The sequence below is a fragment of the Phaethon aethereus genome, assembly GCF_964289735.1.
Source record: "Phaethon aethereus genome assembly, chromosome: 1".
Classification (NCBI taxonomy): domain Eukaryota; kingdom Metazoa; phylum Chordata; class Aves; order Phaethontiformes; family Phaethontidae; genus Phaethon; species Phaethon aethereus.
Window position 1 is genome coordinate 222,896,619 of NC_138575.1, and position 70,011 is coordinate 222,966,629.

General features: G+C 55.8%; 2 protein-coding genes across 2 annotated transcripts in view; both read left to right on the plus strand.

Moving 5' to 3' along the window:
- LOC309417000 (erythroblast NAD(P)(+)--arginine ADP-ribosyltransferase-like) overlaps positions 1-3,556 on the plus strand; it is a 4,433-nt gene extending 877 nt beyond the window's left edge. The window contains 2 exon segments of the mRNA XM_082014388.1: positions 1-549; positions 551-3,556. The exon segment at positions 1-549 is cut by the window's left edge and continues 877 nt beyond it. Of these exon segments, the coding sequence (XP_081870514.1) occupies positions 1-549; positions 551-950 (949 nt within the window). The 3' untranslated portion in view covers positions 951-3,556.
- Positions 3,557-41,160: 37,604 nt separating this feature from the next.
- On the plus strand, positions 41,161-43,393 carry LOC309417658 (erythroblast NAD(P)(+)--arginine ADP-ribosyltransferase-like). Its single transcript, XM_082015184.1, has 2 exons — positions 41,161-42,212; positions 42,620-43,393. The coding sequence occupies exons 1-2, from the start codon at positions 41,192-41,194 to the stop codon at positions 42,703-42,705; spliced, it is 1,107 nt and encodes a 368-aa protein (XP_081871310.1). The 5' UTR covers positions 41,161-41,191; the 3' UTR covers positions 42,706-43,393.
- The last annotated feature ends 26,618 nt before the right edge of the window (positions 43,394-70,011 follow it).

A 70,011-nucleotide genomic window follows, 5' to 3' on the forward strand; every position in this document is an offset into this window, starting at 1 on the left:
AGACCTCGCCCCCGTCAAGGAGGTGGCACTGGACATGGCCCCCACCTCCTTCGACGACCAGTACCGGGGCTGCAGCCGCATGATGGAGGAGGAGCTGGGAGACCTCAACCGCACCGAGTTTGCCAACAACAGTGTCTACGCTCAGGCGTGGACATTCGCCGCCGCTGAATGGCGGAGCCGGAGGGGATGCTTGCCCCAGTCACCGGCGCTGCGGCCGGAGCAGGCGGTCGCCCTCCTGGCGTACACCCTGCAGGGTCCCCTGCACCAGGCATTCAACGCAGCCGTGCGTGAGGCCGGGCGCTCCCGCGGTGAATACCTGGGTGCCTTCCACTTCAAGGCGCTGCATTTCCTCCTGAGCGAGGCCCTGCGTGCCCTGCAGGACGCCCAGCCCCATCGCTGCCACCGTGTCTACCGGGGTGTCCGGGGCATCTGCTTCAATGCCCAGCGCCACCAATCCATCCGCTTCGGCCACTTCACCTCCGCCTCCCTCCGGAACGAGAGCACCCTGCCCTTCGGCCGGGACACCTTCTTCTCAGTGGAGACCTGCTACTGTCTCCATCAGGGACTTCTCCTTCTTCCCTGAGGAGGAGGAGGTCCTCATCCCGCCCTACGAGAGCTTTGAGGTCACCAACATCACCCGCGATGGGGACAGAGCCTTCATCCACCTCCGCTCCCAGACCGTGCTCAGCACCGACAACTGCGAGTTGGTGGAAGGTGACGTCCCCTCCATTGGGGTGCTGGGGAAGGGGGGCGTGGGGTGGCCCTGTCCCACCAGCTCCACCAGGAAGTGGGGATTGGGACCATGGGGAGGGCCATGGGGGGGAGGTTGCCTTCAGGTGCGTGTCCTTGCCTGTCTCCCAGCCGCTCTCCCCCAGCATTTGCAATGGGGACCCTCTGCAGCAAAACACAACACGGCATGGCACGGTACGGTATGGCACAGCATGGTGTGATGCAGGACAGCACTGCTCAGCACGGTGTGGCATGGCATGATGCAGCACAGCACAACATGGCATAGCATGGCACGGCACAGCACGGCACAGCCTGGCACGGCACAGCATGGCACAGCACAGCACGGCATGTTGTCATACGCACAGCACAGCAGAGCACGGCATGGCAGAGCAGAGCACGGCACAGCACAGCACGGCACAGCATGGCACAGCTGGGCCGCGGCGCAGAGCGTGCAGCAGCCGTGCAAACAGAGTTGGTTTCTTTGGCAGAGAAGAGATGCAAGAGCCGGCCGTGCGTCTTCAGTGCAGGTGAGCCGAGAGCCCCCGCTGCAGCTCGGGGGTGACCCTGGCTGAGCCCCCTGCCCCCTGTCTGCCCCTCACTCCCCCCCTCTGGCACTCCCAGGCAGGAGCGTCCGCCAGGACCCCCCGCTCCTCGGGGGGCTCCTCCTGGCAGCCGTGGCCCTGGCAGCAGCTGCCAGGGGCCCCTGAGCCACAACAGCACCGCAGTCACGGCACCATGGCGAGGAAAAGGCGCCAGGAATAGGAGCCACCAGCTTCACCGAGACGATGGGACGGGACAGAGCAGCAGGAGGGGCTGGGGCTATGGGGACAGCCCCACTGCAGGGTCCCGCATGGCGGCCGCCTGTGCCCAGCTCAGCCCTGCCATGGTGCCACCGGCCCTGGGACGTGTCAGCAGTGCCGGGGCAGCAGCGGAGCCTGGATGAGGCCTTTGGCAGAGCCGTGGATGGGGCTTTTGGGTGCAGCTGAGCGTGGGGTCTGTGAGGGGCTGCCCCAGGGACAGGGGCTGGCACTGACGGGGACCAGAGGGGCGCAGCAGGGCCGCTTTTGGGGGTGTCCCTGCCTAGCCGGCCACTCGCCTTCCCCTGGCTCCTGGAGGAATAAAGGCTCGCTGTGGAACCGGGGTGTCTCTGCGGGCTTCCTGCGGCTCCCTGGGCTGGGGGCAGCTCGGGGAGGCTGCAGGCAGGGTCTCCTCCAACCTCCCCACATCCCCAGCCCTCTCGCATCCAGAGCATCCCCCAAAACATCGGCCGACGCCCCGGGTCCTGCTCAAGGGGTCTCGCGTGGGTGTCCTCCCAGCATCTCCTCCCAGCGCCCAAGGGAGCAGGAAGGGGGCTGGCACCAGCCACCCCAGCCCCAGTGCCCGGGAGCAGGACACTTCCAGGACAAGATGGGTGGGGGGCTGCCCCACGGAGCAGCACATGGGGCTCAGCAGCGCTGTGCTGGGCGGGTGCAGAGGGGTACACGATGGGCCCAGCTCTGTAGGGGTCCCCGAGCGCCAGGGTCCCCACTCTCCTCCTCCTCTTCCTCCTCCTCCTCCGGGGCAGGGCGCAGCCATGGGGCCAGGCACCCCCAGGGCAGGACCAGGGCTGTCCGGGGCTCTGCAGCCCCTTGCTGGGCAGGGAGGAGGTCAGGAACGGATCCTGCTCTTCGCAGGCAACCAGGGCTGCCTCCTCTTCCTCCCTCCTCACCCCACGGGTGCCCTCTGCACCCAGGGGTGGCCCCATCCCCAGGACACAGGTGACACCGGGCAGCCTTGATGTGCTTTAATAAGCCCTGAGGTCCAGAGCCGGCGCAGCCAGGTCAGGCGGGTGGCCCGGGCAGCACTCCCGGCTCGGGGTGCTGGGAGCCCCCACGTACAGTGGGGCCGGCAGACGTGGGGCTGTGCCATGGGGCGGTGACACTTGGGGCAGCAGCGCTTTATGGGGCGGCCTGAGGGGGCGGCGGGGGCAGTGCCGTGACTCACTGGAGCTGCCCTCAGCCCCGGCCCCGCCGGCTGGGCGCAACCGCCACCGCACTGTGTCCCCCAGCCCCCCCAGGACGTGCCCCTGGCCCCTTGCGCCCAAGGCGGCACCCCACATCTCCATGTGCCCACACGCTCGTCCACATCGGGGGACCGCCCATGACCAGCCTCGCTGCACCCCGTGTGTCCCCACCCTGCCCCATATCTCCCCCATGCCCGCGGGCAAGCAGCCGTGGGCACCCCGTGTCCCTCGCGTGGGCGCTGAGCCGGCCTTGCCCTGGGGTGCTGGCAGCACTGGCGAGCGGGGGGCTTGGGGCCAGCGGGGTCACCAAGGGGCACGGCAGGCTGTGGGGGAGAGAGGTGCGGGTGAAGCCCCCCGGGCACCGAGCACCTGTGCTGGGGTGGGGGAGCCCTTGGGTGCGTGGGGGCGGCCCCAGGGTGTCCCACGACGCAGCCCCCCAGCTCCAAGGGGTGAAGGAGAAAAACCCCCAGGAACCGAGGCGGGGCTTCGCTCGGGGCTCAGCCATGGGGCAGCCAGCGCTTGTAGAGAGCGATGAGGTCTCCCCTCAGCCTCCTCTTCTCCAGACTGACCAACCCCAGTTCCCTCAGCCACTCCTCATAACACTTGCTCTCCAGACGCCTCACCAGGTTCGTTGCCCTTCTCTGGACATGCTCCAGCACCTCAACGTCCTTCTTGTCATGACGGACCCAACACTGAACACAGGATTCGAGGTGCAGCCTCACCAGTGCCAAGTACAGGGGTACGATCACTGCCTTACTCCTCCTGGCCACACTATTTCTGATACAGGCCAGGATGCTATTGGCCTTCTTGGCCACCTGGGCACACTGCCGGATCATGTTCAGCCGGCTGTCAACCAGCTCCCCCAGGTCCTTTTCCGCTGGGCAGCTCTCCAGCCACTCCTCCCCAAGCCTGGAGCGTTGCACGGGGTTGTTGTGACCCAAGTGCTGGACGCAGCACTTGGCCATATTGAACCTCATACAGCTGACCTCAGTCCATCCATCCAGCTTGTCCAGATCCCTCTGCAGAGCCCTCCCAGCCTCCAGCAGATCAACGCTCCCTCCCAACTTGGTGTCATCTGCAAACTGACTGAGGGGGCACTCGATCCCCTCATCCAGATCATCGATAAAGATATTGAACAAGACCGTCCCCAGAACTGAGCCCTGGGGAGCACCACTTGTGACCGGCCAACAATTGGATTTACCTCCGTTCACCAGGACTCTCTGGGGTTGGCCGTCCAGCCAGTTCGTTACCCAGCGAAGAGTAAACCTGTCTAAGCCACGAGCCGCCCGTTTCTCCAGGAGAATGCTGTGGGAGATGCTGTCAAAGGCTTTAGTAAAGTCCAGGCAGACAACATCCACAGCCTTTCCCTCATCCACTAGGTACGTCACCTGGTCATAGAAGGAGATCAGGTTGGTCAAGCGGGACCTGCCTTTCATGAACCCATGCTGGCTGGGCCTGATCTCCTGGTTGTCCTGCACATGCCCTGTGAGCACCCTCAAGGTGAACCTCTCCATAATCTTCCCCAGTACCGAGGTCAGTCTGACAGGCCTATAGTCAGTCATGGAGGCAGGCTAAGCAGCTACTCAGGGCTGCTTCTAACCCTGACTTTTCGTGGCTGTGTGTGTAGCGTGAGAGATGTTTAAGACTGTTTTAGACGCTTGTACATCTGACCAATAGCACAAAAATAGGACATTTCACTCTGATGCTCAGTCGCATGTGATTCTTGCCGGTACTTGTTACAGGTCTGAAATATCGGCCATGCAATGGCAAGGCTTGAAACACAAACCTGACCCAAGTTGTTTCCGTAAGCATATTGAACAAACGTGCAGAAAAGCACATGGACTTCTCTCATAATTCACCCGAGACAGGGCTACCCTTGGGTGTTGCACAGCTCTGCTCCAGACAGGGTGTCTGCATTTACTTATCCTCATTTTAAACCGGTAGATTGATTTTTCCACAAGAAAATCCCCCGTCTAAGCAAGCCCCACTCGTCAGCACACTAGCCCTGTGCTGGCCTTTCGAGCAATAGGCAGCCTGTTGAAGATGTTCCATAACACGATTCCTACCACCACTTTATCCCTGAGGTAGGAAATGACACCTTTGCCAGTATCTTCTCCTTGCTTTGGAACTTGAGGCGTTGGTGAAAGGTTTGGAGAAACGTGAACTTCTGAGGCTTCTGCTTCTGTTTCACTCTCTGATCCCATAGCTGTCCCTCATGCAAAGCTATGAGGTCTCAAACATCCAGTGCAGAAAAAAGCAGCAGCTATTTGCCTGTGGTGGTGAAAGCAGGCCGAAGAGCAGGGTTCTGCAAGACACTGAGGTGTTTTTCTTTGAGTTGCGTGCAGCAAAAGTTTCGTTTCAGTAACGCGAGGATGACGCAATCCTAACATGAAGCCCAACGCTGACAATTCCCAACTTCCATCAGCAAATGCAAAAGCCAGAGCAGTCTACTTCTTCCAGGCAGCATATACAAAGTAAATGTCTTAGAACCCCACACAACCTCTTTGGTCCAAAACCTGGTCTTTTTCTTGCTATGGAGGAAATGAAGCTTCACAGGGAAAAAAGTTTTAATTTTGGTAAATCAGTTACACGAGGTCTTCCTGCAGGAATGTTACGTTTTAAGCACATTTTCCTTTCAAAGCCAGCCTTTAAAGCTTGGTCGAGGAAAGAAGCAAACAGATTGATGTCTCCTAGTGCTGTACAGGGAGATCACACTGACTCTGTGGCCACTACACAGAGCGAGACACAAAACCTTCATGTGCGCAGACGGCTCCCAGGCACGATTATAGCCCTACCTGATTGCTCCGTCACGCTTTTCGGTGTGTCTTTTGCTCTTGCTTGAGCAAAGACTCCTACTGGTGGCAAACTACTGTCAACGAGGCCAATGGCTTCGTGCCCTACATTAGGACCCAGATCCCTCCAAGGAATGAAGAGGGGAAAAAGAAAATATTTTGTAGCGTTAGGGAGAGAAATACACGGCAATTGTGTTGGGTTACTGGTTGGACTTGATGATCTTAAAGGTCTTTTCCAACCGGAATGATTGTGTGATTCGGTGATTCTATGATCCCCGGGGAGCCACTCTTGCTCTGTCCCTGCCGGCAGCTCCAGTGGAGGGTCCTGACCAAGGACTGGCCCTGGCTACAGCCCCGGCTCCCCGACAGCCTTGGGGGTCCAGGGCAATCCCACATGGGTAAGTGCTGCTGGCTCCGCCATCGCACCGGGCCAGGGCTCTGGGGAGGAGTAGAAGGAGCCCTGGGGAGAGGAGTTGCTCCCTGACAGGGAGCCCAGAGAGGCCTTGGAGGCCAGCGGAGCCCGCGGGGACAGGCGGTCCCTGCTCGACACCTCCATGCTGGCCCTGCGGAGGAGGAGAGGGAAGAGGCCCCGCTGTACCCCTGCCCACTTGCCCCCCAGTGGAGCACCAGAACCCGTAGTTGCCGCGGGTGCCCCATGAGCGTGGCTTTCCCTGAGCAAGCTGGGCCCCCATGGAGCTACAGAGTGGGAGCTTCACCAGTGCCACGGAAGAGGAGCTCGACAGTGGTCCCCCACCTTGGCCGGGGCTGGCCTGGCTGCAGGGCTGAGAGGTCCTGGCCCACAGATGGTTGCTCCGGGCTGTGAGGAGGACCCTGGGAACTGCTGACCCATCAGCCTCCCGTCTGTGCCTGGGAAGGTCATGGAGCGGATCCTCCCAGAAGCTATGCTGAGGCACATGGAGGGCAGGGAGATGATTCAAGACAGCTCCCATCTTCTGAGGTAAAGTTCCTGGATGTCTGGTGGTGGAGGGGAAGAACGGTGTGTACTCCCCCCAAAACCTTGACTACCCTTGAGCAAGAAAAAATGCCTGGAAAGAAGAAGGAGCTACAGCCCTAGGCCTGCTGGTCTTTTGGAGAAAACACATCCCAGTTTTTTCCATCATAGCCCGTGCCCTGTACGATTTGACATGCAAAAGGGCCACCTGGGATTGGACCTCCATTCATGAAGAAGCCTTAAAACTGTTCATCTTTGAGGCTTCTTAGGGTCAATACACCCAATAGATCCCCTCTGTATCCAGTGGGGCTTGGCAAGTCACGCACTCTCCACACAGAGGTGGCAACGTGGACCCGAGGGTCCGAAACGCCCTATCGGGTTTTATTTGCACAGCTTCAAAGATGCAGAAAACCGATGTTCACTTTGGGAGAAGGGCCTCTCTCTGGTTAGTCTAGCTCTACAGGAAGCTGAAAAAATCATATGGTAGCAACCAAGCACCCTACGAGGACCAATACCTTGAAACCGGTATTGGCCGGAACCGCCCCCCCCCGTGGGGGCTGCGCAACGAGAAACAGTAAAAAAGTGGTATGCGCAATTAGATCGTTACTGCCATATGCATCAGATAGAGGAGGGAGCACCCAGAATGCTCCAGATACTAGAACCACCTGGTAATCAACCAGACCTAGGGCCTCCTCCTTCTTATATAAAACCTGCCCCGCCATTTGAACCCCACTTCAAGATCATATAGTTCACTGACGCGACCAGTGTGGCAATGAGAAAAATGGGAAGAAATCCTAAACGTCGCTAACCAGAAGTCACAGACGAGTTTGGGTTGGAAGGGACCTTTCAAGGCCATCTAGTCCAACCCCTGCTGCAGTGAGCAGGGACATCTTCAACGGGAGCAGGTTGCTCGAGTTGTCCTTTCTAGTAGGGTGGATTGCTGCACACCAGGCAGGGAATCATCCAGCTCACCTTTTGAATACTCCGGCGGATTCACTGACTCGCTTAGCAGCGGTGGCCGTAGAGAATGGGAACATTTGTTGGAATAGTTGCATGTACAGGGCAGCAAACAGGAGGAGCTGGTAGCCATTGTGCGGCGGGACAGCTATGACTTAGTTGCCATCACAGAAACATGGTGGGATGACTCTCATGACTGGAGTACTGCAACGGTTGGCTATAAGCTCTTCAGAAGGGATAGGCATGGAAGGAGAGGCGGTGGGGTGGCTCTGTATGTTGGGGAGTGTTTTGATTGTGTAGAGCTCAACGACTGTGGTGACAAGGTCGAGTGGCTCATGGGTAAGGATGAGGCGGTAGGCCAATGAGGCAGATATCCTGCTGAGAGTCTGTTATAGACCACCCAACCAGGACGAAGAGGCAGATGAAGCATTTGACAAGCATTCTACAAGGCAGAAGTCTCCCAACCATGAGCCCTTGTTCTCGTGAGGGACTTCAACTTACCAGACATCCGCTGGAAGTATAACACAGCAGAGAGGAAACAGTCTAGGAGGTTCCTGGGGTGTGTGGAGGATAACTTCCTGACACAGCAGGTAAGTGAGCCCACCAGGGGAGGTGCCCTGCTTGACCTGCTCTTTACGAACAGGCAGGACCGGTGGGTGATGTGGTGGTCAGAGGCTGCCTTGGGCCTAGTGACCACGAAATGATAGAATTCTCAATTCTTGATGAATCGAGGAGGGGGGTCAGCAAAACCACTACCATGGACTTCCGGAGGGCAGACTTTGGCCTGTACACGTCACTGGTTGAGAGAGTCCCTTGGGAGACAGTCCTGAAGGACAAAAGGGTCCAGGAAGGCTGGACAGCGTTCAAGAGGAAATCTTAAAGGCGCAGGAGCAGGCGGTCCCCATGTGCCCTAAGAAGAGCTGGCCGGGAAGACGACCGGCCTGGCTGAACAGGGAGCTTTTTCTGCGTCTCAGGGAAAAGAGGAGAATTTATCACCTTTGGACAAAGGGGCAGGCAACTCAAGAAGAATACAAGGATCTCGTTAGGTCATGCAGAGAGAAAATTAGAAAGGCAAAAGCCCAGCTAGAGCTCAGTCTGGACACGGTCGTAAGGGACAACAAAAAATGGTTTTACAGATATGTTAACAACAAAAAGAGAGCCCAGGAGAATCTCCATCCCCTACTGGATATGGCGGGGAACATTGTCACCAAGGCTGAGGATAAGGCTGAGGTACTTATGCCTTCTTTGCCTCAGTCTTTCATAGCCAGACCAGGTATCGGCAGGGTATTCATCCCCTGAGCTGCACGACAGGGATGGAGAGCACAGTAAACTCCCTGTAATCCAGCAGGAAGCTGTTAACAACCTGCTATGCCACCTGGACAACCCCAAATCTATGGGGCCTGATGGGATCCACCCGAGAGTACCGAGAGAGCTGTCGGAGGAGCTTGCCAAGCCACTCTCCATCATTTATCAGCAGTCCTGGTTAACAGGGGAGGTCCCAGAAGACTGGAGGCTTGCCAATGTGACGCCCATCTACAAGAAAGGCTGGAAGGAGGATCCTGGGAACTACAGGCCTGTCAGCCTGACCTCTGTGCTGGGGAAGATCATGGAGCGGTTGGTCTTGAGCGTGCTCACAGGGCATGTGCAGGACAACCAGGAGATCAGGCCCAGCCAGCACGGGTTCATGAAAGGCAGATCCTGCTTGGCCCACCTGATCTCCTTCTATGACCAGGTGACCCGCCTAGTGGATGAGGGGAAGGCTGTGGATGTTGTCTACATGGACTTTAGTAAAGCCTTTGACAGCATCTCCCAGAGCATTCTTCTGGAGAAGCTGGCAGCTTGTGGCTTAGACAGGCGTGCTCTTCACCGGGTTAAGAGCTGGCTGGATGGCTGAGCTCAGAGAGTCCTGGTGAACGGAGGTAAATCCAGTTGTTGGCCGGTCACAAGTGGTGCTCCCCAGGGCTCCGTTCTGGGGACGGTCTTGTTCAATATCTTTATCGATGATCTGGATGAGGGGATCAAGTGCTCCCTCAGTCAGTTTGCAGATGACACCAAGTTGGGCGGGAGCGTTGATCTGCTGGAGGGTAGGAGGGCCCTGCAGAGGGATCTGGACAGGCTGCATTGATGGGCAGAGGTCAACTGTATGAGGTTTAATATGGCCAAGTGCCGGGTCCTGCACTTGGGTCGCAATAAGCCCGTGCAACGCTCCAGGCTTGGGGAGGAGTGGCTGGAGAGCTGCCCGGCGGAAAAGGACCTGGGGGTGCGGGTTGATAGCCAGCTGAACATGAGCCGGCAGTGTGCCCAGGTGGCCAAGAAGGCCAAGAGCATCCTGGACTGTATCAGTGTCCTTGTTTCAGCCAGGAGAGAGTTAATTTTCTCCTTAGAAGCTAGTGTGAGGCTATGTTTTGGATTTGGGATGAGAAAATGTTGATAATGTGCTGATGTTTCGAGTTGTTGCTAAGCAGTCAAGGACAGTCCAGCTTCTCATGCTGGCCTGTCAGCAAGAAGGCAGGGGGTGCACGGGAAGCTGGGAGGGGACACAGCCAGGACAGTTGACCCAGGCTGGCCAAAGAGATATTCCATACCGTATGACATCATGCTCAGTATATAAAGCTGGGATGAAAAAGGAAGGAAGGGGTGGCAGGACGTTCGGAGTGATGGCATCTGTCTTCCCAAGAAACCATTAGGCATGATACAGCCCTGCTTCCCTGGAGGTGGCTGAACCCCAGCCTGCCCACGAGGGGTGGTGAATGAATTCCCTGGTTTGCTCTGCTTGTGTGCGCGGCTTTTGCTTTACCTCTTAAACTGTCTTTGTCTCAAACCATGAGTTTCCTCACTTTTACTCTTCCGATTCTCTCCCCCGTCCCACCGTGAGGGAGTGAGCGAGCGGCTGCGTGGGGCTTAGTTGCCGGCTGGGGCTAAACCAAAACAATGCGGACTAGTGTGGCCATCAGGAGCAGGGCAGGGATCGCGCCCCTGTACTGGGCACTGGTGAGGCCGCACCTTGAATCCTGTGTTCAGTTTTGGGCCCCTCACGACAAGAAGGATGTTGAAGTGCTGGAGCGTGTCCAGAGGAGGGCAACAGAGCTGGGGAGGGGTCTGGAGCACAAGTCTGATGAGGAGCGGCTGAGGGAACTGGGGGTGTTCAGTCTGGAGAAGAGGAGGCTGAGGAGAGCCCTCATCGCTCTCTACAACTGCCTGAAAGGGGGTTGTGGCGAGGAGGGGGAGGAGGGGGTTGGTCCCTTCTCCCAAGTAACCAGCCATAGGATGAGAGGAAATGGCCTCAAGTTGCGCCAGGGGAGCTTTAGATTGGATATTAGGAAAGATGTCATTCCTGAGAGAGTGGAGCATTACATCACCTCGGCGGAGAGCCTGGGGCAGCCACTCCCTTAGATTTGGAGCTGGCTTCTGGTGCTGGCAGGTGCTCACCTGCCAGCCGAGAGCCACCCCCGCTGCTCCATCCTCTCAGTGGGCTCTGTCCTGCACCTCGTTTGTGCCGCTGTGGCCCCTGAGCGCAACCTAGACTTCCCTGGAGCTTGACCCCCTGCCCCGAGCTCTCGCCACTGCGGAGGCCCCCTCCTTGCCCTGCGCAGCCTCTGCTCAGCCTTGCCCCGTTCCCCGCACCCCTCCTGTGTCCCCAGGAGCAGCTCTCTGCGAGAGAGTGGGCACGGCGCCCGCCGCCCGGGCGCGGTGCAGGGCTGCATCCTGGCAGATGGTACAGTTTCACTGTAGAGTTGCTGACAGGACTGAGGAAGGGACCGTCTTGGGTTTTCTGGCTCTCCCCGTCTCCTGCCTTTCCTTCCTTGTCCCGAGTCTGATGCCCGCTGCGGGCAGGGCTCCTTGCGTGGCGGCCTGAGCCCGTGCGTCAGCAAGGGGCGACAGCGAGGCTGCCTGCCAAGAGCTGCCCCCAGGCAGCTGGGCCGTGGGGCAGGCGTGGGCTGCGGTGCTCAGCCGGCAGCACTGTCTTTTTGCACCGTGGAGCAGGGGGACACCGTTGACAAGACGGAAAAGCTGTTGGGGAGACTCTCCTGCTCCTCCCAGCACACACCACCGGCACGGGCCTTGCCCGCACCCGTCTTTCTCCCGAGACAGACCAGGCACAGACGCGCACTGGGGGACAATTGATGTCTTTTATGGTCCTGAGCAAGCATTCGCAGTCGAGCGGCGCTGGCAGCACGATGACCTCAGGGCAGCAGGATGCATGGGGCATCGTCCATGCGCCCATCCCTCGCGTGCCTCCCCGTGCCGCTCCCTCCAGACACTGCGCAGTCTCAGGGCCAGCCGCCATCTCTGGGGACCCGCCGGGGGCTGGCAGCGGGGTGCTGCAGCTCTTGCTGTCCCGTGATGCAGCTGCAGCGGAAAGCCCTGCGCAGAGCCCGCAGAGCCCTCCTGAAGAGGGAGGGCGGCCGTTGCCTTTGAGCCTGGGCGGGCAGCACGAGGGCGGCGATGCCTGTGGGGGGAGGAGAGCTGTAGGCGAGGGGCCGGGTGGGCGACAGACAAGCTGCTGCCTGCCCCGCGCCACCCAGGCCTTTCCCCAGGGAGGGCTGGCCATGGTGCGGCCAGCCCCCGTGCGCGCAGTGCTGCCGGCCTGGCCTGGCCTGGTTGCCACTCACCAGGCTGGCGCTCGACTCGTGGACGTACCTGAGTCATCGTCACACACGTCCCTGCATCCGGAGGAGTGCATGGAGGCCGCCTGCATGGGGAGAGAAAGGGCATAGGCAGGGAAGGGAGGGGGTGACACGGAGAGCACCACGACTTTTTCTACAACACACACCCGGGGCACTGGGCCTGCCTCTCGCACCTCAGGGAGCCAAGCGCTGGCCACGTGTGCCTGTCTCACCTGGTCCCACAGTTCCCACTGCAGGGGAGAAGCCGCTGCTGGGGCAAGGAGGGGTGTGCCAGTGTGTGCTGGAGGGCTTTGAGGCAATGAAGCCAATTCATCCTCTTGCGCTGCTAAGGAGACAGTGGTGGAGCTGCCCTCTCCTTGCTGGTGGCCAGACTCGCAAGAAGCCGTGCTTTCTTCATCCTCATGTGCTGCTGGGTCCAGAGGGGCTGTGCTGTCCTCTCCCTGAGGCTCTTCAGCCAAGGGAGACTCCGTGTCCGGCATTGCTGCAGGTGTTGCAACTGTCACCACATCTGTGCTTTGTTCCAGGTCCCGCTGTTGTGGCGGCTGCTGCTCAAGTCCCTGGACTGCAATCACCGCCCTCCTCACGGCCTCCCGCACTATGTACTGGGCCATGGCCTGCAAAGCCTCCTCATCGGCCGTGGGGCCGTGTGGGGCAGGTTCTTGGCTCTCTGCCTCTGCAGCTGCGGAGTCCTCGCTGGCAGCTGGTACCGGTGCCTCCTCTTGTGCCACGGGAGAGAGAGGAGCGTGCTGCCCCTCTTCCTCAAGGTCGGGTGTGCCAGCTTGTGCTGGAGGGCTTTCAGGCAGTAATGAAGCCACTTCACCCTCGTGCGCTGCTGGGGAGACAGTGGCAGAGCTGCCCTCTCCATGTTGGTGGCCAAACCGGGGAGAAGCCATGCTTTCTTCATTGTCATGTGCTGCTGGGACCAGCGGGGCTCTGGTGTCCTCTCTCTGAGGCTCTTCAGCCAGAGGCGACTCGGTGTCCGGCGGTGCTGCAAGTGTTGCAGCCATCGCCACATCCATGTCCCACTGTTCCGTCGGCTGCTGGTCAAGTCCCTGGACCTCAATCATCGCCCTCCTCACGGCCTCCCTCACTAGGTACTGGGCCGTGGCCTGCAGAGCCTCCTCATCGGCTGTGGGGCCGTGTGGGGCAGGTGCTTGGATCTCTGCCTCTGCGGCTGCGGCCCGCTCGCTGGCAGCTGGTGCTGGTGCATCCTCTTGTGCCGCGGGAGAGAGAGGGACGCCCTGCCCCTCTTCCTCAGGAGCTGCGGCCTGGGCAGAAGCTGCCGGCTCGGCATCCGTGGGACTCGCCGGGGCAGGAGACACGTTCTGCAGGTCTCTGGCTGCCTCTCCTACCACCTCCGGTCCCAAGCTGCTGGGCTGGGCGCGCCCCTCCTGGGGGTGGTCCTGGAAGTGTTCCGGGCCCAAGGAGTTGACCCAGGTGTTGCAGATGGTGACTTCTGCTTGGGACAGCTCTGTGCTACTGTCATCTGCCCGCTGCTCCTCCTTGGCCAAGGCCCCCAGCTTCTCCTCTGGCACCTGCAGGACTGCCCCCACTGCTGCCCCTGCCTGATGTTTGCTGGGGACATGGGCTTCCAGTCGCTCCAGCAGGTCCTGCTTGCTTGTGGTGGCCTCAGGGAGCTGCAGGGGTGTCAGCTCTGGCTGCCGCAGGCTGGAAAACGAGTGGCCCTTGCATAGCTGAAAGAGAGAGGGGGATTTGCAAAGGGAGCCCGGCTCCAGCGGCATAAATGCCTGCCGGGGACATGCCTGCAGCGGCTGCTGGGAGAGGGGTGCAGGAGATGATGGGGCTGCAGCTGTGCGGAGCAGCGGCGGGCCCCAGGCAGAGGGAGGCTCATCCCTCTATCCCGTCCTGTCCTTGGCACTCACCTGCCTGGGTCTGACACTGACCTGCCCCGTCCATGCCGGGGAGAAACGCTGCCCCTCGCCCTCCGGCTGCCACAGCTCGCTCTCTTCCGGGCCATCTTGCTGCTGCTGCAGATTGGTTTTCCCAAGCTGGGCCAGGCAGTGCCCGGTGCGGGCCAGGCAGCTCCTCTCCAGCTCTTCCAGATGGTCTGTTCTCATTGTCATTGCCACAGCCGTGGTGCCACACACCATGCTGTGCGCCTGGTCCCGCTGTGCTGCCAGCTCCCGGCTGCGTCGCCAGCTCCCAGTGAAAATCTTGCCCAGGTGCTCAGTCATTTGGCACTGGGCGGCCCCCTCCACAGCTGTGGTGTAGGCTGTGGGGCTGTGTGGGGCAGGCCCCCAGCTCTCCAGCCTCGCGACTGAGCCCTGCTCACCGCACATGCGCCAAGGAGATGCGACAAGCTGTTGGTGGCCGCTGCCTGTGGGGCTGCTGGCGCTTTCTCTGCCTCTGGCAGAAGATGCAGACGACGCTGCCGGCAGAGGCGGCAGCGTGCAGCAGGTGCTGGCAGCCCGTGGCGGCTGAGCTGTGGGTATGTGCCCGGGTGCCGCTGCCTGCCAGGGGAGAGGCGGCAAGGCTGGCAGACGGACCGTCTCCTCCTGCAATGCTGTACTGCAGGGCAGTGCCACCCACTGCGCCAGGCTCTGCGTCTGCAAGAGAAGTCGAGGAGAGAGGCTGCGTGACTGCAGCCCTTGCCCCTGCGTCCCCACTGGGAGAGCTCCTGCGGCCGGGCTCCCCTGCCACACCCAGGGCAGCGCTCGGCCCCGCAGGCGGCTGCTGCCCTGCTCCCAGAGCCCTCTGAGGAGACGGCTGGTCTCCGTGTGGCCCACGGCCACTCGCGGGAGCACCCCCGACGTGCCCGGGCAGCCTGCCAGGCACGGCACGAGGGTCTCCGCTTGCTACGGGGGCCAGGCCCACCTGTCCCCGCCTGCACCTCCCGCCTGCGCGTTGGGAAGACGTTCGGCCCCGTCTCCCTCAGGCTCCCTACCTGTGCACGGCGGCTCCCAGTTGCCTCTGAGCTCTCTGTGCAGGGGAGCCGTGGCAGCCTGTCCCCATGGTGGGACGAGGCCGGGCTCTGGCTACCCTGCGGCGCTGCACTTGGCTGCCTGTGGCGTGCCTGCGGGCAGGAGGAGGAGAAGGCACGGGATGGAGGCGGCCGCCTTGGCGCAGCGGCCCCCACAGTGCCAGCGAAGCCCGGCACCAAGGCAGCTCCGTGTGGCCCCGTCCCAGCGCCGGCCTCTCCCTCCTGCCCCGTCCCTCACCTGGTGCCTCTTCTGCAGGCTCGGCAGCCTGGTGTCAGGCTGGGAGCGGGCGTTCGCCTCCTCGTCCATGGGCATCTTTGGCGTCTTCTGCCGCAGACCTTCCACGGGCACCCAGGGGAGATGCTGCCTCCTGAGGGAGGTGCTGTCCTGGGAGTGGGCACCCCAGGGCGCTCACTCCTTAAATACCCCCCGTCACCGCGGGGACCCATGTCACAATGGCCTCTGGGCACAATGCGGCCCCCTGTCACAGAGCCCTGGCGGTCGCCGTGGAGATGTCCAGGCCCGGGACCGGCAGAGGCAGCTGTAGGCCTGCGCCCCTTGGGCACCTTCCTGCGGGGCTTGTGCTGGGCCAGTGCCACGGCCGCGGGTGCGCGGCTTGCCACGGGCAGGGCCTGGCTGCTGCTGCTTTCCCCCCGAGAGGGAGAGCGCAGCCCCTGCCGGCGTTGCGTGATGTGAGCTGGCTTCTTCTCCCTTGCTTCAGGGCAACAAGCCACGGCTCTCCCTGCCCCGTGGAAAGGGCATCCGCCCTATCATCGCTGAAGAGAGAGGTGGCCAAGCAGAGCAGCGGGTGAACGCCAGCTCGGGCCGGCAGCGATCCTTTCGGGGTGTTCATTAAACCCTTTACCGCGTGGCTGTGTGACTGGCTGGGGCGCACGGCAGGGCTGGGGGCAGCCATGCCGTGCCAGCGTGAGGCCGCGCTCTGCCCGCTGATCTGGGGAGACTCCCGGCGATCCGAGCAACTGCCAGCGCCGTCTTCCAGAACGGCAAGGAGGAGCGGTGGGAGAACCTGCGGGCTGCGCCGGGGCTGCGGGGGCAGGCAGAGCGGGCAGAGCACAGGGGCTCTTCCCTGCCCGTGGGCACCGGCAGGCAGCAGGGAGGACGGGGAGAGGATGGAGCCAGACCCTTGCCAGAGGCATCCATCTGGGTGAGAAGCAATTGCGATTAGTGGCTAAGGGTCGGCAAGAAAACCCTCTAACACTTATTTTGAAGCTTTAGAAGGCAGGCGTTCTTTATTGCAGTGCTGGATGCACGCGGGATTGCTCCGCCTAACATGTGTGCCTTGAAACAAAAGTTCATCCTTTAGATACCTTAAAGACATGAATATTCACACATTTCCCGGGAAATCTCCACCTCCCTGCCTACCTACTACATTTACGTAAGGCTGGCGTTGCAAAACTACACTACGCATGCGCAGGGGTCTCGGGTGGTCCTCGGTGGTCGTTTGGGGAGTTAGCCCACACTCAGGATTGGTTACAGCTTGTTACACACATTATTGCAGTTGGCTATATACAAAATATCACGCGCTGTCCACGCGCCTCTCACACAGTCAGGATTCGCTGCTTGCAGGTGTTCCTGTTTTCCTCGCTTCTTCTTAGTTGTTTTCCACAGCTCCTTCTCCTCAAGGCCGAGCCGTGCAGCTATCCAGCTGTTTACCAGCTTCTCAGTGCCACAGCTCCTTCTCCTTAAGGTCGAGCCGTGCAGATCAACACCACAGCTCCTTCTCCTTAAGGTCGAGCTGTGCAGGGTGATCCCAACATCTCCCCCTTTTTGTTTATCTATAAACAAAACCTGATGGATCATTTGCAACCCAAGGACTGTGAGGAAGATGGACCATCTGTACATTCTTGTATCGTCCTGTGCCGCGAACTCAGCCTAGCAGTCGGTAGGTGCCAGCTTTACGTGGGCGTCCCCACGGAGCCAACGGTGGCCTTGCCATACACCGATCCCCCTGCTCTTCGGGAAATCCTGGTATTTATACATTTGCCAAGGAACGAGTTTCGACACACGTGGCCAGTGAGTGTCGGAACATGCCTCGGTTGTCACCTCTCAACACAGGGAGCCTATGGCGCATGTGCCCGCTGGCCAGACGTGCTGCACGCGCCACAGCCACCCCGTCTATTGGTTCATAGGTTTTGTTCACACGGCATCTTACCGTAATCCAGCAGTCACATACCAACTATGCTTAAATTAATAGCAGAATGTTACAAGGCAAACAATTCTAGCTGTACTACTCCTAGCGATAGAAGCTACTTCTAGAGATGGAAAAAGTGCTTGTATAAAGCTATGAAAACCAATACTATATCTTACGAAAGGATTTGTAGTTATAGAGCGGTTTGCCCTAAAAGCTTTCCGTGTTCCTCTCATGATACTGCTCATTTCAGTGTGATTTACCCATACATTTTCTTTTGGCTGAGGTGGCATCCAGATTGCGATGACACCCGATAGTGTCAAGATGTGTCCGATGATGATGATGGTGACTGTTTCACCCATGGTTTTACCCATTTTGCGGGTACCCAACAAGTTCCAGAATCTGTAATGACACAAGCATAACCTCGTCCCCAGGTTAGCAGTTGAAAAGGTCCTTCCCACATATTCTTTTCCAAATTTTTAACTTTTACTTGCACATTTTGTGTTAACTCAAACAGACTTCCTGTCATTCCTTTTACATGTTTCTCCTTCTGCTAGATGCAAATAATTTAACACATATAAGGCTTTATTCAAACGTTCTTGGGGTGGTGTGGTAGCCTCTCCCCCTTTTAGTTTTTGCAATAAACACTTCAAGGAATGATTCATTCGTTCAACAATAGCTTGTCCAGTTGGGGGATGTGGTATTCCAGTAACATGTGTCACTCCCCATTGAGCAAAAAATGGTTGGGTTGACAGGGCTACATAACCAGGACCATTATCAGTTTTAATTTGTAGGGGTATACCACGGGCTGCGGATGCAGCTCGCAAATGCTTTTGTACATGCCTACTAGTTTCTCCTGTTTGTGCAGTGGCCCGAACTACTGCAGAATAGCAATCAATTGAAACATGAACATATTTAAATCTTCCAAAGTCAGCAACATGTGTCACATCCATCTGCCATAGTTGTAGCGAATGCAATCCTCGGGGACTTACTGTAATCACGATTCCTGGGCCTATTTGTTGACAATCAGCACAAGTCTGTATGATAGCTCTAGCATCACCTGCACTTAGATTAAATTGTCTCGCTAAAACTTTGGCAGATTGATGGAAAAAGGCATGAGAGGCTTGTGCTTGACCTAAACGGTCCGGGGCAGGTCCAGCCCATACTGCGGCAGTCAGCCGATCAGCTCTTGCATTTCCTTCCACCAGTTCCCCTGGAAGGTTGGTATGGCTGCGTATATGCATAACGTAATAAGGATGTCGTCTGTTCTGCAATAAAAACCAAAGCGTTCTAAATTGTTGATATAGCTGTTCCTGCTGTACCTGTCTGAGAATTGAACCTTCCAATCTTTGGAGTACTCCAACTCCATATAAAGAATCAGTAATTATATTCACAGGTTCTTCAGACCATAATTTAAAGGCTTCAATTACTGCCTGTAGTTCTACCTTTTGAACTGATCCTGGCACAACAAGTACCCGTTCTTTCCATTCTCCGTGCTCTCGCCATACTATTGCTGCCTTGCCTGTTTTCCCACCACCACCCGTAAATACTGTAGCACCTTGAACTGGATATTGACTACACTTTGATTTTTCTTCTACTTCATGGTTTTTAAAAAAGGCACACATTTTGTGTGATGGATAATTAATCTGAATGTCACCTTCAAATCCTGCTAATGCAGTTTGGAAGGGAACAGAGTGCTGCAAAGCCCAAGTCAAATATTCTTGTTGCAATGGTTTTAAAACCGTTTTCGGGTCCTTTGCCGATATATCAATAATTCTGTTGCGCCCTTTCATAATCAAATTTGCAAAACACTCTACTTTCGTGGTGATGGTTTTTCTGTGCTACTGAGGCAAAAAGACCCACTCTAAAATTCTCAATGGGTCCGCTTTTGATTCTAGCTTTTTTATCCACTGTATTATAAGCGCATAGGGATGTCGCTCGTGATTGATTACTGCCAAAGTGATCCCTATCGAGGGGTCTATCCTAGAACTAAATGCTTGAGTTACCTTTTCAGAAATGTTTGCTACTGCTTCCCGGGCTTCCTTGGTCAATTGTCGAGGAGAATTTAACCTGCTATCCCCTCGCAAGAGCTGAACCAAGGGCTCCATATCTTGGTTTGTGATCCCACAAATAGGTCGAATCCAGTTAACGTCTCCTACCAATTTTTGTACATCATTTAATGTTTTAATCTGAATTCTTAATTCAACCTTTTGGGGGGTCACCGACGTTTCAATGATCATCCACCCCAAGTACCTCCAAGGCGCTTCAGCTTGTATCTTTTCCGGCGCCACTTGCAGCCCACTTTGCCTCAAAAGCTCAACGAGCTCCCCGATCATTTCTTCCGGATTTAATTGATCACCAGCCAACAATATGTCATCCATATAATGATAGATGAGCTATTGAGGCCACCTTTTTCTGATTGGCTGTAAAGCCCAATTTACATAAATTTGACACATCGTGGGTGAATTTTTCATGCCTTGTGGCAATACTGTCCAATGATATCTTTGCATGGGTTGCGCCTTGTTTGTACTTGGGACTGAGAATGCAAAATGTTTGGCATCATCTTCATGCAGAGGGATTGTAAAAAAGCAGTCTTTGAGATCTATGATCAAAAGTTTCCAATACTTCAGTATCATACAGGGAGATGGTAGCCCTGGTTGCAAGGCTCCCATGTCCACTACAACCTTATTGACTTCTCGCAAGTCATGTAATAGTCTCCATTTTCCACTTTTCTTTGGAATCACAAAAACAAGTGTGTTCCAAGGACTAGTGGGTGGCACAATATGGCCTTTTTAATCAATGACTCCAGGGAGAACAAAAAGTCCCTGCTTTGCTGCTGAAGATCGTCCTGATAACAAAGCACTCAATCCATATCCTAATGGTCCATTCGCGTTAGTCGGGACATCATAAACCGACATGTCCCATAAGGTAACTTCTACTGTTGTTTCCACGTCCATTCCAGCGCTCTCTCCGGTTTGGGCGCTGAGGCTTGCCAAGCAGCCTGGTGGTGCTTCCCCATTTGTGTCGTCGTGTGGGCTGCCTTCATGCTCGGTCGCCCGTTTCCCAATTTCATACCATCCCGATGATACTTTGAACAACATTCTGAGGCTTGATGACCAAATTTTTGGCATCGACCACATGGTGCTCCTGCTGGGCCTATTCCTTGCTGAAAGGGTCCTTGTTGGAAGGATTTATGACCTGTCTCAATCTGCCTAGGTCCTTTCCTTGTGGCCTTGCGCTCAGCTCTAAAATGGCCTGTTTTTCCACAATTAAAACATTTTTTCTCCCCTTTTCCATTTATAAATGGCTTAATTGCTGCTGCAAAGGCACTTGCGAGTGTCTCTGCCTGATGTGTGGCAGAGCCTACTCTGTTGCAGGCTTCGATCATTTCTACTAACGTTGCTTCTTTTGGCAAAGCTAACAAAATTCTTTTACAATCTACATTGGCATTTTCTACCGCTAAATTCAACAACACTGCTAGTTTTGCGTCTTCATTGGTATACGCCTTATTCAAAGCGTCTCTCAGACCATCAGCAAAAGACATATATGGTTCATCTCTCCCTTGTCTCATTTAAGTATAAGATGGTTGCCTCTTTCCCTCCTCAGGGACTGTTCGCAACGCATTCAACGCTAGTCGCCCAACTAATTGCAAGGCTTCTAAGGGCAGCTGAGCTTGCAATCTAACATCCACAAACAGTCCCTGGCCTGTCATTTGTTCCATAGCGATGTTCTGAAGTGGATCGCCGTCTTGACGCTCCAGGTTTCTCAGGGCTTCTTGCATACAGAGTTTATACCACCTGTCTGCCCACAATAACCTTTGGGTTGGTGTCAACAACATATCTATCATCTGCCGACAATCCCATGGTGTAAGAACCATTCCTGTGAATATGTTATCTCATAGAGCTTGCGTGAAAGGTGATTGCAAGCCATAATTTTCCACTGCCTTCCGCACTTTCTTAATCAAGTCCCAGTGAAATGGGTCCCAGCGATTGGGCCCGTGAGGCTGTACACTACAGGAAATGCCATCAGTAACTCCGTTTCCTCGTCTTTCATTGCTCCTAAAAAAAGGTCTTTCCACCGCTCCCTAGGGTCGCCTTTCATTCTAGGCTCTTGCCTCCCTATAGTCTCTACAACAGGCTCTTCTTCTTCGTCGTTGCTATCGGGCAACGGGGGCCGTAAAGGTGGCAGGGGCTCGGCTGAGGGCTTCAAAACTACGGCTTTCAATCGGTTAAGTCTGGGTGGTTTCGGAGGTGGTGAAGCCCGCCCCATCAATCTTTCACATGGACACACAGGGGAACATTGAGTACATTGTTCTGGGCAGCTTTGTCCCGTCTTGCCCTCACATATATCATCGTAGATCTGTTTCTCTGACTTATCTAATGCGGCCAGTTCACCCGGTGCATCTGGCACCTCAGGAGGTGCAGTCGGAGTCACTGAAGGTCCTGGACCCTCTGACTCAGTTAAAAAGGGATTGGTTGAAGGCAGTTTAACAGCCTCCTCCAGATCAGCTGCAGCTTTTCTCTCTGTCTTTAAGGCTTTTAATGTGGTTAATATCAACTTCCACGCCGTCACTAACTCTGCGGCGGTTTTCTCAATACGTTCCCATAATATTTTTCCTATCTCCTCCCACGACTCTGCCTTAAATGCCACAGACGGATCAGGGGGGTACCCTTTCTTTCGGCTCCAAATTAGAAGCCTTCTAAGTGTATCTTCATCATATTTCAGTCCTCTCTTAGAGAGCATGTGCAGCAGGAGTCTGACTATTGCCCCTTCTTCATGCGATGTGTTCTGCCCCATGCCGCCCCGGTTGCTCACCTCACCTCGCTGGGTGCTTCTCCGTTGCAACGTATTCCTTTTTCTTTTTCCTTGCGTCAGTCCCACTGACTGCAATTCTTCCAACCGGGCTTCTCCCGCAGCGTCCTCTGCGCTCGACCGGTGTTCAACGATGAGATCCCAGAGATTGTATCACGCCGGGGTCACCAGTTGCGGGAGAAGGATGGACTTCACAACTCTATGAGAGTTATATTCCGAAGCCCCTTATTGTCTTGTCTGACTCCAGTATATATCATAATCTTTGTTTAGTCACTGCGCACACACTCAGGATTGGTTACAGCTTGTTACACACCTTATTGCAATTGGCTATATACAAAATATCACGCGCTGTCCACGCGCCTCTCACACAGTCAGGATTCGCTGCTTGCAGGTGTTCCTGTTTTCCTCGCTTCTTCTTAGTTGTTTTCCACAGCTCCTTCTCCTCAAGGCCGAGCCGTGCAGCTATCCAGCTGTTTACCAGCTTCTCAGTGCCACAGCTCCTTCTCCTTAAGGTCGAGCCGTGCAGATCAACACCACAGCTCCTTCTCCTTAAGGTCGAGCTGTGCAGGGTTTATCCCAACAGCCAACCCTTTGGTGTTTTGCCAACAACTCCTTCCAATTATACTCGTTTGGAGTACCCATTGTGGCTTCCTATTACCCTTTCCCATTGTTTTCCAAACTTGGGGATAACTTCTATTGCTCTCCATAGCTTCCCCTGGCCATCGTTCACCTTGATTTGTTCCACCACAAACATAGCAATGTTTTCAGCAAGGTTTACAAATAGATTTTTAGCAACTGTGGGAATTTCATGTTTCCCTCCTGTTTCTATTTCATGATCAAATGAATTAAATAACAGTCTATGCTGTACCGATTCTTTTGTTCTTTCTTTTATTTCAATACTAATAACTATACCTGGGTCTTCTCCAGGTCCATATATCGTAAGTCCCATTTTGGTTACTTTTTCCTGTTTCCACTTTTCTAAGTTTATAAGAGTCACATTTATCGGATTACAGGTACGGGCTGTACAATTAGAAAAGGTCCTCAGTTTTTCAATTTTTGCCTCTAAGTTAGTTCCTACACACTTCTGGGGTAAACCCCAGCTGGATGTTGTTCAAATTGGTTACAACCTTACTCGTTCCGATTAATCTTCCTCCTTCTGTCTTCATCTCTACCCAATATTGATAAGGGAGTTCTTTTGGATACACGTTGACTACAGTTATTTGCCGTAGTCAGAGCCAAGGAACTCACCCCAAGTAGAACTAGAAGAGGTCCGGTCAGGGCCATAGTGATCGGCGGTCACAGCCCAAAGGGGTTGCAGCCCTTGGCAGACCCTTTTTAAGCCGCAACACCAGTTCCCCTCCGGTCTTGCCCTCTTCCTTCCGTTAAGGGGGTGCGTTCTTAGTACCCAAATTAATTCTTCTAAGGGGGTGGATGTTCCACAGTGGATGCACCTGAAGTCTATATTATTTAAACTATCTTCTTGTCCTCCTCTTGGAGAGATACTGAGAACATTTCGCTCTTATAAATAAACACCACCTTCTACACAAAGGCTTTGCTGATCCTCCCATACACTAGTATATTTGCAAAACTGATCCCTGTTATTAGACTCCCTGTTCACCAATTCTACAGGAGTAGCCACAATAAAATTCCCACAGCAATTTAGACGTTCTACTCCTTCAGTGGACCTTTCACTCGCGATACATGTGCCCATCCTTTTTCAGCAGTTCTCACAGCTGTTTCTGTAATTGCAAATGCTAAAGGCGGTGTTTGGGCCACCATCCCAATCTCTCTCAATTCTTTTACTCTTTTTCCAATGGTAATTATATATTGTTGGATACTATGATCCTCAATTACATCGTTCCCCAGAGGCATTCCTTGAAAATAAGGCATGCCATATAACATTTCGTATGGCGATAATCCAATCTCACTGTCCAATGGTAAACATTTTGTCCAGGGCATTTGTGTCTCAATCATTAATTTATTCATTCTTTCTACCTTCCCCGAGCCTTGTGGGTGCCACGGAGTGTGGTATTCCCACTGAATACCTAATGTCTGACATAATAGTTTTATTATTTTAGAAGTAAAATGTGTGCCCTGGTCAGAATCAATGTACTGGATTATCCCATATCTAGGTATCAAATGTTCCAATAAAATTTTTACCACCATCTGTGCCGTAGCTCGTGCTACAGGGTAAGCTTCTACCCGCTGTGTTAAATGATCTACTATTACCAATAAATATTTTTGAAATCGACTTGTACTTTCTCAAAGGGTCTGTAAGCTGTTTTTCTCCCTCCCGTGGAACATTTCTCGCCCATCGGGCAGTGTCCATTTTCCTTGTTCTAATTTAGCTCCTATTTTCTCCAATTTTGTTTGTTCTTCTGGGGTAAACGTCTCTCTTTCCTCTCGTCCTTCTTTGCTGGTGTCCTCCTTTGTTTGTATGACATTAATTTTGGCAACTTTAGTCCTCAAGGCTGCTTTGCGGGCCTCTTTATCTGCTAAGTTATTTCCTCTAGTTCGGTAATCTAATCCCTTTTGGTGTCCCCTCACATGTACCACTGCTATCTCCTTTGGTTCTCTTAACGCCTTTAAAATTTTTACTTGCAGTTCTTGATGTATTAAATTCCTCCCTTGGGAATTAATCAAAACCCCTTTCTTCCCAAATTTTTCCAAAAGTGTGACCACCCCATATGTGTCCTTTTAATAATTCCAGGGCCCTACATAGGGCATACAGCTCACAAGCCTGAGCTGACCATGATGGACTCAGAGGTCCTGATTCCACAAGTTCCAAGTCCTTAGTAATTATTGCATATCCCGATTTTCTCTTCCCTTCTACCACTCGGGAGGAGCCATCTATAAACAGTGCTTCTCCATTTTCCAACTCAGTATCTCTTAAATCTGGTCTCACCTTAGTCTGGGTCTCAATTGCCTCTAAACAGTTATGTTGTAATTCCTCTGATGGTTCTCCAAACAAAAATTGTGCTGGACTCTGAGCAGAAGTCACCCTCAGTTCTAAGTCAGGGGAGTCTATTAGTATTGCTTCATACTTTAGGATCCGGCTGTCCGTTAACCATTTTTCCGCTTTTTGTTGTAAAACATTTCTGACATTGTGTGGGGTATACACCTTTAAAGGAGCACTAAAGGTAATCTTCCTAACTTCCTCTATTAATAATGCTGTAGCAACCAAAGCTTGGAGACAAGCAGGCCATCCTCTGCTTCCTAATAATCCCAGTATTTGCCTAATTTCCTTTTTAGCTTGTGGGGGTCTTAAGGATAGAATCCCAGATACCCTATCAGGATCTAACTTCTTCCTTCCTTTACTCAGCCCATGTCCTAAGTATTTTACTTCTTGTTCTACAAACTGTAGCTTTGATCGGGACACCTTTAATCCCTTTTCCCCTAGAAAATTTAACAATTTAATGGTGGCTTTTTGGGTCCCCTCTTCAGTTTCTCCTGCTACTAATAAATCGTTCACATATTGCAATAATTTTACCTCCTTGGGTATTGTGAAATCTTGTAAGATTTTCTCTAAAGTTTGTCCAAATAGATCTGGTGACTCCGTAAACCCTTGTGGTAACACAGTCCATCTTAATTGTTGTTTTCGTCCTCCCACTCAAAGGCAAAATAATCTTTGGATCCCTCATCCAGAGGACAGGCCCAAAAAGCATCCTTCAAATCTATTACACTATACCAAGTATGTTTGGGCAACTACAGGTTTTAGTCCTTTTCGACCCTCCATAGGTATAGGGTATTGCTTGATTCTAATTGGGCAATTTGTCCCCTTGACTCCGAATGCTCAAGTTTAACTTCAAAATCAAATCCCTTCCTAATAAATTGTATTCGGCTTCAGGGAGCCGAAGTAAATCATTAAGCAAGATATTTACTTTAAAAGGCTCTCCTTTTGCCCCTACTACTGACATACAGCTCTTCCCTTTTTCTATTCCTTTTGGAAATTTTTGAATGGTTGATTTTTCGGCCCCTGTATCCTCTTTATGGGGACCAATTAATAAGGCTGGCCCCGGGGTGTCTGCTCTATTCTTTTTTTTCGCTTTTCTCTCCAGACGGAGTCTTATTTTTCTGACTTTCTCTTGCTGCTGCTACAAAAATTTTTGCTTTTGCTTTTTGTTTTTCTTCGTCCCTCCTAACATGGACTTTCTGGGCTTCTCGAAGTCTTATATCCCCCCAGGATTTAGCTACAAATTGTGTTCTAAGGAATGCGGTCCCAGCCACTGTATTTGGCCTCGGGGAACCTCTTCCCTTATTCCCTGTATGATTATTTAATGGGACTGCCACAAACCCGATGCCTCCCTGATTGCCTCCGAGGGGTACTTCTCGTAAGGGATATAGAGAAGCTCCCTCAGACACAGCAGTCCTACTTCTCGTACATGCAGCCGGAGGTCGATCTATTTCCGGTGCTGTTGGTGGTGGAGGTAGGGGCAACGGTGGTACAGGTAGAGGTACTACGGCCACCGGAGGGGGAGCCGCTGCCAAAGACGGATATGGAAGCGGTAGGTTATCCAGTGGCTCCCATTTATCGTCTTTTTCTTTCTCCATTTCACTTTTAAATAGTGAGGCATAGTCGCTTTCCTCTTGACTAAAAGCTTCCTTCGAATTAACATATATAAAGCCTGGCAGACCCAGTCTTCAAAAGATCCAAAAACCGGCCAAAAGACATGTGGTCTCAAAGGTTCTTTTGGCCATTCTACCATACAATATTGAACTAATTTTAATTGACTTTTTCCTTTTCTGGGGCCCCTATCATTCCAATTTTTAATCATTATTCCTAATGGACTCTCCGGAGGTCTTTTTAGTAATTTGCTCCCTTTCTTCTGGTCCTGGGTTCTCGATTTCGTCTGACCCATCTAGGAAAGTTTACTGTGGCAATTCCTACAGCCCTTGCTTACCAGTAAGAGTGTCTTGCAGGGGGTTTAGGACCTATCACCCACCCACGAATCCCATAGGAATCCCTTCGGTCCTTCACCGGCCAAGTCCCTCGTGCGAGATTGGAACCGCGGTTAGAAGACCTCCACAATCGCTTCGCAACTAGGTTCCGTCTCAGTCACACTCTTACACACACAGGCAACCGAATGCCACCCAACCGAACGGTATACACCTTAAATACTTACGACTCCGTCGTCTTCGTTCGGATCTTCGCGCGCAGAATTACGGGCAAAATAAACTGCTGCAGCCGGCAAGGGAGCTCATAAAAAGATCAAACTCTTTGCTTGCCCTTATTCAGGTTCAGGATGGCGTTAGTCCCGACCCGACCCGACCAGGAGCCACCAAATGGTGGGGCGCCCCTCCTAGATCAACTCCCAATTCAGGAACCAAGACCATCCCGGTCGAGCCCCCAGTTGTGATAAATGATTGAGTCCCAAACAGGATTCCAATTTAAGTTTACAATTTATTAAACGAATAGAGGCAAGCAAACAGCGCTGGGTGCGCCGGGAGTCTCCGCTCCACCAAGACGCACGCGGTACAGTTCCTGTTCTTGGTTTATATGCTGTCTGCAAATACATATTCATGAATAGGCGTGCCTTCTTCGGCACATGCCCTCTTCTCCTTCTAGAGTCTTCTCGAATCTTCCTCAGCATGATCCTGTCTGCTAATACATATTCATGAATAGGCCTGTCTGCTAATACATATTCATGAATAGGCGTGTCTTCTCCGGCACATGCCCTCCTCTCCTTCTAGAGTCTTCTCGAATCTTCCTCAGCGTGCCCCCAGGATGACCCCAAACTTTATGCATGCACTTTACAAGTTTCTTTTTACACAATACTATGCGGTCAGTGGTCAAACTGGTTTGAGCTGATATACCAGCAAAGTAGTTTAAGTTTCTCCTGTAAAATACCCATTTTATGGTGCAGGAGAAATCCATAAAAGTACAGAAGGTTACACTTCATCACACGAGTCAGATGAACATATTACACCCCCACAACAGGGGATATTCCTCCTCAAGAGAGATGAGAAATTTTAGTAGCAGCCGCGGGACAGCCCCAGGCTCCAGTGCGACGGCTCCCCTCGCACAGCCCTCAGCGGCCTGTTACAAGAGAAGGACTGTGCAGGTGGAGCACGACCTGCCGCAGCACCAGCTGGGCTTTGGCACCGTGCAGCTGGGATTATGACTCTGCCACTGGGGCAAGACCCCAGGCTTGCCTCCCGAGACATCTCATGGAAGCACGTGCTCTCACAAGCTCCACGCCTGGGCCGGGACTCCTGGGGTCCAAGCTCAGTCGTGATTCTCTAACGGATCCTGGAGCAGCAATCCTGGAGCCCTTCTTCCACTGACACTTGGTGTCCTGTCCCGTGTCAGTGTCCGGGCCCTGCGAGGATGCGAGCCGGACCTCTTGGCCCCGTGGTCGAAGGTCTGCAGCGCTCGCCCTCCCCGCAGCCGACGTAGCAGTTTCCCACAGCTCCAGGCCAAGCAGAAACAATCGCAGATCGTGGGATGAACTTCCTGGCAGCGCTGGGGCACTCCTTGTGGTAGGGGAAGCAGGGGCAGCCTACGGACCCCCGGCTGTGCACCCTTCCCCTCACGTGCCAAAGGCATCAACCTGTCTCCAAGCACACGGTGAAACGCTACTTCTCCCTGCGAGTCCCAGCCCGCTGTGCAGTGTTGCGGCCTCTTCCTGCAGCCCTTTTACCTGGCACACACAGCCAAGAGCTCAGCGTTACCAGAAGGCACCCAAATTCCCACAGGGTGGCATAACAAGCTCCTGACATCATCACACCCCCTGCAGAGAGAGCCGCGGCTTGTTGCCCTGAAGCAAGGGAGAAGAAGCCAGCTCACATCACGCAACGCCGGCAGGGGCTGCGCTCTCCCTCTCGGGGGGAAAGCAGCAGCAGCCAGGCCCTGCCCGTGGCGGGCCGCGCACCCGCGGCCGTGGCACTGGCCCAGCACAAGCCCCGCAGGAAGGTGCCCAAGGGGCGCAGGCCTACAGCTGCCTCTGCCGGTCCCGGGCCTGGGCGTCTCCACGGCGACCGCCAGGGCTCTGTGACAGGGGGCCGCATCGTGCCCAGAGGCCATTGTGACATGGGTCCCCGCGGTGACGGGGGGTATTTAAGGAGCGAGCGCCCTGGGGTGCCCACTCCCAGGACAGCACCTCCCTCAGGAGGCAGCATCTCCCCTGGGTGCCCGTGGAAGGTCTGCGGCAGAAGACGCCAAAGATGCCCATGGACGAGGAGGCGAACGCCCGCTCCCAGCCTGACACCAGGCTGCCGAGCCTGCAGAAGAGGCACCAGGTGAGGGACGGGGCAGGAGGGAGAGGCCGGCGCTGGGACGGGGCCGCACGGAGCTGCCTTAGTGCCGGGCTTCGCTGGCACTGTGGGGGCCGCTGCGCCAAGGCGGCCGCCTCCATCCCGTGCCTTCTCCTCCTCCTGCCCGCAGGCACGCCACAGGCAGCCAAGTGCAGCGCCGCAGGGTAGCCAGAGCCTGGCCTCGTCCCACCATGGGGACAGGCTGCCACGGCTCCCCTGCCCAGAGAGCTCGCAGGCCGCGGGGAGCCACCACGCACAGGTAGGGAGCCTGAGGGAGACAGGGCCGAACGTCTTCCCAACGCGCAGGCGGGAGGTGCAGGCGGGGACAGGTGGGCCTGGCCCCCGTAGCAAGCGGAGCCCCTCGTGCCATGCCCAGCAGGATGCCCAGGCACGTCAGGGGTGCTCCCATGAGTGGCCATGGGCCACACGGGGACCAGCTCTCTCCTCAGAGGGCTCTGGGAGCAGGGCAGCAGCCGCCTGCGGGGCCGAGCGCTGCCCTGGGGGTGGCAGGGGAGCCCGGCTGCAGGAGCTCTCCCAGCGGGGACGCAGGGGCAAGGGCTGCAGTCACGCAGCCTCTCTCCTCGGCTTCTCTTGCAGACGCAGAGCCTGGCGCACTGGGTGGCACCGCCCTGCAGTACAGCATTGCAGGAGGAGACAGCTCTTTCCAAATCCCCCTCTCTCTTTCAGCTATGCAAGGGCCACTCATTTTCCAGCCTGCAGCAGCCAGAGCTGACACCCCTGCAGCTCCCTGAGGCCACCACAAGCAAGCAGGACCTGCTGGAGCGACTGGAAGCCCATGTCCCCAGCAAACATCAGGCAGGGGCAGCAGTGGGGGCAGTCCTGCAGGTGCCAGAGGAGAAGCTGGAGGCCTTCGCCAAGGAGGAGCAGCGGGCAGATGACAGTAGCACAGAGGTGTCCCAAGCAGAAGTCACCATCTGCAACACTGGGGTCAACCCCTTGGGCCCGGAACTCTTCCAGGACCACCCCCAGGAGGGGCACGCCCAGCCCAGCAGCTTGGGACCGGAGGTGGTAGGAGAGGCAGCCGGAGAACTGCAGAACGTGTCTCCTGCCCCGGCGAGTCCAACAGATGCCGAGCCGGCAGCTTCTGCCCAGGCTGCAGCTCCTGAGGAAGAGGGGCAGGGCGTCCCTCTCTCTCCCGCGGCACAAGAGGATGCACCAGCACCAGCTGCCAGCGAGCGGGCCGCAGCTGCAGAGGCAGAGAGCCAAGCACCTGCCCCACACGGCCCCATGGCCGACGAGGAGGCTCTGCAGGCCATGGCCCAGTACATAGTGCGGGAGGCCGTGAGGAGGGCGGTGCTTGCAGTCCAGGGACTTGAGCAGCAGCCGCCGCAACAGCGGGACCTGGAACAAAGCACAGATCTGTCTGTGGCTGCAACACCTGCAGCACTGCAGGACACCGAGTCTCCCCTGGCTGAAGAGCCTCAGGGAGAGGACACCACAGCCCCTCTGGTCCCAGCAGCACACGAGGACGAAGAAATCACTGCTTCTCCCCGTTCTGGCCACCAACAAGGAGAGGGCAGCTCCACCACTGTCTCCCCAGAAGCGCACGAGTGTGCAGTGGCTTCATTACTGCCTCAAAGCCCTCCGGCACGTGCTGGCACGCCCCACCTTGCTCCAGCAGCAGACAACAAAGAAGATGTAGTGCCTTCGTCCTTGGAGCGGTACCAGTGGCACCAGGCGAGACAGGCACACATGGCTGGCGCTCAGCACCCCGAGGCGCCAGAGGCAGACGCAGTGCCCAGGGTGCGAGTGATAGGGAGATTCCTGGTGGTCCCTGTGTCACCTCCTCCCTTCCCTGCCTGTGCCTTTGCTCTCCCCATGCAGGCGGCCTCCATGCGCTCCTCCGGCTGCAGGGACATGTACGACGATGACTCAGGTACGTCCACGAGTTGAGCGCCAGCCTGGTGAGTGGCAACCAGGCCAGGCCAGGCCAGCAGCACTGCGCGCACGGGGGCTGGCCGCACCACGGCCACCCCTCCCTGGGGAAAGGCCTGGGAGGCGCGGGGCAGGCAGCAGCTTGTCTGTCGCCCACCCGGCCCCTCACCTACAGCTCTCCTCCCCCCACAGGCATCGCCGCCCTCGTGCTGCCCGCCCAGGCTCAAAGGCAACGGCCGCCCTCCCTCTTCAGGAGGGCTCTGCGGGCTCTGCGCAGGGCTTTCCGCTGCAGCTGCATCACGGGACAGCAAGAGCTGCAGCACCCCACTGCCAGCCCCCAGCGGGTCCCCAGAGATGGCGGCTGGCCCTGAGACTGCGCAGTGTCTGGAGGGAGCGGCACAGGGAGGCACGCGAGGGATGGGCGCATGGACGGTGCCCCATGCATCCTGCTGCCCTGAGGTCATCGTGCTGCCAGCACCGCTCGACTGCGAATGTTTGCTCAGGACCATAAAAGACATCAATTGTCCCCCAGTGCGCGTCTGTGCCTGGTCTGTCTTGGGAGAAAGACGGGTGCGGGCAAGGCCCGTGCCGGTGGTGTGTGCTGGGAGGAGCAGGAGAGTCTCCCCAACAGCTTTTCCGGCTTGTCAACGGTGTCCCCCTGCTCCACGGTGCAAAAAGACAGTGCTGCCGGCTGAGCACCGCAGCCCACGCCTGCCCCACGGCCCAGCTGCCTGGGGGCAGCTCTTGGCAGGCAGCCTCGCTGTCGCCCCTTGCTGACACACGGGCTCAGGCCGCCACGCAAGGAGCCCTGCCCGCAGCGGGCATCAGACTCGGGACAAGGAAGGAAAGGCAGGAGACGTGGAGAGCCAGAAAACCCGAGACTGCCCCTTCCTCAGTCCTGTCAGCAACTCCACAGTGAAACTGTACCATCTGCCAGGATGCAGCCCTGCGCCGCGCCCGGGCGGCGGGCGCCATGCCCACTCTCTCGCAGAGAGCTGCTCCTGGGGACACAGGAGGGGTGCGGGGAACGGGGCAAGGCTGAGCAGAGGCTGCGCAGGGCAAGGAGGGGGCCTCCGCAGTGGCGAGAGCCCCGGGGCAGGGGGTCAAGCTCCCGGGAAGTGTGGGTTGCGCTCAGGGGCCGCAGCGGCACGAACGAGGTGCAGGAAAGAGCCCACTGAGAGGATGGAGCAGCGGGGGTGGCTCTCGGCTGGCAGGTGAGCACCTGCCAGCACCAGAAGTGTCGTGGTTTAGCCCCAGCCAGCAACTACGCGCCACGCAGCCGCTCGCTCACTCCCCCACGGTGGCACGGGGGAGAGAACTGGAAGAGTAAAAGTGAGGAAACTCATGGTTTGAGATAAAGACAGTTTAATAAGTAAAGCAAAAGCCGCGCACGCAAGCAAAGCAAAACAAGGAATTTGTTCACCACTCCCCATGGGCAGGCAGGTGTTCAGCCATCTCCAGGGAAGCAGGGCTCCGTCACGCGTAATGGTTTCTTGGGAAGACAGACGCCATAACTCCGAACGTCCCTCCACCCCTTCCTTCTTCTTTCTCCCAGCTTTATATACTGAGCATGACATTATATGGTATGGAATATCTCTTTGGCCAGCCTGGGTCAGCTGTCCCAGCTGTGTCCCCTCTCAGCTTCCCGTGCACCCCCAGCCTGCTCGCTGCAGGCCAGCATGAGAAGCTGGACTGTCCTTGACTACTTAGCAACAACTCAGAACATCAGCACCTTATCAACATTTTCTCATCCCAAATCCAAAACATAGCCTCACGCTAGCTTCTATGAAGAAAATTAACTCTACCCTGGCTGAAACCAGGACGAGAAGCCAGCTCCAAATCTAAGGGACGTGGCTACCTCGGGCTCCCCGCCGAGGTGATGTAATGCTCCACTCTCTCAGGAATGACATTCTTCCTAATATCCAATCTAAAGCTTCCCTGGCGCAACTTGAGGCCGTTTCCTCTCATCCTATGGCTGGTTACTTGGGAGAAGGGACCAACCCCCTCCTCGCCACAACCCCCTTTCAGGTAGTTGTAGAGAGCGATGAGGGCTCTCCTCAGCCTCCTCCAGACTGAACACCCCCAGTTCCCTCAGCCGCTCCTTATCAGACTTGTGCTCCAGACCCCTCCCCAGCTCTGTTGCCCTCCTCTGGACACGCTCCAGCACTTCAACGTCCTTCTTGTCGTGAGGGGCCCAAAACTGAACACAGGATTCAAGGTGCGGCCTCACCAGTGCCCAGTACAGGGGCGCGATCCCTGCCCTGCTCCTGATGGCCACACTAGTCCGCATTGTTTTGGTTTAGCCCCAGCCGGCAACTAAGCCCCACGCAGCCGCTCGCTCACTCCCTCACGGTGGGACGGGGGAGAGAATCGGAAGAGTAAAAGTGAGGAAACTCATGGTTTGAGATAAAGACTGTTTAAGAGGTAAAGCAAAAGCCGCGCACACAAGCAGAGCAAACCAGGGAATTCATTCACCACCCCCCGTGGGCAGGCTGGGGTTCAGCCACCTCCAGGGAAGCAGGGCTGTATCATGCCTAATGGTTTCTTGGGAAGACAGATGCCATCACTCCGAATGTCCCTCCACCCCTTCCTTCCTTTTTCATCCCAGCTTTATATACTGAGCATGATGTCATACGGTATGGAATATCTCTTTGGCCAGCCTGGGTCAACTGTCCTGGCTGTGTCCCCTCCCAGCTTCCCGTGCACCCCCTGCCTTCTTGCTGACAGGCCAGCATGAGAAGCTGGACTGTCCTTGACTGCTTAGCAACAACTCGAAACATCAGCACATTATCAACATTTTCTCATCCCAAATCCAAAACATAGCCTCACACTAGCTTCTAAGGAGAAAATTAACTCTCTCCTGGCTGAAACAAGGACACTGATACAGTCCAGGATGCTCTTGGCCTTCTTGGCCACCTGGGCACACTGCCGGCTCATGTTCAGCCGGCTATCAACCCGCACCCCCAGGTCCTTTTCCGCCGGGCAGCTCTCCAGCCACTCCTCCCCAAGCCTGGAGCGTTGCACGGGCTTATTGCGACCCAAGTGCAGGACCCGGCACTTGGCCATATTAAACCTCATACAGCTGACCTCTGCCCATCAATGCAGCCTGTCCAGATCCCTCTGCAGGGCCCTCCTACCCTCCAGCAGATCAACGCTCCCGCCCAACTTGGTGTCATCTGCAAACTGACTGAGGGAGCACTTGATCCCCTCATCCAGATCATCGATAAAGATATTGAACAAGACCGTCCCCAGAACTGAGCCCTGGGGAGCACCACTTGTGACCGGCCAACAACTGGATTTACCTCCGTTCACCAGGACTCTCTGAGCTCAGCCATCCAGCCAGCTCTTAACCCGGTGAAGAGCACGCCTGTCTAAGCCACAAGCTGCCAGCTTCTCCAGAAGAATGCTCTGGGAGATGCTGTCAAAGGCTTTACTAAAGTCCATGTAGACAACATCCACAGCCTTCCCCTCATCCACTAGGCGGGTCACCTGGTCATAGAAGGAGATCAGGTGGGCCAAGCAGGATCTGCCTTTCATGAACCCGTGCTGGCTGGGCCTGATCTCCTGGTTGTCCTGCACATGCCCTGTGAGCACGCTCAAGACCAACCGCTCCATGATCTTCCCCAGCACAGAGGTCAGGCTGACAGGCCTGTAGTTCCCAGGATCCTCCTTCCAGCCTTTCTTGTAGATGGGCGTCACATTGGCAAGCCTCCAGTCTTCTGGGACCTCCCCTGTTAACCAGGACTGCTGATAAATGATGGAGAGTGGCTTGGCAAGCTCCTCCGACAGCTCTCTCGGTACTCTCGGGTGGATCCCATCAGGCCCCATAGATTTGGGGTTGTCCAGGTGGCATAGCAGGTTGTTAACAGCTTCCTGCTGGATTACAGGGAGTTTACTGTGCTCTCCATCCCTGTCGTGCAGCTCAGGGGATGAATACCCTGCGGATACCTGGTCTGGCTATGAAAGACTGAGGCAAAGAAGGCATAAGTACCTCAGCCTTATCCTCAGCCTTGGTGACAATGTTCCCCGCCATATCCAGTAGGGGATGGAGATTCTCCTGGGCTCTCTTTTTGTTGTTAACATATCTGTAAAACCATTTTTTGTTGTCCCTTACGACCGTGTCCAGACTGAGCTCTAGCTGGGCTTTTGCCTTTCTAATTTTCTCTCTGCATGACCTAACGAGATCCTTGTATTCTTCTTGAGTTGCCTGCCCCTTTGTCCAAAGGTGATAAATTCTCCTCTTTTCCCTGAGACGCAGAAAAAGCTCCCTGTTCAGCCAGGCCGGTCGTCTTCCCGGCCAGCTCTTCTTAGGGCACATGGGGACCGCCTGCTCCTGCGCCTTTAAGATTTCCTCTTGAACGCTGTCCAGCCTTCCTGGACCCTTTTGTCCTTCAGGACTGTCTCCCAAGGGACTCTCTCAACCAGTGACGTGTACAGGCCAAAGTCTGCCCTCCGGAAGTCCATGGTAGTGGTTTTGCTGACCCCCCTCCTCAATTCATCAAGAATTGAGAATTCTATCATTTCGTGGTCACTAGGCCCAAGGCAGCCTCTGACCACCACATCACCCACCGGTCCTGCCTGTTCGTAAAGAGCAGGTCAAGCAGGGCACCTCCCCTGGTGGGCTCACTTACCTGCTGTGTCAGGAAGTTATCCTCCACACACCCCAGGAACCTCCTAGACTGTTTCCTCTCTGCTGTGTTATACTTCCAGCGGATGTCTGGTAAGTTGAAGTCCCTCACGAGAACAAGGGCTCATGGTTGGGAGACTTCTGCCTTGTAGAATGCTTGTCAAATGCTTCATCTGCCTCTTCGTCCTGGTTGGGTGGTCTATAACAGACTCTCAGCAGGATATCTGCCTCATTGGCCTACCGCCTCATCCTTACCCATGAGCCACTCGACCTTGTCACCACAATCGTTGAGCTCTACACAATCAAAACACTCCCCAACATACAGAGCCACCCCACCGCCTCTCCTTCCATGCCTATCCCTTCTGAAGAGCTTATAGCCAACCGTTGCAGTACTCCAGTCATGAGAGTCATCCCACCATGTTTCTGTGATGGCAACTAAGTCATAGCTGTCCCGCCGCACAATGGCTACCAGCTCCTCCTGTTTGCTGCCCTGTACATGCAACTATTCCAACAAATGTTCCCATTTTTCCCCCTCATTCTCTATGGCCACCGCTGCTAAGCGAGTCAGTGAATCCGCTGGAGTATTCAAAAGGTGAGCTGGATGATTCCCTGCCTGGTGTGCAGCAATCCACCCTACTAGAAAGGACAACTCGAGCAACCTGCTCCCGTTGAAGATGTCCCTGCTCACTGCAGCAGGGGTTGGACTAGATGGCCTTGAAAGGTCCCTTCCAACCCAAACTCGTCTGTGACCTCTGGTTAGCGACGTTTAGGATTTCTTCCCATTTTTCTCATTGCCACACTGGTCGCGTCAGTGAACTATATGATCTTGAAGTGGGGTTCAAATGGCGGGGCAGGTTTTGTATAAGTAGGAGGAGGCCCTAGGTCTGGTTGATTACCAGGTGGCTCTAGTATTTGGAGCATTCTGGGTGCTCCCTCCTCTATCTGATGCATATGGCAGTAACGATCTAATTGCGCATACCACTTTTTTACTGTTTCTCATTGCGCAGCCCCCACGGGGGGGGCGGTTCCGGCCAATATCGGTTTCAAGGTATTGGTCCTTGTAGGGTGCTTGGTTGCTACCATATGATTTTTTCAGCTTCCTGTAGAGCTAGACTAACCAGACAGAGGCCCTTCTCCCAAAGTGAACATCGGTTTTCTGCATCTTTGAAGCTGTGCAAATAAAACCCGATAGGGCGTTTCGGACCCTCGGGTCCACGTTGCCACCTCTGTGTGGAGAGTGCGTGACTTGCCAAGCCCCACTGGATACAGAGGGGATCTATTGGGTGTATTGACCCTAAGAAGCCTCAAAGATGAACAGTTTTAAGGCTTCTTCATGAATGGAGGTCCAATCCCAGGTGGCCCTTTTGCATGTCAAATCGTACAGAGCACGGGCTATGATGGAAAAAACTGGGATGTGTTTTCTCCAAAAGACCAGCAGGCCTAGGGCTGTAGCTCCTTCTTCTTTCCAGGCATTTTTTCTTGCTCAAGGGTAGTCAAGGTTTTGGGGGGAGTACACACCGTTCTTCCCCTCCACCACCAGACATCCAGGAACTTTACCTCAGAAGATGGGAGCTGTCTTGAATCATCTCCCTGCCCTCCATGTGCCTCAGCATAGCTTCTGGGAGGATCCGCTCCATGACCTTCCCAGGCACAGACGGGAGGCTGATGGGTCAGCAGTTCCCAGGGTCCTCCTCACAGCCCGGAGCAACCATCTGTGGGCCAGGACCTCTCAGCCCTGCAGCCAGGCCAGCCCCGGCCAAGGTGGGGGACCACTGTCGAGCTCCTCTTCCGTGGCACTGGTGAAGCTCCCACTCTGTAGCTCCATGGGGGCCCAGCTTGCTCAGGGAAAGCCACGCTCATGGGGCACCCGCGGCAACTACGGGTTCTGGTGCTCCACTGGGGGGGCAAGTGGGCAGGGGTGCAGCGGGGCCTCTTCCCTCTCCTCCTCCGCAGGGCCAGCATGGAGGTGTCGAGCAGGGACCGCCTGTCCCCGCGGGCTCCGCTGGCCTCCAAGGCCTCTCTGGGCTCCCTGTCAGGGAGCAACTCCTCTCCCCAGGGCTCCTTCTACTCCTCCCCAGAGCCCTGGCCCGGTGCGATGGCGGAGCCAGCAGCACTTACCCATGTGGGATTGCCCTGGACCCCCAAGGCTGTTGGGGAGCCGGGGCTGTAGCCAGGGTCAGTCCTTGGTCAGGACCCTCCACTGGAGCTGCCGGCAGGGACAGAGCAAGAGTGGCTCCCCGGGGATCATAGAATCACCGAATCACACAATCATTCTGGTTGGAAAAGACCTTTAAGATCATCAAGTCCAACCATTAACCCAACACAATTGCCGTGTATTTCTCTCCCTAATGCTACAAATTATTTTGTTTTTCCCCTCTTCATTCCTTGGAGGGATCTGGGTCCTAATGTAGGGCACGAAGCCATTGGCCTTGTTGACAGTAGTTTGCCACCAGTAGGAGTCTTTGCTCAAGCAAGAGCAAAAGACACACCGAAAAGCGTGACGGAGCAATCGGGTAGGGCTATAATCGTGCCTGGGAGCCGTCTGCGCACATGAAGGTTTTGTGTCTCGCTCTGTGTAGTGGCCACAGAGTCAGTGTGATCTCCCTGTACAGCACTAGGAGACATCAATCTGTTTGCTTCTTTCCTCGACCAAGCTTTAAAGGCTGGCTTTGAAAGGAAAATGTGCTTAAAACGTAACATTCCTGCAGGAAGACCTCGTGTAACTGATTTACCAAAATTAAAACCTTTTTTCCCAGTGAAGCTTCATTTCCTCCACAGCAAGAAAAAGACCAGGTTTTGGACCAAAGAGGTTGTGTGGTGTTCTAAGACATTTACTTTGTATATGCTGCCTGGAAGAAGTAGACTGCTCTGGATTTTGCATTTGCTGATGGAAGTTGGGAATTGTCAGCGTTGGGCTTCATGTTAGGATTGCGTCATCCTCGCGTTACTGAAACGAAACTTTTGCTGCACGCAACTCAAAGAAAAACACCTCAGTGTCTTGCAGAACCCTGCTCTTCGGCCTGCTTTCACCACCACAGGCAAATAGCTGCTGCTTTTTTCTGCACTGGATGTTTGAGACCTCATAGCTTTGCATGAGGGACAGCTATGGGATCAGAGAGTGAAACAGAAGCAGAAGCCTCAGAAGTTCACGTTTCTCCAAACCTTTCACCAACGCCTCAAGTTCCAAAGCAAGGAGAAGATACTGGCAAAGGTGTCATTTCCTACCTCAGGGATAAAGTGGTGGTAGGAATCGTGTTATGGAACATCTTCAACAGGCTGCCTATTGCTCGAAAGGCCAGCACAGGGCTAGTGTGCTGACGAGTGGGGCTTGCTTAGACGGGGGATTTTCTTGTGGAAAAATCAATCTACCGGTTTAAAATGAGGATAAGTAAATGCAGACGCCCTGTCTGGAGCAGAGCTGTGCAACACCCAAGGGTAGCCCTGTCTCGGGTGAATTATGAGAGAAGTCCTTGTGCTTTTCTGCATGTTTGTTCAATATTCTTACGGAAACAACTTGGGTCAGGTTTATGTTTCAAGCCTTGCCATTGCATGGCCGATATTTCAGACCTGTAACAAGTACCGGCAAGAATCACATGCGACTGAGCATCAGAGTGAAATGTCCTATTTTTGTGCTACTTGGTCAGATGTACAAGCGTCTAAAACAGTCTTAAACATCTCTCACGCTACATACACAGCCGCAGAAAGTCAGGGTTAGAAGCAGCCCTGAGGAGCTGCTTAGCCTGTCTCCATCGCCCATAGTCTGTCTCCACCCTCCAAGGTAAGATCAGCTGCTTAGGTCATTTTGTAACATCTTTGGAGAATTTCAGTAGTTTAAACTCAGATTCCACACGATCCCCAGGTGATCTGTCCCCGGGGACTGTTCTTAAATGATGGAAGTTTCACAGAATCACAGAATCACAGAATCATTAAGATTGGAAAGGACCTTCAAGATCATCAAGTCCAACCGTTAACCCAACACCAATTCCATTGGTATCTAATGCGAAGCGTTCACGATGCACTTTAAACGTGTTACTTCTCCCGTCCCCACAAAAGAGAGATCCTTTGCTTCCTTCAAGAAGGAAATCTTAATGGTGCAGGAGTAGACGCTCCCCATGTGCCACAAGACAAGCTGGCATGAAGACGACCGGCCTCTGGTCCTCTGGTCCCCTGACAGGGATACCGTGCCATGTGGTGCCACACCGTGTTGTGTGGTACCATGCCATGCCATGCCATGTGGTGCCATGCCGTGCCATGCCATCCCAGCACCGGAATCCGGGGAGGGCTGCTGCTGCCGCTGCGCCCAGGGAGGGCAGCGTCCGACCTGGAGGATCCTGCTCCTCTCACCCCGGCTCTCTGCAGGCAGCTCGGCAGGACGAGCCCTTCTCAGGGTGGCCCCCAGCTGCCCTGGGCTTTGTCACCGCTGCCTGTCCCTGTGCCCGTAAGCACCACGATGGGGACGCTGCCTTGGCCCAGAGCCCTCCAGGCCAGAGCAGGCAGGGACCGGGCTGTCTCCAGCCATGCTGCCCGCAACCTGCCCTGCCTCCTGCCTTCGAAGCCCCTCCAAAGCCAAGAGGCTGTGGGCAGGGGCTGACCCACCGTGGATGCCCCCCGCCAGTGCCACTGACACCTCCACGCCACACGTGCCACAACCTGCCCCGTCCTCAGCAGCGTGACGGTGCGGGGTCAGTGCAAGCACTGCGTCCCGGGTCGGCGGGGCCCGATCCGGCGGCGGCTCCTGCAGGAAAAGGCAGAGCCCCCAGCGGGACAGCACCTGCACCCAGGTTAAAGCAAAGGCAATTTATCCCACGGGGGTTTCCTGACCGTCCCCCGCAGCCGCGCAGCACGGCGGGAGGGGGCAGCGGCTGCTCTGGGCGCTTGGGGCAGGGGGTGGTAAAATTAACCAGGAGGACAGAGGTGGGGGCTGGATCCGGGCCCGCGCAATCCCGGCCAGGGCTGCTATAAAAAGAAAGAGCGGACGCTTCTCGCCTCTCCTGCCGGAAGCGGGCGGGCGCCAAGAGGCTGGGTGCCACGGGAGCTGGGGAGCAGCACCCTGACCCCGCGCCCACCGTGGGGCACAGGTAACACTGTGGGGATCCTGGGGGGTTTGCTCCCAGCGGGGAATGCTGCAGTCCTGTGGGCTGCGGGGGCCGTGGGGCCAGGCGCCGGGGATGCCCGCCTGTCGGCAGCATTTAACACGAGTAACGGCATCGGGGTCTCGGCCGGTGCCGAGAGGTTTGCCGAGCGGGGTGCCCCTGGCCAGGGATGCAATGGTGGGTGCATTCCTCCAGCCTGCCCTGCTTCTCTCTGCAGCCCCCTCCCAGGCCCCGCCGCCATCCCGGAGCTGGCCCTGCTCTCGCTCCCCCACCTCCCCAGCCACTTGTGGAGGAACCGGCTGCCTCCCTGCCCACGGCACTGCGGCAGCCGGGGGCTTCCCCTGGGGCGCCTCTGCCTGACATGGAGCATCTGGTGCTGCGTTTGGTGCTGCTGGCTGGGACGCTGGCCGCCGGCAGCTCCCCGCACCGGCGAGACCTCGCCCCCGTCAAGGAGGTGGCACTGGACATGGCCCCCACCTCCTTCGACGACCAGTACCGGGGCTGCAGCCGCATGATGGAGGAGGAGCTGGGAGACCTCAACCGCACCGAGTTTGCCAACAACAGTGTCTACGCTCAGGCGTGGACCCTCGCCGCCGCTGAATGGCGGAGCCGGAGGGGACGCTTGCCCCAGTCACCGGCGCTGCGGCCGGAGCAGGCGGTCGCCCTCCTGGCGTACACCCTGCAGGGTCCCCTGCACCAGGCATTCAACACAGCCGTGCGCGAGGCCGGGCGCTCCCGCGGTGAATACCTGGGTGCCTTCCACTTCAAGGCGCTGCATTTCCTCCTGAGCGAGGCCCTGCGTGCCCTACAGGACGCCCAGCCCCATCGCTGCCACCACGTCTACCGGGGTGTCCGGGGCATCCGATTCACTGCCCAGCGCCGCCAATCCATCCGCTTCGGCCACTTCACCTCCGCCTCCCTCCGGAACGAGAGCACCCTGCCCTTCGGCCGGGACACCTTCTTCTCGGTGGAGACCTGCTACGGCGTCCCCATCAGGGACTTCTCCTTCTTCCCTGAGGAGGAGGAGGTCCTCATCCCGCCCTACGAGAGCTTTGAGGTCACCAACATTACCCGCGACGGGGACAGAGCCTTCATCCACCTCCGCTCCCAGACCGTGCTCAGCACCGACAACTGCGAGTTGGTGAAAGGTGACGTCCCCTCCATTGGGGTGCTGGGGAAGGGGGGCGTGGGGTGGCCCTGTCCCACCAGCTCCACAAGGAAGTGGGGATTGGGACCATGGGGAGGGCAATGGGGGGGAGGTTGCCTTCGGGCACGTGTCCTTGCCTGTCTCCCAGCCGCTCTCCCCCAGCGTTTGCAATGGGGACCCTCTGCAGCAAAGCACAACACGGCATGGCACGGTACGGTATGGCACAGCATGGTGTGATGCAGGACAGCACTGCTCAGCACGGTGTGGCATGGCATGATGCAGCACAGCACAACATGGCATAGCATGGTACAGCACAGCACGGCACAGCCCGGCACGGCACGGCATGGCACAGCACAGCACGGCATGTTGTCAGACGCACAGCACAGCAGAGCACGGCACGTCAGAGCAGAGCACGGCACAGCACAGCACAGCACGGCACAGCATGGCACAGCTGGGCCGCGGCGCAGAGCGTGCAGCAGCCGTGCAAACAGAGTTGGTTTCTTTGGCAGAGAAGAGATGCAAGAGCCGGCCGTGCGTCTTCAGTGCAGGTGAGCCGAGAGCCCCCGCTGCAGCTCGGGGGTGACCCTGGCTGAGCCCCCTGCCCCCTGTCTGCCCCTCACTCCCCCCCTCTGGCGCTCCCAGGCAGGAGCGTCCGCCAGGACCCCCCGCTCCTCGGGGGGCTCCTCCTGGCAGCCGTGGCCCTGGCAGCAGCTGCCAGGGGCCCCTGAGCCACAACAGCACTGCAGTCACGGCACCATGGCGAGGAAAAGGCGCCAGGAACAGGAGCCACCAGCTTCACCGAGACGGTGGGATGGGACAGAGCAGCAGGAGGGGCTGGGGCTATGGGGACAGCCCCACTGCAGGGTCCCGCATGGCGGCCGCCTGTGCCCAGCTCAGCCCTGCCATGGTGCCACCGGCCCCGGGACGTGTCAGCAGTGCCGGGCAGCAGCGGAGCCTGGATGAGGCCTTTGGCAGAGCCGTGGATGGGGCTTTTGGGTGCAGCTGAGCGTGGGGTCTGTGAGGGGCTGCCCCAGGGACAGGGGCTGGCACTGACGGGGACCAGGGGGGCGCAGCAGGGCCGCTTTTGGGGGTGTCCCTGCCCAGCCGGCCACTCGCCTTCCCCTGGCTTCCGGAGGAATAAAGGCTCGCTGTGGGACCGGGGTGTGTCTGCGGGCTTCCTGCGGCTCCCTGGGCTGGGGGCAGCTCGGGGGGGCTGCAGGCAGGGTCTTCTCCAACCTCCCCTCATCCCCAGCCCTCTCGCATCCAGAGCATCCCCCAAAGCATCGGCCAACGCCCCGGGTCCTGCTCAAGGGGTCTCGAGTGGGTCTCCTCCCAGCATCTCTTCCCAGCGCCCAAGGGAGCAGGAAGGGGGCTGGCACCAGCCACCCCAGCCCCGGTGCCCGGGAGCAGGACCCTTCCAGGACAAGATGGGTGGGGGGCTGCCCCACGGAGCAGCACATGGGGCTTAGCAGCGCTGTGCTGGGCGGGTGCAGAGGGGGACACGATGGGCCCAGCTCTGTAGGGGTCTCCGAGCACCAGGGCTCCCCACCCTCCTCCTCCTCTTCCTCCTCCTCCTCCGGGGCAGGGCGCAGCCATGGGGCCAGGCACCCCCAGGGCAGGACCAGGGCTGTCCGGGGCTCTGCAGCCCCTTGCTGGGCAGGGAGGAGGTCAGGAACGGATCCTGCTCTTCGCAGGCAACCAGGGCTGCCTCCTCTTCCTCCCTCCTCACCCCATGGGTGCCCTCTGCACCCAGGGGTGGCCCCATCCCCAGGACACAGGTGACACCGGGCAGCCTTGATGTGCTTTAATAAGCCCTGAGGTCCCAGAGCCGGCGCAGCCAGGTCAGGCGAGTGGCCCGGGCAGCACTCCCGGCTCGGGGTGCTGGGAGCCCCCACGCACAGTGGGGCCGGCAGACGTGGGGCTGTGCCATGGGGCGGTGACACTTGGGGCAGTGGCGCTTTATGGGGCGGCCCGAGGGGGCGGCGGGGGCAGCGCCGTGACTCACCGGAGCCGCCCTCGGCCCCGGCCCCGCCGGCTGGGCGCAACCGCCACCGCACTGGGTCCCCCAGCCGCCCCAGGACCTGCCCCGGGCCCCCTGCGCCCGAATCAGCACCCCACATCTCCACGTGCCCACACGCTCGTCCCACATCGGGGGACCACCCATGACCAGCCTCGCTGCACCCCATGTGTCCCCACCCTGCCCCACATCCCCCCCGTGCCCACGGGCAAGCAGCCCTGGGCACCCTGTGTCCCTCTCGTGGGCGCTGAGCCGGCCTTGCCCCGGGGTGCTGGCAGCACTGGCGAGCGGGGGGCTTGGGGCCAGCGGGGTCACCAAGGGGCACGGCAGGCTGTGGGGGAGAGAGGTGCGGGTGAAGCCCCCCGGGCACCGAGCACCTGTGCTGGGGTGGGGGAGCCCTTGGGTGCGTGGGGGCGGCCCCAGGGTGTCCCACGACACAGCCCCCCAGCTCCAAGGGGTGAAGGAGAAAAACCCCCAGGAACCCAGGCGGGGCTTCGCTCGGGGCTCAGCCGTGGGGCAGCCAGCGCTTGTAGAGAGCGATGAGGTCTCCCCTCAGCCTCCTCTTCTCCAGACTGACCAACCCCAGTTCCCTCAGCCACTCCTCATAACACTTGCTCTCCAGACGCCTCACCAGCTTCGTTGCCCTTCTCTGGACGTGCTCCAGGACCTCAACATCCTTCTTGTCATGACGGACCCAACACTGAACACAGGATTCGAGGTGCAGCCTCACCAGTGCCAAGTACAGGGGTACGATCACTGCCTTACTCCTCCTGGCCACACTATTTCTGATACAGGCCAGGATGCTATTGGCCTTCTTGGCCACCTGGGCACACTGCCGGATCATGTTCAGCCGGCTGTCAACCAGCTCCCCCAGGTCCTTTTCCGCTGGGCAGCTCTCCAGCCACTCCTCCCCAAGCCTGGAGCGTTGCACGGGGTTGTTGTGACCCAAGTGCTGGACCCAGCACTTGGCCATATTGAACCTCATACAGCTGACCTCAGTCCATCCATCCAGCTTGTCCAGATCCCTCTGCAGAACCCTCCCAGCCTCCAGCAGATCAACGCTCCCGCCCAACTTGGTGTCATCTGCAAACTGACTGAGAGGGCACTCGATCCCCTCATCCAGATCATCGATAAAGATATTGAACAAGACCGTCCCCAGAACTGAGCCCTGGGGAGCACCACTTGTGTCCGGCCAACAACTGGATTTACCTCCGTTCACCAGGACTCTCTGGGGTCGGCCGTCCAGCCAGTTCTTTACCCAGCGAAGAGTAAACCTGTCTAAGCCACGAGCCGCCCATTTCTCCAGGAGAATGCTGTGGGAGATGCTGTCAAAGGCTTTAGTAAAGTCCAGGCAGACAACATCCACAGCCTTTCCCTCATCCACTAGGTACGTCACCTGGTCATAGAAGGAGATCAGGTTGGTCAAGCAGGACCTGCCTTTCATGAACCCATGCTGGCTGGGCCTGATCTCCTGGTTGTCCTGCACATGCCCTGTGAGCACCCTCAAGATGAACCTCTCCATAATCTTCCCCAGTACCAAGGTCAGTCTGACAGGCCTATAGTCAGTCATGGAGGCAGGCTAAGCAGCTACTCAGGGCTGCTTCTAACCCTGACTTTTTGTGGCTGTGTATGTAGCATGAGAGATGTTTAAGACTGTTTTAGACACTTGTACATCCGACCAAGTAGCACAAAAATAGGACATTTCACTCTGATGCTCAGTCGCATGTGATTCTTGCCGGTACTTGTTACAGGTCTGAAATATCGGCCATGCAATGGCAAGGCTTGAAACATAAACCTGACCCAAGTTGTTTCCGTAAGAATATTGAACAAACATGCAGAAAAGCACAAGGACTTCTCTCATAATTCACCCGAGACAGGGCTACCCTTGGGTGTTGCACAGCTCTGCTCCAGACAGGGTGTCTGCATTTACTTATCCTCATTTTAAACCGGTAGATTGATTTTTCCACAAGAAAATCCCCCGTCTAAGCAAGCCCCACTCGTCAGCACACTAGCCCTGTGCTGGCCTTTCGAGCAATAGGCAGCCTGTTGAAGATGTTCCATAACACGATTCCTACCACCACTTTATCCCTGAGGTAGGAAATGACACCTTTGCCAGTATCTTCTCCTTGCTTTGGAACTTGAGGCGTTGGTGAAAGGTTTGGAGAAACGTGAACTTCTGAGGCTTCTGCTTCTGTTTCACTCTCTGATCCCATAGCTGTCCCTCATGCAAAGCTATGAGGTCTCAAACATCCAGTGCAGAAAAAAGCAGCAGCTATTTGCCTGTGGTGGTGAAAGCAGGCCGAAGAGCAGGGTTCTGCAAGACACTGAGGTGTTTTTCTTTGAGTTGCGTGCAGCAAAAGTTTCGTTTCAGTAACGCGAGGATGACGCAATCCTAACATGAAGCCCAACGCTGACAATTCCCAACTTCCATCAGCAAATGCAAAATCCAGAGCAGTCTACTTCTTCCAGGCAGCATATACAAAGTAAATGTCTTAGAACCCCACACAACCAATTTGGTCCAAAACCCGGTCTTTTTCTTGCTATGGAGGAAATGAAGCTTCACTGGGAAAAAAGGTTTTAATTTTGGTAAATCAGTTACACGAGGTCTTCCTGCAGGAATGTTACGTTTTAACCACATTTTCCTTTCAAAGCCAGCCTTTAAAGCTTGGTCGAGGAAAGAAGCAAACAGATTGATGTCTCCTAGTGCTGTACAGGGAGATCACACTGACTCTGTGGCCACTACACAGAGCGAGACACAAAACCTTCATGTGCGCAGACGGCTCCCAGGCACGATTATAGCCCTACCCGATTGCTCCATCATGCTTTTCGTTGTGTGTTTTGCTCTTGCTTGAGCAAAGACTCCTACTGGTGGCAAACTACTGTCAACGAGGCCAATGGCTTCGTGCCCTACATTAGGACCCAGATCCCTCCAAGGAATGAAGAGGGGAAAAACAAAATAATTTGTAGCATTAGGGAGAGAAATACACGGCAATTGTGTTGGATTAATGGTTGGACTTGATGATCTTAAAGGTCTTTTCCAACCGGAATGATTGTGTGATTCGGTGATTCTATGATCCCCGGGGAGCCACTCTTGCTCTGTCCCTGCCGGCAGCTCCAGTGGAGGGTCCTGACCAAGGACTGACCCTGGCTACAGCCGCAGCTCCCCAACAGCCTTGGGGGTCCAGGGCAATCCCACATGGGTAAGTGCTGCTGGCTCCGCCATCGCACCGGGCCAGGGCTCTGGGGAGGAGTAGAAGGAGCCCTGGGGAGAGGAGTTGCTCCCTGACAGGGAGCCCAGAGAGGCCTTGGAGGCCAGCGGAGCCCGCGGGGACAGGCGGTCCCTGCTCGACACCTCCATGCTGGCCCTGCGGAGGAGGAGAGGGAAGAGGCCCCGCTGTACCCCTGCCCACTTGCCCCCCAGTGGAGCACCAGAACTGGCGGTTGCCGCGGGTGCCCCATGAGCGTGGCTTTCCCTGAGCAAGCTGGGCCCCCATGGAGCTACAGAGTGGGAGCTTCACCAGTGCCACGGAAGAGGAGCTCGACAGTGGTCCCCCACCTTGGCCGGGGCTGGCCTGGCTGCAGGGCTGAGAGGTCCTGGCCCACAGATGGTTGCTCCGGGCTGTGAGGAGGACCCTGGGAACTGCTGACCCATCAGCCTCCCGTCTGTGCCTGGGAAGGTGTCGTGGTTTAGCCCCAGCCGGCAACTAAGCACCACGCAGCCGCTCGCTCACTCCCCCTCCCACAGTAGGGTGGGGGAGAGAATTAGGAAAAAAACCTTGTGGGTTGAGATAAACACAGTTTAATAGGACAGAAAGAAAGAAGGAAACAACAATGATAATACCAACAAAGGAATGTACAAGAACAAGTGATGCCCAATACAGAAATTGCTCACCACCCGGCGATCGACAGCCCGTCCCCGAGCAGCGATTTCCGCCCCCCGGCCAACTCCAGTTTATGTACTGGGCATGACGTCGTATGGTAGGGAATATCTCTTTGGCCAGTCTGGGTCAGCTGTCCCGGCTGTGTCCCCTCCCAGCTCCCCGTGCACCCCCGGCCTGCTCGCTGGCAGGCCAGCACAAGAAGCTGGACTGTCCTTGACTGCTCAGCAGCAACCCAAAACATCAGCACATTATCAACAGTTTCTCATCCCAAATCCAAAACACAGTCTCACACTGGCTTCTGTGAAGAAAACCAGCTCTATCCTGGCTGAAACCAGGACAGTATCCACCCCTTATTCCATACCATTTACGTCATGCCCAGGTCCTGTACTTTCAATACATTCCAATTATTGAATATTACTCTTCCTGTCTTTTAATATATACACACAGATATCACTTTCTTAGTCCATGGGCCATCACTTTAAAATGTCTGTGTAGTTCAGTCAGTCCATGACTCTGGGCTTCATCCATCATAGCAGTCTCTCAGGGCAGGGGAGATGGTATGTGGTGTTGGATCGTTATCTGGCACGGTCCATGTCCATGATCTGCAGGTTGAAGATGTCGGTCTCGAGGGAATTGTTGGGCGCAAGCTGCTGAAGCCAGTTCTGGTTCCATCACTGCTGCATGTTGCTTAGTTTCGGTGAAGCTCATTCTTCATCAGTCTGGGTGATTCTTACTGTAATACCATCGATATGGTAGATAGCAACCATAGTAGTAATGACATACTGTATTGTGTAACAATTAACATAATACAATTCAAATCATTGACTATTTTCACCCAAAATCAAGTCTCCTTGAGGTACACATCGGACTTCCCCATCCTTCCGCATTACCCACCAAGTGCACCCAGGTCCCTGGGCAAAGGCAATCCCACGAACGGGTTTGCCTTTGCCTGAGGCAGGAGTAACCCAGACTGTCTTCCCCAGCATGTTTCTCACATGCACCACAGGGACTTTATCCCCTTCTACAGTACATAGAAGTTTTGATTGGGCAGGGCCGGCTCTATTAGTAGATCCCCTAGTGTTGACTAACCAGGTGGCTTTGGCTAAATGTTTATCCCAATGTTTGAAAGTCCCATCACCCATTGCTCTCAGTGTAGTCTTTAACAGTCCGTTGTATCGTTCAATTTTTCCGGAAGCTGTTGCATGATAGGGGATGTGATACACCCACTCAATGCCGTGCTCTTTGGCCCAGGTGTCTATGAGGTTGTTTCGGAAATGAGTCCCGTTGTCCGACTCAATTCTTTCGGGGGTGCCATGTCGCCATAAGACTTGCTTTTCAAGGCCCAGGATAGTGTTCCGGGCGGTGGCATGGGCACAGGGTATGTTTCCAGCCATCCGGTGGTTGCTTCCACCATGGTAAGCACATAGCGCTTGCCTTGGCGAGTTTGTGGAAGTGTGATATAGTCAATCTGCCAGGCCTCCCCATATTTATATTTCAACCATCGTCCTTCATACCAGAGGGGCTTTAACCGCTTGGCTTGTTTGATCGCAGCACACGTTTCACATTCATGGATAACCTGTGCAATAGCATCCATGGTCAGGTCCACCCCTCAATCCCGAGCCCATCTATATGTTGCATCTCTTCCCTGATGGCCTGAGGTGTCATGGGCCCACCGAGCTATAAATAATTCACCCGTATGTTGCCAGTCCAGATCCACCTGAGCCACTTCAATCTTAGCAGCCTGATCCACCTGATGGTTGTTTTGATGTTCTTCGGTGGCCCGACTCTTGGGTACGTGAGCATCTACGTGATGTACTTTTATGACGAGATTCTCTAGTCGGGCAGCAATATCTTGCCACAATTCAGCAGCCCAGATGGGCTTGCCTCTGCGTTGCCAGTTGCTCTGCTTCCATTGCTGCAGCCACCCCCATAGAGCATTTGCTACCATCCATGAGTCAGTATAAAGATAGAGTACTGGCCATTTTTCTTGTTCAGCAATATCTAAAGCCAGCTGGATGGCTTTCACCTCTGCAAACTGACTTGATTCACCTTGTCCTTCAGCCACTTCTGCAACTCGTCGTATAGGGCTCCATACAGCAGCTTTCCACCTTCGATGTTTGCCTACAATACGACAGGACCCATCAGTAAACAGGGCATATTGTCTTTCATTCTCTGGCAGTTCATTATATGGTGGAGCCTCTTCAGCACGCGCCACCTCCTCTTCTGGTGATATTCCAAAATCTTTGCCTTCTGGCCAGTCCATGATGACTTCCAAGATTCCCGGGCGATTAAGGTTTCCTATTCGAGCCCGCTGTGTAATAAGCGCGACCCACTTACTCCACGTAGCATCAGTCGCATGATGTGTAGAGGGGACCCTCCCTTTGAACATCCAGCCCAGCACCGGCAGTCGGGGTGCCAGGAGGAGCTGTGCTTCAGTACCAACCACTTCTGAGGCAGCTCGAACTCCTTCATATGCCGCCAATATCTCCTTTTCAGTTGGAGTATAGCGGGACTCAGATCCCCTATATCCTCGACTCCAAAACCCTAGAGGCTGAGGACTTGTGCACCTTTTCCAATTGCTTTGTCAATGCCCCCTTCCCTAGAAAGGGATCCCAGCTGCTTGGCTTCCCTACCCTCTAATTCCAGGCTACTGGCCGCATTATCCCAGCATCGGAGCAGCCAGGTGACAATGTGCTCACCTGGACGATGGCTGAAATCCTTTCGCATATCTCGCAATTCACTCAGGGATAGAGATCGGGTAGTTACCGTCTCTTTTATAAGTTCTTCCTCTTCGTCCTCTTCAAGTGATGACTCGCTCTCTTCCCTCTTCCGTGCTTGTGATGGCCCTGCTTCAGAGCACTCTGCCTCCTCACTCTCTTCCTCTGCCTCCTTCTTAGCAGAATCTTCCTCCTCCCTTACTAAACGAGCTGACTTCCGCTTCCAAGATTTCTTCTTTTGTACAGGGGCAACTGATACCGGGATGGGCTGGTTCTCTGGTTCAGCTGTCCCAGCTGTGTCCCCTCCCAGCTCCCCGTGCACCCCCAGCCTGCTTGCTGGCAGGCTAGCACAAGAAGCTGAACTGTCCTTGACTGCTCAGCAGCAACCCAAAACATCAGCACATTATCAACAGTTCCTCATCCCAAATCCAAAACACAGTCTCACACTAGCTTCTGTGAAGAAAACCAGCTCTATCCTGGCTGAAACCAGGACATCATTGAAACGTCGGTGACCCCCCAAAAGGTTGAATTAAGAATTCAGATTAAAACATTAAATGATGTACAAAAATTGGTAGGAGACGTTAACTGGATTCGACCTATTTGTGGGATCACAAACCAAGATATGGAGCCCTTGGTTCAGCTCTTGCGAGGGGATAGCAGGTTAAATTCTCCTCGACAATTGACCAAGGAAGCCCGGGAAGCAGTAGCAAACATTTCTGAAAAGGTAACTCAAGCATTTAGTTCTAGGATAGACCCCTCGATAGGGATCACTTTGGCAGTAATCAATCACGAGCGACATCCCTATGCGCTTATAATACAGTGGATAAAAAAGCTAGAATCAAAAGCGGACCCATTGAGAATTTTAGAGTGGGTCTTTTTGCCTCAGTAGCACAGAAAAACCATCACCACGAAAGTAGAGTGTTTTGCAAATTTGATTATGAAAGGGCGCAACAGAATTATTGATATATCGGCAAAGGACCCGAAAACGGTTTTAAAACCATTGCAACAAGAATATTTGACTTGGGCTTTGCAGCACTCTGTTCCCTTCCAAACTGCATTAGCAGGATTTGAAGGTGACATTCAGATTAATTATCCATCACACAAAATGTGTGCCTTTTTTAAAAACCATGAAGTAGAAGAAAAATCAAAGTGTAGTCAATATCCAGTTCAAGGTGCTACAGTATTTACGGGTGGTGGTGGGAAAACAGGCAAGGCAGCAATAGTATGGCGAGAGCACGGAGAATGGAAACAACGGGTACTTGTTGTGCCAGGATCAGTTCAAAAGGTAGAACTACAGGCAGTAATTGAAGCCTTTAAATTATGGTCTGAAGAACCTGTGAATATAATTACTGATTCTTTATATGGAGTTGGAGTACTCCAAAGATTGGAAGGTTCAATTCTCAGACAGGTACAGCAGGAACAGCTATATCAACAATTTAGAACGCTTTGGTTTTTATTGCAGAACAGACGACATCCTTATTACGTTATGTATATACGCAGCCATACCAACCTTCCAGGGGAACTGGTGGAAGGAAATGCAAGAGCTGATCGGCTGACTGCCGCAGTATGGGCTGGACCTGCCCCGGACCGTTTAGGTCAAGCACAAGCCTCTCATGCCTTTTTCCATCAATCTGCCAAAGTTTTAGCGAGACAATTTAATCTAAGTGCAGGTGACGCTAGAGCTATCATACAGACTTGTGCTGATTGTCAACAAATAGGCCCAGGAATCGTGATTACAGTAAGTCCCCGAGGATTGCATTCGCTACAACTATGGCAGATGGATGTGACACATGTTGCTGACTTTGGAAGATTTAAATATGTTCATGTTTCAATTGATTGCTATTCTGCAGTAGTTTGGGCCACTGCACAAACAGGAGAAACTAGTAGGCATGTACAAAAGCATTTGCGAGCTGCATCCGCAGCCCGTGGTATACCCCTACAAATTAAAACTGATAATGGTCCTGGTTATGTAGCCCTGTCAACCCAACCATTTTTTGCTCAATGGGGAGTGACGCATGTTACTGGAATACCACATCCCCCAACTGGACAAGCTATTGTTGAACGAATGAATCATTCCTTGAAGTGTTTATTGCAAAAACTAAAAGGGGGAGAGGCTACCACACCACCCCAAGAACGTTTGAATAAAGCCTTATATGTGTTAAATTATTTGCATCTAGCAGAAGGAGAAACATGTAAAAGGAATGACAGGAAGTCTGTTTGAGTTAACACAAAATGTGCAAGTAAAAGTTAAAAATTTGGAAAAGAATATGTGGGAAGGACCTTTTCAACTGCTAACCTGGGGACGAGGTTATGCTTGTGTCATTACAGATTCTGGAACTTGTTGGGTACCCGCAAAATGGGTAAAACCATGGGTGAAACAGTCACCAGCATCATCATCGGACACATCTTGACACTATCAGGTGTCATCGCAATCTGGATGCCACCTCAACCAAAAGAAAATGTATGGGTAAATCACACTGAAATGAGCAGTATCATGAGAGGAACACGGGAAGCTTTTAGGGCAAACCGCTCTATAACTACAAATCCTTTGGTAAGATATAGTATTGGTTTTCATAGCTTTATACAAGCACTTTTTCCATCTCTAGAAGTAGCTTCTATCGCTAGGAGTAGTACAGCTAGGATTGTTTGCCTTGTAACATTCTGCTATTAATTTAAGCATAGTTGATATGTGACTGCTGGATTACGGTAAGATGCCGTGTGAACAAAACCTATGAACCAATAGACGGGGTGGCTGTGGCGCGTGCAGCACGTCTGGCCAGCGGGCACATGCGCCATAGGCTCCCTGTGTTGAGAGGTGACAACCGAGGCATGTTCCGACACTCACTGGCCACGTGTGTCGAAACTCGTTCCTTGGCAAATGTATAAATACCAGGATTTCCCGAAGAGCAGGGGGATCGGTGTATGGCAAGGCCACCGTTGGCTCCGTGGGGACGCCCACGTAAAGCTGGCACCTACCGACTGCTAGGCTGAGTTCGCGGCACAGGACGATACAAGAATGTACAGATGGTCCATCTTCCTCACAGTCCTTGGGTTGCAAATGATCCATCAGGTTTTGTTTATAGATAAACAAAAAGGGGGAGATGTTGGGATCACCCTGCACAGCTCGACCTTAAGGAGAAGGAGCTGTGGTGTTGATCTGCACGGCTCGACCTTAAGGAGAAGGAGCTGTGGCACTGAGAAGCTGGTAAACAGCTGGATAGCTGCACGGCTCGGCCTTGAGGAGAAGGAGCTGTGGAAAACAACTAAGAAGAAGCGAGGAAAACAGGAACACCTGCAAGCAGCGAATCCTGACTGTGTGAGAGGCGCGTGGACAGCGCGTGATATTTTGTATATAGCCAACTGCAATAATGTGTGTAACAAGCTGTAACCAATCCTGAGTGTGGGCTAACTCCCCAAACGACCACCGAGGACCACCCGAGACCCCTGCGCATGCGTAGTGTAGTTTTGCAACGCCAGCCTTACGTAAATGTAGTAGGTAGGCAGGGAGGTGGAGATTTCCCGGGAAATGTGTGAATATTCATGTCTTTAAGGTATCTAAAGGATGAACTTTTGTTTCAAGGCACACATGTTAGGCGGAGCAATCCCGCGTGCATCCAGCACTGCAATAAAGAACGCCTGCCTTCTAAAGCTTCAAAATAAGTGTTAGAGGGTTTTCTTGCCGACCCTTAGCCACTAATCGCAATTGCTTCTCACCCAGATGGATGCCTCTGGCAAGGGTCTGGCTCCATCCTCTCCCCGTCCTCCCTGCTGCCTGCCGGTGCCCACGGGCAGGGAAGAGCCCCTGTGCTCTGCCCGCTCTGCCTGCCCCCGCAGCCCCGGCGCAGCCCGCACGTTCTCCCACCGCTCCTCCTTGCCGTTCTGGAAGACGGCGCTGGCAGTTGCTCGGATCGCCGGGAGTCTCCCCAGATCAGCGGGCAGAGCGGGGCCTCACGCTGGCACGGCATGGCTGCCCCCAGCCCTGCCGTGCGCCCCAGCCAGTCACACAGCCACGCGGTAAAGGGTTTAATGAACACCCCGAAAGGATCGCTGCCGGCCCGAGCTGGCGTTCACCCGCTGCTCTGCTTGGCCGCCTCTCTCTTCAGCGATGATAGGGCGGATGCCCTTTCCACGGGGCAGGGAGAGCCGTGGCTTGTTGCCCTGAAGCAAGGGAGAAGAAGCCAGCTCACATCACGCAACGCCGGCAGGGGCTGCGCTCTCCCTCTCGGGGGGAAAGCAGCAGCAGCCAGGCCCTGCCCGTGGCGGGCCGCGCACCTGCGGCCGTGGCACTGGCCCAGCACAAGCCCCGCAGGAAGGTGCCCAAGGGGCGCAGGCCTACAGCTGCCTCTGCCGGTCCCGGGCCTGGGCGTCTCCACGGCGACCGCCAGGGCTCTGTGACAGGGGGCCGCATCGTGCCCAGAGGCCATTGTGACATGGGTCCCCGCGGTGACGGGGGGTATTTAAGGAGCGAGCGCCCTGGGGTGCCCACTCCCAGGACAGCACCTCCCTCAGGAGGCAGCATCTCCCCTGGGTGCCCGTGGAAGGTCTGCGGCAGAAGACGCCAAAGATGCCCATGGACGAGGAGGCGAACGCCCGCTCCCAGCCTGACACCAGGCTGCCGAGCCTGCAGAAGAGGCACCAGGTGAGGGACGGGGCAGGAGGGAGAGGCCGGCGCTGGGACGGGGCCGCACGGAGCTGCCTTAGTGCCGGGCTTCGCTGGCACTGTGGGGGCCGCTGCGCCAAGGCGGCCGCCTCCATCCCGTGCCTTCTCCTCCTCCTGCCCGCAGGCACGCCACAGGCAGCCAAGTGCAGCGCCGCAGGGTAGCCAGAGCCCGGCCTCGTCCCACCATGGGGACAGGCTGCCACGGCTCCCCTGCACAGAGAGCTCGCAGGCCGCGGGGAGCCACCACGCACAGGTAGGGAGCCTGAGGGAGACGGGGCCGAACGTCTTCCCAACGCGCAGGCGGGAGGTGCAGGCGGGGACAGGTGGGCCTGGCCCCCGTAGCAAGCGGAGCCCCTCGTGCCATGCCCAGCAGGATGCCCAGGCACGTCAGGGGTGCTCCCACGAGTGGCCATGGGCCACACGGGGACCAGCTCTCTCCTCAGAGGGCTCTGGGAGCAGGGCAGCAGCCGCCTGCGGGGCCGAGCGCTGCCCTGGGGGTGGCAGGGGAGCCCGGCTGCAGGAGCTCTCCCAGCGGGGACGCAGGGGCAAGGGCTGCAGTCACGCAGCCTCTCTCCTCGGCTTCTCTTGCAGACGCAGAGCCTGGCGCACTGGGTGGCACCGCCCTGCAGTACAGCATTGCAGGAGGAGACAGCTCTTTCCAAATCCCCCTCTCTCTTTCAGCTATGCAAGGGCCACTCATTTTCCAGCCTGCAGCAGCCAGAGCTGACACCCCTGCAGCTCCCTGAGGCCACCACAAGCAAGCAGGACCTGCTGGAGCGACTGGAAGCCCATGTCCCCAGCAAACATCAGGCAGGGGCAGCAGTGGGGGCAGTCCTGCAGGTGCCAGAGGAGAAGCTGGAGGCCTTCGCCAAGGAGGAGCAGCGGGCAGATGACAGTAGCACAGAGGTGTCCCAAGCAGAAGTCACCATCTGCAACACTGGGGTCAACCCCTTGGGCCCGGAACACTTCCAGGACCACCCCCAGGAGGGGCACGCCCAGCCCAGCAGCTTGGGACCGGAGGTGGTAGGAGAGGCAGCCGGAGAACTGCAGAACGTGTCTCCTGCCCCGGCGAGTCCAACAGATGCCGAGCCGGCAGCTTCTGCCCAGGCTGCAGCTCCTGAGGAAGAGGGGCAGGGCGTCCCTCTCTCTCCCGCGGCACAAGAGGATGCACCAGCACCAGCTGCCAGCGAGCGGGCCGCAGCTGCAGAGGCAGAGAGCCAAGCACCTGCCCCACACGGCCCCATGGCCGACGAGGAGGCTCTGCAGGCCATGGCCCAGTACATAGTGCGGGAGGCCGTGAGGAGGGCGGTGCTTGCAGTCCAGGGACTTGAGCAGCAGCCGCCGCAACAGCGGGACCTGGAACAAAGCACAGATCTGTCTGTGGCTGCAACACCTGCAGCACTGCAGGACACCGAGTCTCCCCTGGCTGAAGAGCCTCAGGGAGAGGACACCACAGCCCCTCTGGTCCCAGCAGCACACGAGGACGAAGAAATCACTGCTTCTCCCCGGTCTGGCCACCAGCAAGGAGAGGGCAGCTCCACCACTGTCTCCCCAGAAGCGCAGGAGGGTGCAGTGGCTTCATTACTGCCTCAAAGCCCTCCGGCACGTGCTGGCACGCCCCACCTTGCTCCAGCAGCAGACAACAAAGAAGATGTAGTGCCTTCGTCCTTGGAGTGGTACCAGTGGCACCAGGCGAGACAGGCACACATGGCTGGCGCTCAGCACCCCGAGGCGCCAGAGGCAGACGCAGTGCCCAGGGTGCGAGTGATAGGGAGATTCCTGGTGGTCCCTGTGTCACCTCCTCCCTTCCCTGCCTGTGCCTTTGCTCTCCCCATGCAGGCGGCCTCCATGCGCTCCTCCGGCTGCAGGGACATGTACGACGATGACTCAGGTACGTCCACGAGTTGAGCGCCAGCCTGGTGAGTGGCAACCAGGCCAGGCCAGGCCAGCAGCACTGCGCGCACGGGGGCTGGCCGCACCACGGCCACCCCTCCCTGGGGAAAGGCCTGGGAGGCGCGGGGCAGGCAGCAGCTTGTCTGTCGCCCACCCGGCCCCTCACCTACAGCTCTCCTCCCCCCACAGGCATCGCCGCCCTCGTGCTGCCCGCCCAGGCTCAAAGGCAACGGCCGCCCTCCCTCTTCAGGAGGGCTCTGCGGGCTCTGCGCAGGGCTTTCCGCTGCAGCTGCATCACGGGACAGCAAGAGCTGCAGCACCCCACTGCCAGCCCCCGGTGGGTCCCCAGAGATGGCGGCTGGCCCTGAGACTGCGCAGTGTCTGGAGGGAGCGGCACAGGGAGGCACGCGAGGGATGGGCGCATGGACGGTGCCCCATGCATCCTGCTGCCCTGAGGTCATCGTGCTGCCAGCACCGCTCGACTGCGAATGTTTGCTCAGGACCATAAAAGACATCAATTGTCCCCCAGTGCGCGTCTGTGCCTGGTCTGTCTTGGGAGAAAGACGGGTGCGGGCAAGGCCCGTGCCGGTGGTGTGTGCTGGGAGGAGCAGGAGAGTCTCCCCAACAGCTTTTCCGGCTTGTCAACGGTGTCCCCCTGCTCCACGGTGCAAAAAGACAGTGCTGCTGGCTGAGCACCGCAGCCCACGCCTGCCCCACGGCCCAGCTGCCTGGGGGCAGCTCTTGGCAGGCAGCCTCGCTGTCGCCCCTTGCTGACACACGGGCTCAGGCCGCCACGCAAGGAGCCCTGCCCGCAGCGGGCATCAGACTCGGGACAAGGAAGGAAAGGCAGGAGACGTGGAGAGCCAGAAAACCCGAGACTGCCCCTTCCTCAGTCCTGTCAGCAACTCTACAGTGAAACTGTACCATCTGCCAGGATGCAGCCCTGCGCCATGCCCGGGCGGTGGGCGCCGTGCCCACTCTCTCGCAGAGAGCTGCTCCTGGGGACACAGGAGGGGTGCGGGGAACGGGGCAAGGCTGAGCAGAGGCTGCGCAGGGCAAGGAGGGGGCCTCCGCAGTGGCGAGAGCCCCGGGGCAGGGGGTCAAGCTCCCGGGAAGTGTGGGTTGCGCTCAGGGGCCGCAGCGGCACGAACGAGGTGCAGGAAAGAGCCCACTGAGAGGATGGAGCAGCGGGGGTGGCTCTTGGCTGGCAGGTGAGCACCTGCCAGCACCAGAAGTGTCGTGGTTTAGCCCCAGCCAGCAACTACGCGCCACGCAGCCGCTCGCTCACTCCCCCACGGTGGCACGGGGGAGAGAACTGGAAGAGTAAAAGTGAGGAAACTCATGGTTTGAGATAAAGACAGTTTAATAAGTAAAGCAAAAGCCGCGCACGCAAGCAAAGCAAAACAAGGAATTTGTTCACCACTCCCCATGGGCAGGCAGGTGTTCAGCCATCTCCAGGGAAGCAGGGCTCCGTCACGCGTAATGGTTTCTTGGGAAGACAGACGCCATAACTCCGAACGTCCCTCCACCCCTTCCTTCTTCTTTGTCCCAGCTTTATATACTGAGCATGACATTATATGGTATGGAATATCTCTTTGGCCAGCCTGGGTCAGCTGTCCCAGCTGTGTCCCCTCTCAGCTTCCCGTGCACCCCCAGCCTGCTCGCTGCAGGCCAGCATGAGAAGCTGGACTGTCCTTGACTACTTAGCAACAACTCAGAACATCAGCACCTTATCAACATTTTCTCATCCCAAATCCAAAACATAGCCTCACGCTAGCTTCTATGAAGAAAATTAACTCTACCCTGGCTGAAACCAGGACATTATCCACCCCTTATTCCATACCATTTACGTTATGCTCAGGTACCACACTATCCAATATAACCTCATCAACCACCACCCCCCTTCCCATCCTTTAATATAATACACAGATTATCATCCCCTTAGTCCATAGACTTCCCTCCAAAATGTCCGTGAAAGGTCTGCTGAGTTCTTTTAGTCCATGACTTTGGGCTCCATCCCTTATGGTGGTCACTCAGGACAGGTGAGGTGGGGTGTTGCATGGAGTTACTGGGCACCAAAGCCAGCTCAGGTCAGGTCACTGCTGCACTGGCACTGCTTCTTGTAAGGCTTGTCCTCCATTTGTTCAGGTGGTTCCTGCTATAGTAGTTCCTATAACATGCAACTCAAATCATGGGTTACAACAGTTTAAAGGTACTTCCATTACAATCTCCACCCCTGGGCCCTTTGTACTGGACCATAGGGTTTAACATTGCAGTGAACTCCTCCCCTTGCCCCTGCTCCAGCTTGGACTTATCCACAGACTTCAGTCCCTTCTGTGAGCCACAGTCTCTCCAGGGGTATATCTGCTGTGGCATAGACTTATCCACAGTTGCAGTCACTTCGAGGTGCACCTGCTCCAAAACGGCTGTCTCCACGGGCCACACTACCTCCAGAGATAAATCTGCTCCAACGTGGCCTTACCCATAGTTCCAGTCCCTCCAGGAATACACCTGCACTGTTGAGGGCTTCTCCATGGCCACACACTTTGAGGTGCTCCAAGCATGACCTCATGCACAACCAATAATGCTTCGAGGTGCACCTGCTGCAACATAGACTTATCCACAGCCACAGACGCTTTGAGATGTACCTTCTCCAGCGTGGACTTATCCGTGTGCCACAATCCCATCAGAGTTATACCTGCTGCGGCACAGACACAACCATGGCCACAGATGCTTTGAGATATACCTGCTTCTGGCATGGGCTTAGGCACAGCCACAGACGCTTCGGGGTGTCCTGCTCCCACATGGACTCACCCACAGGTCACAGTCCATTCGACTCGAGTTCACAGTGGAGTTCCAGCCTATTCAGTACAGCAGCACAGGAAAAAAACCAGCAATACCCCGGCCATCTGCCAGCCCAGGAGCAAGGCCATTGCTGTTATCAGAATCTTCCCAGGCACAGCAGGGTCAGACGATCAGCAGTACAGCAGCAGCGAAAGCAAAAAGCAGCCACTAACGAGCACTGGACGCTAATACATGCAGGGAAGGCAAACCCACGGCAAGCACAGGGGCCTGGCAATTAATGGCTAAGCAGCAATAACAGCTATAAATTTTATCATCTAGCACATTACAATCAAACTTGTCATTATCTCAAACCCTTCGAGCCCCACGTTGGGCGCCAAAAAGGACTGTCGTGGTTTAGCCCCAGCCAGCAACTACGCGCCACGCAGCCGCTCGCTCACTCCCCCACGGTGGCACGGGGGAGAGAACTGGAAGAGTAAAAGTGAGGAAACTCATGGTTTGAGATAAAGACAGTTTAATAAGTAAAGCAAAAGCCGCGCACGCAAGCAAAGCAAAACAAGGAATTTGTTCACCACTCCCCATGGGCAGGCAGGTGTTCAGCCATCTCCAGGGAAGCAGGGCTCCGTCACGCGTAATGGTTTCTTGGGAAGACAGACGCCATAACTCCGAACGTCCCTCCACCCCTTCCTTCTTCTTTGTCCCAGCTTTATATACTGAGCATGACATTATATGGTATGGAATATCTCTTTGGCCAGCCTGGGTCAGCTGTCCCAGCTGTGTCCCCTCTCAGCTTCCCGTGCACCCCCAGCCTGCTCGCTGCAGGCCAGCATGAGAAGCTGGACTGTCCTTGACTACTTAGCAACAACTCAGAACATCAGCACCTTATCAACATTTTCTCATCCCAAATCCAAAACATAGCCTCACGCTAGCTTCTATGAAGAAAATTAACTCTACCCTGGCTGAAACCAGGACAAGAAGCCAGCTCCAAATCTAAGGGACGTGGCTACCCCGGGCTCCCCGCCGAGGTGATGTAATGCTCCACTCTCTCAGGAATGACATTCTTCCTAATATCCAATCTAAAGCTTCCCTGGCGCAACTTGAGGCCGTTTCCTCTCATCCTATGGCTGGTTACTTGGGAGAAGGGACCAACCCCCTCCTCGCCACAACCCCCTTTCAGGTAGTTGTAGAGAGCGATGAGGGCTCTCCTCAGCCTCCTCCAGACTGAACACCCCCAGTTCCCTCAGCCACTCCTTATCAGACTTGTGCTCCAGACCCCTCCCCAGCTCTGTTGCCCTCCTCTGGACACGCTCCAGCACTTCAACGTCCTTCCTGTCGTGAGGGGCCCAAAACTGAACACAGGATTCAAGGTGCGGCCTCACCAGTGCCCAGTACAGGGGCGCGATCCCTGCCCTGCTCCTGATGGCCACACTAGTCCGCATTGTTTTGGTTTAGCCCCAGCCGGCAACTAAGCCCCACGCAGCCGCTCGCTCACTCCCTCACGGTGGGACGGGGGAGAGAATCGGAAGAGTAAAAGTGAGGAAACTCATGGTTTGAGATAAAGACAATTTAAGAGGTAAAGCAAAAGCCGCGCACACAAGCAGAGCAAACCAGGGAATTCATTCACCACCCCCCGTGGGCAGGCTGGGGTTCAGCCACCTCCAGGGAAGCAGGGCTGTATCATGCCTAATGGTTTCTTGGGAAGACAGATGCCATCACTCCGAATGTCCCTCCACCCCTTCCTTCCTTTTTCATCCCAGCTTTATATACTGAGCATGATGTCATACGGTATGGAATATCTCTTTGGCCAGCCTGGGTCAACTGTCCTGGCTGTGTCCCCTCCCAGCTTCCCGTGCACCCCCTGCCTTCTTGCTGACAGGCCAGCATGAGAAGCTGGACTGTCCTTGACTGCTTAGCAACAACTCGAAACATCAGCACATTATCAACATTTTCTCATCCCAAATCCAAAACATAGCCTCACACTAGCTTCTAAGGAGAAAATTAACTCTCTCCTGGCTGAAACAAGGACACTGATACAGTCCAGGATGCTCTTGGCCTTCTTGGCCACCTGGGCACACTGCCGGCTCATGTTCAGCCGGCTATCAACCCGCACCCCCAGGTCCTTTTCCGCCGGGCAGCTCTCCAGCCACTCCTCCCCAAGCCTGGAGCGTTGCACGGGCTTATTGCGACCCAAGTGCAGGACCCGGCACTTGGCCATATTAAACCTCATACAGCTGACCTCTGCCCATCAATGCAGCCTGTCCAGATCCCTCTGCAGGGCCCTCCTACCCTCCAGCAGATCAACGCTCCCGCCCAACTTGGTGTCATCTGCAAACTGACTGAGGGAGCACTTGATCCCCTCATCCAGATCATCGATAAAGATATTGAACAAGACCGTCCCCAGAACGGAGCCCTGGGGAGCACCACTTGTGACCGGCCAACAACTGGATTTACCTCCGTTCACCAGGACTCTCTGAGCTCAGCCATCCAGCCAGCTCTTAACCCGGTGAAGAGCACGCCTGTCTAAGCCACAAGCTGCCAGCTTCTCCAGAAGAATGCTCTGGGAGATGCTGTCAAAGGCTTTACTAAAGTCCATGTAGACAACATCCACAGCCTTCCCCTCATCCACTAGGCGGGTCACCTGGTCATAGAAGGAGATCAGGTGGGCCAAGCAGGATCTGCCTTTCATGAACCCGTGCTGGCTGGGCCTGATCTCCTGGTTGTCCTGCACATGCCCTGTGAGCACGCTCAAGACCAACCGCTCCATGATCTTCCCCAGCACAGAGGTCAGGCTGACAGGCCTGTAGTTCCCAGGATCCTCCTTCCAGCCTTTCTTGTAGATGGGCGTCACATTGGCAAGCCTCCAGTCTTCTGGGACCTCCCCTGTTAACCAGGACTGCTGATAAATGATGGAGAGTGGCTTGGCAAGCTCCTCCGACAGCTCTCTCGGTACTCTCGGGTGGATCCCATCAGGCCCCATAGATTTGGGGTTGTCCAGGTGGCATAGCAGGTTGTTAACAGCTTCCTGCTGGATTACAGGGAGTTTACTGTGCTCTCCATCCCTGTCGTGCAGCTCAGGGGATGAATACCCTGCCGATACCTGGTCTGGCTATGAAAGACTGAGGCAAAGAAGGCATAAGTACCTCAGCCTTATCCTCAGCCTTGGTGACAATGTTCCCCGCCATATCCAGTAGGGGATGGAGATTCTCCTGGGCTCTCTTTTTGTTGTTAACATATCTGTAAAACCATTTTTTGTTGTCCCTTACGACCGTGTCCAGACTGAGCTCTAGCTGGGCTTTTGCCTTTCTAATTTTCTCTCTGCATGACCTAACGAGATCCTTGTATTCTTCTTGAGTTGCCTGCCCCTTTGTCCAAAGGTGATAAATTCTCCTCTTTTCCCTGAGACGCAGAAAAAGCTCCCTGTTCAGCCAGGCCGGTCGTCTTCCCGGCCAGCTCTTCTTAGGGCACATGGGGACCGCCTGCTCCTGCGCCTTTAAGATTTCCTCTTGAACGCTGTCCAGCCTTCCTGGACCCTTTTGTCCTTCAGGACTGTCTCCCAAGGGACTCTCTCAACCAGTGACGTGTACAGGCCAAAGTCTGCCCTCCGGAAGTCCATGGTAGTGGTTTTGCTGACCCCCCTCCTCAATTCATCAAGAATTGAGAATTCTATCATTTCGTGGTCACTAGGCCCAAGGCAGCCTCTGACCACCACATCACCCACCGGTCCTGCCTGTTCGTAAAGAGCAGGTCAAGCAGGGCACCTCCCCTGGTGGGCTCACTTACCTGCTGTGTCAGGAAGTTATCCTCCACACACACCAGGAACCTCCTAGACTGTTTCCTCTCTGCTGTGTTATACTTCCAGCGGATGTCTGGTAAGTTGAAGTCCCTCACGAGAACAAGGGCTCATGGTTGGGAGACTTCTGCCTTGTAGAATGCTTGTCAAATGCTTCATCTGCCTCTTCGTCCTGGTTGGGTGGTCTATAACAGACTCTCAGCAGGATATCTGCCTCATTGGCCTACCGCCTCATCCTTACCCATGAGCCACTCGACCTTGTCACCACAATCGTTGAGCTCTACACAATCAAAACACTCCCCAACATACAGAGCCACCCCACCGCCTCTCCTTCCATGCCTATCCCTTCTGAAGAGCTTATAGCCAACCGTTGCAGTACTCCAGTCATGAGAGTCATCCCACCATGTTTCTGTGATGGCAACTAAGTCATAGCTGTCCCGCCGCACAATGGCTACCAGCTCCTCCTGTTTGCTGCCCTGTACATGCAACTATTCCAACAAATGTTCCCATTCTCTACGGCCACCGCTGCTAAGCGAGTCAGTGAATCCGCCGGAGTATTCAAAAGGTGAGCTGGATGATTCCCTGCCTGGTGTGCAGCAATCTACCCTACTAGAAAGGACAACTCGAGCAACCTGCTCCCGTTGAAGATGTCCCTGCTCACTGCAGCAGGGGTTGGACTAGATGGCCTTGAAAGGTCCCTTCCAACCCAAACTCGTCTGTGACTTCTGGTTAGCGACGCTTAGGATTTCTTCCCATTTTTCTCATTGCCACACTGGTCGCGTCAGTGAACTATATGATCTTGAAGTGGGGTTCAAATGGCGGGGCAGGTTTTGTATAAGAAGGAGGAGGCCCTAGGTCTGGTTGATTACCAGGTGGCTCTAGTATTTGGAGCATTCTGGGTGCTCCCTCCTCTATCTGATGCATATGGCAGTAACGATCTAATTGCGCATACCACTTTTTTACTGTTTCTCGTTGCGCAGCCCCCACGGGGGGGGCGGTTCCGGCCAATATCGGTTTCAAGGTATTGGTCCTCGTAGGGTGCTTGGTTGCTACCATATGATTTTTTCAGCTTCCTGTAGAGCTAGACTAACCAGAGAGAGGCCCTTCTCCCAAAGTGAACATCGGTTTTCTGCATCTTTGAAGCTGTGCAAATAAAACCCGATAGGGTGTTTCGGACCCTCGGGTCCACGTTGCCACCTCTGTGTGGAGAGTGCGTGACTTGCCAAGCCCCACTGGATACAGAGGGGATCTATTGGGTGTATTGACCCTAAGAAGCCTCAAAGATGAACAATTTTAAGGCTTCTTCATGAATGGAGGTCCAATCCCAGGTGGCCCTTTTGCATGTCAAATCGTACAGAGCACGGGCTATGATGGAAAAAACTGGGATGTGTTTTCTCCAAAAGACCAGCAGGCCTAGGGCTGTAGCTCCTTCTTCTTTCCAGGCATTTTTTCTTGCTCAAGGGTAGTCAAGGTTTTGGGGGGAGTACACACCGTTCTTCCCCTCCACCACCAGACATCCAGGAACTTTACCTCAGAAGATGGGAGCTGTCTTGAATCATCTCCCTGCCCTCCATGTGCCTCAGCATAGCTTCTGGGAGGATCCGCTCCATGACCTTCCCAGGCACAGACGGGAGGCTGATGGGTCAGCAGTTCCCAGGGTCCTCCTCACAGCCCGGAGCAACCATCTGTGGGCCAGGACCTCTCAGCCCTGCAGCCAGGCCAGCCCCGGCCAAGGTGGGGGACCACTGTCGAGCTCCTCTTCCGTGGCACTGGTGAAGCTCCCACTCTGTAGCTCCATGGGGGCCCAGCTTGCTCAGGGAAAGCCACGCTCATGGGGCACCCGCGGCAACCGCCAGTTCTGGTGCTCCACTGGGGGGCAAGTGGGCAGGGGTACAGCGGGGCCTCTTCCCTCTCCTCCTCCGCAGGGCCAGCATGGAGGTGTCGAGCAGGGACCGCCTGTCCCCGCGGGCTCCGCTGGCCTCCAAGGCCTCTCTGGGCTCCCTGTCAGGGAGCAACTCCTCTCCCCAGGGCTCCTTCTACTCCTCCCCAGAGCCCTGGCCCGGTGCGATGGCGGAGCCAGCAGCACTTACCCATGTGGGATTGCCCTGGACCCCCAAGGCTGTTGGGGAGCCGGGGCTGTAGCCAGGGTCAGTCCTTGGTCAGGACCCTCCACTGGAGCTGCCGTCAGGGACAGAGCAAGAGTGGCTCCCCGGGGATCATAGAATCACCGAATCACACAATCATTCTGGTTGGAAAAGACCTTTAAGATCATCAAGTCCAACCAGTAACCCAACACAATTGCCGTGTATTTCTCTCCCTAATGCTACAAATTATTTTGTTTTTTCCCTCTTCATTCCTTGGAGGGATCTGGGTCCTAATGTAGGGCACGAAGCCATTGGCCTTGTTGACAGTAGTTTGCCACCAGTAGGAGTCTTTGCTCAAGCAAGAGCAAAAGACACACCGAAAAGCGTGACGGAGCAATCGGGTAGGGCTATAATCGTGCCTGGGAGCCGTCTGCGCACATGAAGGTTTTGTGTCTCGCTCTGTGTAGTGGCCACAGAGTCAGTGTGATCTCCCTGTACAGCACTAGGAGACATCAATCTGTTTGCTTCTTTCCTCGACCAAGCTTTAAAGGCTGGCTTTGAAAGGAAAATGTGCTTAAAACGTAACATTCCTGCAGGAAGACCTCGTGTAACTGATTTACCAAAATTAAAACCTTTTTTCCCAGTGAAGCTTCATTTCCTCCATAGCAAGAAAAAGACCAGGTTTTGGACCAAAGAGGTTGTGTGGTGTTCTAAGACATTTACTTTGTATATGCTGCCTGGAAGAAGTAGACTGCTCTGGATTTTGCATTTGCTGATGGAAGTTGGGAATTGTCAGCGTTGGGCTTCATGTTAGGATTGCGTCATCCTCGCGTTACTGAAACGAAACTTTTGCTGCACGCAACTCAAAGAAAAACACCTCAGTGTCTTGCAGAACCCTGCTCTTCGGCCTGCTTTCACCACCACAGGCAAATAGCTGCTGCTTTTTTCTGCACTGGATGTTTGAGACCTCATAGCTTTGCATGAGGGACAGCTATGGGATCAGAGAGTGAAACAGAAGCAGAAGCCTCAGAAGTTCACGTTTCTCCAAACCTTTCACCAACGCCTCAAGTTCCAAAGCAAGGAGAAGATACTGGCAAAGGTGTCATTTCCTACCTCAGGGATAAAGTGGTGGTAGGAATCGTGTTATGGAACATCTTCAACAGGCTGCCTATTGCTCGAAAGGCCAGCACAGGGCTAGTGTGCTGACGAGTGGGGCTTGCTTAGACGGGGGATTTTCTTGTGGAAAAATCAATCTACCGGTTTAAAATGAGGATAAGTAAATGCAGACGCCCTGTCTGGAGCAGAGCTGTGCAACACCCAAGGGTAGCCCTGTCTCGGGTGAATTATGAGAGAAGTCCTTGTGCTTTTCTGCATGTTTGTTCAATATTCTTACGGAAACAACTTGGGTCAGGTTTATGTTTCAAGCCTTGCCATTGCATGGCCGATATTTCAGACCTGTAACAAGTACCGGCAAGAATCACATGCGACTGAGCATCAGAGTGAAATGTCCTATTTTTGTGCTACTTGGTCAGATGTACAAGCGTCTAAAACAGTCTTAAACATCTCTCACGCTACATACACAGCCACAGAAAGTCAGGGTTAGAAGCAGCCCTGAGGAGCTGCTTAGCCTGTCTCCATCGCCCATAGTCTGTCTCCACCCTCCAAGGTAAGATCAGCTGCTTAGGTCATTTTGTAACATCTTTGGAGAATTTCAGTAGTTTAAACTCAGATTCCACACGATCCCCAGGTGATCTGTCCCCGGGGACTGTTCTTAAATGATGGAAGTTTCACAGAATCACAGAATCACAGAATCATTAAGATTGGAAAGGACCTTCAAGATCATCAAGTCCAACCGTTAACCCAACACCAATTCCATTGGTATCTAATGCGAAGCGTTCACGATGCACTTTAAACGTGTTACTTCTCCCGTCCCCACAAAAGAGAGATCCTTTGCTTCCTTCAAGAAGGAAATCTTAATGGTGCAGGAGTAGACGCTCCCCATGTGCCACAAGACAAGCTGGCATGAAGACGACCGGCCTCTGGTCCTCTGGTCCCCTGACAGGGATACCGTGCCATGTGGTGCCACACCGTGTTGTGTGGTACCATGCCATGCCATGCCATGTGGTGCCATGCCGTGCCATGCCATCCCAGCACCGGAATCCGGGGAGGGCTGCTGCTGCCGCTGCGCCCAGGGAGGGCAGCGTCCGACCTGGAGGATCCTGCTCCTCTCACCCCGGCTCTCTGCAGGCAGCTCGGCAGGACGAGCCCTTCTCAGGGTGGCCCCCAGCTGCCCTGGGCTTTGTCACCGCTGCCTGTCCCTGTGCCCGTAAGCACCACGACGGGGACGCTGCCTTGGCCCAGAGCCCTCCAGGCCAGAGCAGGCAGGGACCGGGCTGTCTCCAGCCATGCTGCCCGCACCCTGCCCTGCCTCCTGCCTTCGAAGCCCCTCCAAAGCCAAGAGGCTGTGGGCAGGGGCTGACCCACCGTGGATGCCCCCCGCCAGTGCCACTGACACCTCCACGCCACACGTGCCACAACCTGCCCTGAGTAGCTGCTTAGCCTGCCTCCATGACTGACTATAGGCCTGTCAGACTGACCTCGGTACTGGGGAAGATTATGGAGAGGTTCATCTTGAGGGTGCTCACAGGGCATGTGCAGGACAACCAGGAGATCAGGCCCAGCCAGCACGGGTTCATGAAAGGCAGGTCCTGCTTGACCAACCTGATCTCCTTCTATGACCAGGTGACGTACCTAGTGGATGAGGGAAAGGCTGTGGATGTTGTCTGCCTGGACTTTACTAAAGCCTTTGACAGCATCTCCCACAGCATTCTCCTGGAGAAACGGGCGGCTCGTGGCTTAGACAGGTTTACTCTTCGCTGGGTAAAGAACTGGCTGGAAGGCCGACCCCAGAGAGTCCTGGTGAACGGAGGTAAATCCAGTTGTTGCTGGCTGGACGGCCGACCCCAGAGAGTCCTGGTGAACGGAGGTAAATCCAGTTGTTGGAGCATCACAAGTGGTGCTCCCCAGGGCTCAGTACTGGGGATGGTCTTGTTCAATATCTTTATCGATGATCTGGATGAGGGGATCAAGTGCCCCCTCAGTCAGTTTGCAGATGACACCAAGTTGGGAGGGAGCGTTGATCTGCTGGAGGCTGGGAGGGCTCTGCAGAGGGATCTGGACAAGCTGGATGGATGGACTGAGGTCAGCTGTATGAGGTTCAATATGGCCAAGTGCTGGGTCCAGCACCTGGGTCACAACAACCCCGTGCAACGCTCCAGGCTTGGGGAGGAGTGGCTGGAGAGCTGCCCGGCAGAAAAGCACCTGGGGGTGCGGGTTGATAGCCGGCTGAACATGAGTCGGCAGTGTGCCCAAGTGGCCAAGAAGGCCAAGAGCATCCTGGCCTGTATCAGAAATAGTGTGGCCAGGAGGAGTAAGGCAGTGATCGTACCCCTGTACTTGGCACTGGTGAGGCTGCACCTCGAATCCTGTGTTCAGTGTTGGGTCCGTCATGACAAGAAGGACTTTGAGGTGCTGGAGCACGTCCAGAGAAGGGCAACGAAGCTGGTGAGGCGTCTGGAGAGCAAGTGTTATGAGGAGTGGCTGAGGGAACTGGGGTTGGTCAGTCTGGAGAAGAGGAGGCTGAGGGGAGACCTCATCGCTCTCTACAAGCGCTGGCTGCCCCACGGCTGAGCCCCGAGCGAAGCCCTGCCTGGGTGCCTGGGGGTTTTTCTCCTTCACCCCTTGGAGCTGGGGGGCTGCGTCGTGGGACACCCTGGGGCCGCCCCCACGCACCCAAGGGCTCCCCCACCCCAGCACAGGTGCTCGGTGCCCGGGGGGCTTCACCTGCACCTCTCTCCCCCACAGCCTGCCATGCCCCTTGGTGACCCCACTGGCCCGAAGCCCCCCGCTCACGAGTGCTGCCAGCACCCCGGGGCAAGGCCGGCTCAGCGCCCACGCGAGGGACACGGGGTGCCCACGGCTGCTTGCCCGCGGGCATGGGGGAGATATGGGGCAGGGTGGGGACACATGGGGTGCAGCGAGGCTGGTCATGGGTGGTCCCCCGATGTGGGACGAGCGTGTGGGCACGTGGAGATGTGGGGTGCTGCCTCGGGCGCAAGGGGCCAGGGGCACGTCCTGGAGGGGCTGGGGGACACAGTGCGGTGGCGGTTGCGCCCAGCCGGCGGGGCCGG

Excerpts from the sequence above, each read along its gene's own strand:
- LOC309417658 (XM_082015184.1), top strand. The coding sequence starts at position 41,192 with ATGGAGCATCTGGTGCTGCGTTTGGTGCTGCTGGCTGGGACGCTGGCC. Across the intron at positions 42,213-42,619 it reads GGTATGGCACAGCATGGTGT|GCAGGAGCGTCCGCCAGGAC; the intron begins GATGCAGGACAG and ends TGGCGCTCCCAG.